The sequence below is a fragment of the Sceloporus occidentalis genome, unplaced genomic scaffold (assembly GCF_023333645.1).
Source record: "Sceloporus occidentalis isolate IW3139 unplaced genomic scaffold, rSceOcc1.0.p SCAF_2, whole genome shotgun sequence".
Taxonomy (NCBI): Eukaryota; Metazoa; Chordata; class Lepidosauria; order Squamata; family Phrynosomatidae; genus Sceloporus; species Sceloporus occidentalis.
The window spans coordinates 274,857,191-274,928,994 of record NW_028316982.1 but is presented as its reverse complement, the minus strand read 5'-3'; the positions used below and the strand labels follow the sequence as shown (position 1 = coordinate 274,928,994).

At 46.0% G+C, this 71,804-nt stretch overlaps 1 protein-coding gene across 1 annotated transcript; it reads left to right on the top strand.

Annotated features, from left to right (window-relative positions):
* Positions 1–35,802: 35,802 nt before the first annotated feature.
* On the top strand, positions 35,803–39,595 carry LOC149320267 (uncharacterized). Its single transcript, XM_089513224.1, has 2 exons — positions 35,803–35,848; positions 36,519–39,595. The coding sequence occupies exon 2, from the start codon at positions 36,566–36,568 to the stop codon at positions 38,399–38,401; it is 1,836 nt and encodes a 611-aa protein (XP_089369350.1). The 5' UTR covers positions 35,803–35,848; positions 36,519–36,565; the 3' UTR covers positions 38,402–39,595.
* Positions 39,596–71,804: the final 32,209 nt, after the last annotated feature.

Genomic DNA, 71,804 nt, shown 5'->3' with positions numbered 1-71,804 from the left:
TGGCAAAATCCAAAGGCAGGAGGGGGAATGGTCAGTGTGCCCAGAAGACCCAGAGACCACCTTGGGCAGCTTGAGGGGAAAGAAGAGGAGGGAGAGTGGTCTTGGCCCTTGCCCTAACAGATGACGATATGTATTACTTCCTGGCAGAGAAGGGGATGGACTGGATGGTCCTTAGGGTCCCCTTCCCTCTCTAGGACCCTATGTATTCCTTCATATCAGAGAAGGGGTTGGACTGGAAGGCCCTTTGGGGTCCCTTCCATCTCTATGTATTCCTGTATGGCAGAAAAAGGGGATGGACTGGATGGCCTTTAGGGTCCCTTCCCTCTCTAGTACCCTATGTATTCCTTCAAGGCAGAAGAAGGGGCTTGACTGGATGGCCCTTGGGGGTCCCTTCCTTCTTCAGAACTCTATGAATTCATTCAAGGCAGAAGAAGGGGCTGGACTAGATGGCCCTTGGGGGTCCCTTCCTTCTCCACAACTCTATGAAATCCTTCAAGGCAGAAGAAGGGGCTTGACTGGATGGCCCTTGGGGGTCTCTTCCATCTCTAGGACTCTATGCATTTCTGCATGGCAGAAGAAAGGGCTTGACTGGATGGCCCTTGGGGGTCTCTTCCATCTCTAGGACTCTATGTGTTCCTGCATGGCAGAAGAAGGGGGCTGGACTAGATGGCCCTTGGGATTCCCCTTCCATCTACAGGACTCTATGAATTCCTGCAGGGCAGAAGAAGGGGCTTGACTGGATGGCCCTTGGGGGCCCCTTCCTTCTCCACAACTCTATGAATTCCTGGAGTGCAGAAGAAGGGGCTTGACTGGATGGCCCTTGGGGGTCTCTTCCATCTCTAGGATCCTCTGTATTCCTGCATGGCAGAAGAGGGGACTGGACTAGATGGCCCTTGGGGGTCTCTTCCATCTCTAGGACTCTATGTATTTCTGCATGGCAGAAGAGGGGGCTGGACCAGATGGCCCTTGGGGGTCTCTTCCATCTCTCGGCTCCTATGTATTTCTGCATGGCAGAAGAGGGGGCTGGACTAGATGGCCCTTGGGGGTACCTTCCATCTCTAGTACCCTATGTATTCGGAATGGCAGAAGAAGGGGCTTCATTCCTAGAGATCCCCAGAGTTGGATGAGATCCCAGGAAGAGCCCGGATCCAATCCTAGGCCATTATTCTGCCATGCAGGAACTCCTAGAGAACCCCAGAGTTGGATGAGACCCCAAGAAGGGCCCTGATCCAATCCTAGCCCTTTATTCTGCCATGCAGGAACTCCTAGAGATCCATAGAGTTGGATGAGACCCCAAGAAGGGCCCTGATCCAACCCTAGCCCTTTATTCTGCCATGCAGGAACTCCTAGAGAGCCACAGAGTTGGATGAGACCCCAAGAAGGGCCCTGATCCAATCCAAGCCCATTATTCTGCCATGCAGGAACTCCTAGAGATGCCCAGAGTTGGATGAGACCCCAAGAAGGGCCCTGATCCAATCCTAGCCCTTTATTCTGCCATGCAGGAACTCCTAGAGATGCCAGAGTTGGATGAGACCCCAAGAAGGGCCCTGATCAAATCCAAGCCCATTATTCTGCCATGCAGGAACTCTAGAGATGCCCAGAGTTGGATGAGACCCCAAGAAGGGCCCTGACCCAATCCAAGCCCTTTATTCTGCCATGCAGGAACTCCTAGAGATGCCCAGAGTTGGATGAGACCCCAAGAAGGGCCCTGATCCAATCCAAGCCCTTTATTCTGCCATGCAGGAACTCCTAGAGATCCCCAGAGTTGGGAGAGACCCCAAGAAGGGCCCTGATCCAATCCTAGCCGGTTATTCTGCCATGCAGGAACTCCTAGAGATGCCCAGAGTTGATGAGACCCCAAGAAGGGCCCTGATCCAGTCCTAGCCCATTATTTTGCCATGCAGGAACTCCTAGAGATGCCAGAGTTGGATGAGACCCCAAGAAGGGCCCTGATCCAACCCAAGCCCTTTATTCTGCCATGCAGGAACTCCTAGAGATGCCCAGAGTTGGATGAGACCCCAAGAAGGGCCCTGATCCAATCCAAGCCCTTTATTCTGCCATGCAGGAACTCCTAGAGATCCCCAGGAGTTGGTAGAGACCCCAAGAAGGGCCCTGATCCAATCCTAGCCCACTATTCTGCCATGCAGGAACTCCTAGAGATGCCCAGAGTTGGATGAGACCCCAAGAAGGGCCCTGATCCAATCCTAGCCCTTTATTCTGCCATGCAGGAACTCCTAGAGATCCCAGAGTTGGATGAGACCCCAAGAAGGGCCCTGATCCAATCCTAGCCCTTTATTCTGCCATGCAGGAACTCCTAGAGATCCCAGAGTTGGATGAGACCCCAAGAAGGGCCCTGATCCAGTCCTAGCCCATTTTTCTGCCATGCAGGAACTCCTAGAGATGCCCAGAGTTGATGAGACCCCAAGAAGGGCCCTGATCCAATCCAAGCCCATTATTCTGCCATGCAGGAACTCCTAGAGATGCCCAGAGTTGGATGAGACCCCAAGAAGGCCCTGATCCAATCCAAGCCCTTTATTCTGCCATGCAGGAACTCCTAGAGATCCCCAGAGTTGGATGAGACCCCAAGAAGGCCCTGATCCAATCCTAGCCCTTTATTCTGCCATGCAGGAACTCCTAGAGATGCCCAGAGTTGGATGAGACCCCAAGAAGGGCCCTGATCCAATCCTAGCCCTTTATTCTGCCATGCAGGAACTCCTAGAGATCCCAGAGTTGGATGAGACCCCAAGAAGGGCCCTGATCCAATCCAAGCCCATTATTCTGCCATGCAGGAACTCCTAGAGATGCCCAGAGTTGGATGAGACCCCAAGAAGGGCCCTGATCAATCCAAGCCCATTATTCTGCCATGCAGGAACTCCTAGAGATGCCCAGAGTTGGATGAGACCCCAAGAAGGGCCCTGATCCAATCCAAGCCCTTTATTCTGCCATGCAGGAACTCCTAGAGATGCCCAGAGTTGGATGAGACCCCAAGAAGGGCCTGATCCAGTCCTAGCCCATTATTCTGCCATGCAGGAACTCCTAGAGATGCCCGAGTTGGATGAGACCCCAAGAAGGGCCCTGATCCAATCCTAGCCCTTTATTCTGCCATGCAGGAACTCCTAGAGATGCCCAGAGTTGGATGAGACCCCAAGAAGGGCCCTGATCCAGTCCTATCCATTTTTCTGCCGTGCAGGAGCTCTCCCTCGAAGCCCAAGCGAGTTGGCCATCTGGACTCTGCGAAGGACCTCCAAGGGAGGAGACCCACCCCCCCAAACTCCAAGGCAGTGCTGCATGGACCCTGCTGTGGCTCCATTTGCAGAAGACAGCCTCCAAATGCGGAAAGTAGAAAATCAAACTGAAGGAAATGAAAGAATTCCCATAAGAATTGAATGGAAGAATTCTTCTTTTGCAGACGATGAGCTGAAATCATATGAATGTTTTTAAAATGCTCTTTTGTTCTCCTTCTTAATCCGCCTTTTTGCAAAAGGGACCTCCAGGGCTCTACCGGTATCCAAGCTGTCCATGCTGCAGCTCAGCTTGGCGTCGGGAGTCATCTCTGCGTCCCTTGGTCAGGGCCTCCAGGGGCTCGAACCGGCGACCTGCCGGCCAATTGGCAGCTCAGCGATCCGGGAGCCATCTCTGCATCCCCGACAGTTACGCTGCTCCTCGCAGTCTTAGCCTCTCTCTTGAGCCTTCCTGTGACGTCACTTGGAACGCGCGCTCCAGGCCTTGCTCTCCGCCGCCCTCTTCTGGCTGCACTTCAGCTCTGCACCCTCCTCAGACATAAAAGGAAAACACCACCAAAGAAACAAAGGAAAAGAGGCCAAATTCAAAACAAAACATGACATTCACAGCAAAACAAAAAGACACCCATGAAAAGCCTAAAAGAAGAACATTAGAAAGACATTTTAAAAACTCAAAAATCAGAGCATCAGGGCTCTCCATCTACAGGACCCTATGTATTCCTTCATGGCAGAAGGAGGGGATGGACTGGATGGCCCTTGGGGGTCCCTTCCATCTACAGGACTCTATGTATTCCTGCATGGCAGAAGGAGGGGATGGACTGGATGGAACTTGGGGGTCCCTTCCATCTACTGTCCAGTCCCTCCTTCTGCCATGCAGGAATACATAGACTCCTGTAGATGGAAGGGACCCCCAAGGGCCATCCAGTCCAACCCCTCCTTCTGCCATGCAGGAATACATAGAGTCCTGTAGATGGAAGGGAATCCCAAGGGCCATCCAGTCCAGCCCCTTCTTCTGCCATGCAGGAACACATAGAGTCCTAGAGATGGAAGAGACCCCCAAGGGCCATCCATTCAAGCCCCTTCTTCTGCCCTGCAGGAATTCATAGAGTTGTGGAGAAGGAAGGGACCCCCAAGGGCCATCCAGTCAAGCCCCTTCTTCTGCCATGCAGAAATGCATAGAGTCCTAGAGATGCAAGAGACCCCCAAGGGCCATCCAGTCAAGCCCCTTCTTCTGCCTTGAAGGAATACATAGGGTCCTAGAGAGGGAAGGGACCCTAAGGGCCATCCAGTCCAACCCCTCCTTCTGCCATGCAGGAATACATAGAGTCCTGTAGATGGAAGAGACCCCCAAGGGCCATCTGGTCCAGCCCCCTCTTCTGCCATGCAGAAATACATAGAGTCCTAGAGATGGAAGAGACCCCCAAGGGCCATCCAGTCAAGCCCCTTCTTCTGCCATGCAGAAATGCATAGAGTCCTAGAGATGGAAGAGACCCCCAAGGGCCATCCAGTCAAGCCCCTTCTTCTGCCTTGAAGGAATACATAGGGTCCTAGAGAGGGAAGGGACCCTAAGGGCCATCCAGTCCAACCCCTCCTTCTGCCATGCAGGAATACATAGAGTCCTGTAGATGGAAGAGACCCCCAAGGGCCATCTGGTCCAGCCCCCTCTTCTGCCATGCAGAAATACATAGAGTCCTAGAGATGGAAGAGACCCCCAAGGGCCATCTAGTCCAGTCCCCTCTTCTGCCATGCAGGAATACAGAGGATCCTAGAGATGGAAGAGACCCCCAAGGGCCATCCAGTCAAGCCCCTTCTTCTGCACTCCAGGAATTCATAGAGTTGTGGAGAAGGAAGGGGCCCCCAAGGGCCATCCAGTCAAGCCCCTTCTTCTGCCCTGCAGGAATTCATAGAGTCCTGTAGATGGAAGGGAATCCCAAGGGCCATCTAGTCCAGCCCCTTCTTCTGCCATGCAGGAACACATAGAGTCCTAGAGATGGAAGAGACCCCCAAGGGCCATCCAGTCAAGCCCTTTCTTCTGCCATGCAGAAATGCATAGAGTCCTAGAGATGGAAGAGACCCCCAAGGGCCATCCAGTCAAGCCCCTTCTTCTGCCTTGAAGGATTTCATAGAGTTGTGGAGAAGGAAGGGACCCCCAAGGGCCATCTAGTCCAGCCCCTTCTTCTGCCTTGAATGAATTCATAGAGTTCTGAAGAAGGAAGGGACCCCCAAGGGCCATCCAGTCAAGCCCCTTCTTCTGCCTTGAAGGAATACATAGGGTACTAGAGAGGGAAGGGACCCTAAAGGCCATCCAGTCCATCCCCTTTTTCTGCCATACAGGAATACATAGAGATGGAAGGGACCCCAAAGGGCCTTCCAGTCCAACCCCTTCTCTGATATGAAGGAATACATAGGGTCCTAGAGAGGGAAGGGACCCTAAGGACCATCCAGTCCATCCCCTTCTCTGCCAGGAAGTAATACATATCGTCATCTGTTAGGGCAAGGGCCAAGACCACTCTCCCTCCTCTTCTTTCCCCTCAAGCTGCCCAAGGTGGTCTCTGGGTCTTCTGGGCACACTGACCATTCCCCCTCCTGCCTTTGGATTTTGGCCAACAAGTGCCACCTTGGAGCTCAAGAGATGGCCTTCCAGTTTACAATGTCCATCCGCAGAGGACTGGCTCCCCAAGTGGCCTTTCAGGTGGCCTTTCCTCTGCTCAGCCTCATGGCTCCTTGTGGCTCTTGAACCCTGGGTTGAGGCCAGTGGCAACAGAGCCCCCCACCTTGACCGCCATGGCCCCAGAGAAGTCTGGCCACAACAAGCGGACAGTGAAGGTGACCCCCAACATGATGATGAGCAGAGAGACCTTCCAGAGATCCGGCTGCAAATGTCAAGGTCCGGCTCATGGGTCAGTCGATGGCAAGCTCCAGGAAAAGAGAGTCCCTCTAAAACCTTAGGAGGCACCTCCTGAGAGTAAGGGCTGTTCCACAGTGGAAGACATTGCCTTGGAGTGGAATGGAGTCTCCTTCTTTGGAGGCTGCCTTTAAGGGGAGGCTGGATGGCCCTCTGTCAGTGGGGCTGCCTTGATGGAGAGTTCCTGCATGGCAGGAGAAGAAGAAGGGCCTTGGATCGGATCAGGGCCCTCCTGGGGGTCTCTTCCAACTCTATGAGTCTATGATGCTAGAATAAAGGCAGACTTTGTGTATGTGTTTACATTCATAGATCGTATAGACTCAATTGTATAAAGGACTGTATAGGGGCAGACTTTGTGTCTCTTGGGGGGTGTGTGTCTATATGTATATATATATATATATATATATATATATATATATATGTACTTTTATAAACCTAAATGTAGTCACAGATCTCTCTCTCTCTCTCTAATCTGGCTTTTGAGCCCATTTTCTGGGCGGGGCTTTTGCGGGAGCCTTTCCCTCAGAGGCTCCTCTCTATGGTTGGCCGCCATTTTGGGGCCGGGCGGAAGTGGGGCCTCCTTCGGGCTCTGGCTCCGCCCCTTTGCTCCTCCTTGGCGCCAGTGGGAAGGCGGGGGCTTTGCTTCCGGTGCTCCAAGGAGGAGGAAGGTGAGCGAGGGGCCCTTTTGGGGGATGATGGGACAGGTGACCCCTCCGAGATTGAGAGGGAAGGAGGGGGCTGAGCTTGGAGGATCAGGATCAAGCTGGAGGCTTCCTTTCGCCCTGGGCTTCCCTTCCCCTCTTTCCTTCTCTGGATGGGAGACAAAGGCAGGAAGGAAGGGAAGCTGGTCCCCAGAACCAGAACCAGAGGGACCTCGCCTTGGAAAGGGGCATTTGGGGAAAGGGAGGGAGGGCCATGGCCCTAAAGAGTGGTCCCTCTCTCCCTCCCTCCTCCCTCTTCTGGGCCTTTGGGGGATGATGGGACAGGCGACCCTTCCCAGAAAGAGTCCTTGGACATTCGGAGGGGGCTGAATACGGACAGCGGACTATGAAGGTCCCAAAGGAAGGAAGAGGCCTCCTCTTGGACTTCATCCCCCATAATCCCCTGGTCAGAATGGCTCCAAAGAGGGGATTCTGGGTGTTGCATTCATCCCTGAAGAGGAGGCATTGCTCATCCTCTCAGGACTCCTTCCTCTCTGACTGCATCCCCCAGAATCCCCTGGTCAGAATGGCTCCAAAGAGGGGATTCTGGGTGTTGCCTTCATCCCTGAAGGGGAGGCATTGCTCATCAATTCAGGACGCCTTCCTATCGGACTGCATCCCCCAGAATCCCCTGGTCAGAATGGCTCTCAAGAGTGGATTCTAGGTGTTGCCTTCATCCCTGAAGAGGAGGCATTGCTCATCCTCTCAGGACTCCTTCCTCTCTGACTGCATCCCCCAGAATCCCCTGGTCAGAATGGCTCCAAAGAGGGGATTCTGGGTGTTGCCTTCATCCCTGAAGGGGAGGCATTGCTCTTCCACTCAGGACTCCTTCGTCTCTGACTGCATCCCCCAGAATCCCCTGGTCAGAATGGCTCCAAAGAGGGGATTCTGGGTGTTGCTTTCATCCCTGAAGAAGAGGCATTGCTCATCCACTCAGGACTCCTTCCTATTGGACTGGATCCCCCAGAATCCCCTGGTCAGAATGGCTCCAAAGAGGGGATTCTGGGTGTTGCCTTCATCCCTGAAGAGGAGGCATTGCTCTTCCACTCAGGACTCCTTCCTCTCTGACGGCATCCCCCAGAATCCCCTGGTCAGAATGGCTCCAAAGAGGGGATTCTGGGTGTTGCCTTCATCCCTAAAGAGGAGGCATTGCTCACCCACTCAGGACACCTTCCTCTCTGACGGCATCCCCCAGAATCCCCCGGTCAGAATGGCTCCAAAGAGGGGATTCTAGGTGTTGCCTTCATCCCTGAAGAAGAGGCATTGCTCTTCCACTCAGGACTCCTTCCTCTCTGACTGCATCCCCCAGAATCCCCTGGTCAGAACGGCTCTAAAGAGAGGATTCTGGGTGTTGCCTTCATCCCTAAAGAGGAGGCATTGCTCACCCACTCAGGACACCTTCCTCTCTGACGGCATCCCCCAGAATCCCCCGGTCAAAATGGCTCCAAAGAGGGGATTCTGGGTGTTGCCTTCATCCCTGAAGAAGAGGCATTGCTCTTCCACTCAAGACTCCTTCCTCTCTGACTGCATCCCCCAGAATCCCCTGGTCAGAATGGCTCAAAAGAGAGGATTCTGGGTGTTGCCTTCATCCCTGAAGAGGAGGCATTGCTCTTCCACTCAGGACTCCTTCCTCTTGGACTGCATCCCCCAGAATCCCCTGGTCAGAATGACTCCAAAGACGGGATTCTGGGTGTTGCCTTCATCCCTGAAGAGGAGGCATTGCTCTTCCACTCAGGATTCCTTCCTATTGGACTGCATCCCCCATAATCCCCTGGTCAGAATGGCTCCAAAGAGGGGATTCTGGGTGTTGCCTTCATCCCTGAAGAGGAGGCATTGCTCTTCCACTCAGGACTCCTTCCTATTGGACTGCATCCCCGAGAATCCCCTGGTCAGAATGACTCCAAAGACGGGATTCTGGGTGTTGCCTTCATCCCTGAAGAGGAGGCATTGCTCTTCCACTCAGGACTCCTTCCTCTCTGACTGCATCCCCCAGTATCCCCTGGTCAGAATGGCTCCAAAGAGGGGACTCTGGGTGTTGCCTTCATCCCTGAAGAGGAGGCATTTCTCTTCCACTCAGGACCCCTTCCTCTCAGAGTGCATCCTCCAGAATCCCCTGGTCAGAATGGCTCCAAAGAGGGGATTCTGGGTGTTGCTTTCATCCCTGAAGAAGAGGCATTGCTCATCCACTCAGGACTCCTTCCTATTGGACTGCATCCCCCAGAATCCCCTGGTCAGAATGGCTCCAAAGAGGGGATTCTGGGTGTTGACTTCATCCCTGAAGAGGAGGCATTGCTCTTCCACTCAGGACTCCTTCCTCTCTGACGGCATCCCCCAGAATCCCCTGGTCGGAATGGCTCCACTGAGGGTATTCTGGGTGTTGCCTTCATCCCTGAAGAGGAGGCATTGCTCTTCCACTCAGGACTCCTTCCTATTGGACTGCATCCCCCAGAATCCCCTGGTCAGAATGACTCCAAAGACGGGATTCTGGGTGTTGCCTTCATCCCTGAAGAGGAGGCATTGCTCTTCCACTCAGGACACCTTCCTCTCTGACGGCATCCCCCAGAATCCCCCGGTCAGAATGGCTCCAAAGACGGGATTCTGGGTGTTGCCTTCATCCCTGAAGAGGAGGCATTGCTCTTCCACTCAGGACTCCTTCCTATTGGACTGCATCCCCCATAATCCCCTGGTCAGAATGGCTCTAAAGAGGGGATTCTGGGTGTTGCCTTCATCCCTGAAGAGGAGGCATTGCTCTTCCACTCAGGACTCCTTCCTCTCTGACTGCATCCCCCAGAATCCCCTGGTCAGAATGGCTCCAAAGAGGGGATTCTGGGGGTTGCCTTCATCCCTGAAGAGGAGGCATTTCTCTTCCACTCAGGACCCCTTCCTCTCTCACTGCATCCCCCAGAATCCCCAGGTCAGAATGGCTCTAAAGAGGGGATTCTGGGTGTTGCTTTCATCCCTGAAGAGGGGGCATTGCTCTTCCACTCAGGACTCCTTCCTATTGGACTGCATCCCCCAGAACCCCCTGGTCAGAATGGCTCTAAAGAGGGGATTCTGGGTGTTGCATTCATCCCTGAAGAGGGGGCATTGCTCTTCCACTCAGGACTCCTTCCTCTCTGACTGCATCCCCCAGAACCCCCTGGTCAGAATGGCTCCAAAGAGGGGATTCTGGGTGTTGCCTTCATCCCTGAAGAAGAGGCATTGCTCTTCCACTCAAGACTCCTTCCTCTCTGACTGCGTCCCCCAGAATCCCCTGGTCAGAATGGCTCAAAAGAGAGGATTCTGGGTGTTGCCTTCATCCCTGAAGAGGAGGCATTGCTCTTCCACTCAGGACTCCTTCCTCTTGGACTGCATCCCCCAGAATCCCCTGGTCAGAATGACTCCAAAGACGGGATTCTGGGTGTTGCCTTCATCCCTGAAGAGGAGGCATTGCTCTTCCACTCAGGACTCCTTCCTATTGGACTGCATCCCCCATAATCCCCTGGTCAGAATGGCTCCAAAGAGGGGATTCTGGGTGTTGCCTTCATCCCTGAAGAGGAGGCATTGCTCTTCCACTCAGGATCCTTCCTATTGGACTGCATCCCCCAGAATCCCCTGGTCAGAATGACTCCAAAGACGGGATTCTGGGTGTTGCCTTCATCCCTGAAGAGGAGGCATTGCTCTTCCACTCAGGACTCCTTCCTCTCTGACTGCATCCCCCAGTATCCCCTGGTCAGAATGGCTCCAAAGAGGGGACTCTGGGTGTTGCCTTCATCCCTGAAGAGGAGGCATTTCTCTTCCACTCAGGACCCCTTCCTCTCAGAGTGCATCCTCCAGAATCCCCTGGTCAGAATGGCTCTAAAGAGGGGATTCTGGGTGTTGCTTTCATCCCTGAAGAGGGGGCATTGCTCTTCCACTCAGGACTCCTTCCTATTGGACTGCATCCCCCAGAATCCCCTGGTCAGAATGGCTCTAAAGAGGGGATTCTGGGTGTTGCTTTCATCCCTGAAGAGGAGGCATTTCTCTTCCACTCAGGACTCCTTCCTCTCGGACTGCATCCCCCAGAATCCCCTGGTCAGAATGGCTCTAAAGAGGGGATTCTGGGTGTTGCCTTCATCCCTGAAGAGGAGGCATTGCTCTTCCACTCAGGACTCCTTCCTCTCGGACTGCATCCTCCAGAATCCCCAGGTCAGAATGGCTCTAAAGAGGGGATTCTGGGTGTTGCTTTCATCCCTGAAGAGGGGGCATTGCTCTTCCACTCAGGACTCCTTCCTATTGGACTGCATCCCCCAGAATCCCCTGGTCAGAATGGCTCTAAAGAGGGGATTCTGGGTGTTGCTTTCATCCCTGAAGAAGAGGCATTGCTCATCCACTCAGGACTCCTTCCAATTGGACTGCATCCCCCAGAATCCCCTGGTCAGAATGGCTCCAAAGAGGGGATTCTGGGTGTTGACTTCATCCCTGAAGAGGAGGCATTGCTCTTCCACTCACAACTCCTTCCTCTCTGACGGCATCCCCCAGAATCCCCAGGTCAGAATGGCTCTAAAGAGGGGATTCTGGGTGTTGCTTTCATCCCTGAAGAGGGGGCATTGCTCTTCCACTCAGGACTCCTTCCTCTCTGACTGCATCCCCCAGAACCCCCTGGTCAGAATGGCTCCAAAGAGGGGATTCTGGGTGTTGCCTTCATCCCTGAAGAAGAGGCATTGCTCTTCCACTCAAGACTCCTTCCTCTCTGACTGCATCCCCCAGAATCCCTGGTCAGAATGGCTCTAAAGAGAGGATTCTGGGTGTTGCCTTCATCCCTGAAGAGGAGGCATTGCTCTTCCACTCAGGACTCCTTCCTATTGGACTGCATCCCCCAGAATCCCCTGGTCAGAATGACTCCAAAGACGGGATTCTGGGTGTTGCCTTCATCCCTGAAGAGGAGGCATTGCTCTTCCACTCAGGACTCCTTCCTATTGGACTGCACCCTCCAGAATCCCCTGGTCAGAATGGCTCTAAAGAGGGGATTCTGGGTGTTGCCTTCATCCCTGAAGAGGAGGCATTGCTCTTCCACTCACGACTCCTTCCTGTCTGACGGCATCCCCCAGAATCCCCTGGTCAGAATGGCTCCAAAGAGGGGATTCTGGGTGTTGCCTTCATCCCTGAAGAGGAGGTATTGCTCACCCACTCAGGGCTCCTTCCTCTCTGACTGCATCTCCCATAATCCCCAGGTCAGAATGGCTCTAAAGAGAGGATTCTGGGTGTTGCCTTCATCCCTGAAGAGGAGGCATTGCTCTTCCACTCAGGACTCCTTCCTCTCTGACTGCATCCCCCAGAACCCCCTGGTCAGAATGGCTCTAAAGAGGGGATTCTGGGTGTTGCCTTCATCCCTGAAGAGGAGGCATTGCTCTTCCACTCAGGACTCCTTCCTATTGGACTGCATCCCCCAGAATCCCCTGGTCAGAATGGCTCTAAAGAGGGGATTCTGGGTGTTGCTTTCATCCCTGAAGAAGAGGCATTGCTCATCCACTCAGGACTCCTTCCAATTGGACTGCATCCCCCAGAATCCCCTGGTCAGAATGGCTCCAAAGAGGGGATTCTGGGTGTTGACTTCATCCCTGAAGAGGAGGCATTGCTCTTCCACTCACAACTCCTTCCTCTCTGACGGCATCCCCCAGAATCCCCTGGTCAGAATGGCTCCAAAGAGGGGATTCTGGGTGTTGCCTTCATCCCTGAAGAGGAGGCATTGCTCACCCACTCAGGGCTCCTTCCTCTCTGACTGCATCCCCCATAATCCCCAGGTCAGAATGGCTCTAAAGAGGGAATTCTGGGTGTTGCTTTCATCCCTGAAGAGGGGGCATTGCTCTTCCACTCAGGACTCCTTCCTCTCTGACTGCATCCCCCAGAACCCCCTGGTCAGAATGGCTCCAAAGAGGGGATTCTGGGTGTTGCCGTCATCCCTGAAGAAGAGGCATTGCTCTTCCACTCAAGACTCCTTCCTCTCTGACTGCATCCCCCAGAATCCCCTGGTCAGAATGGCTCTAAAGAGAGGATTCTGGGTGTTGCCTTCATCCCTGAAGAGGAGGCATTGCTCTTCCACTCAGGACTCCTTCCTATTGGACTGCATCCCCCAGAATCCCCTGGTCAGAATGACTCCAAAGACGGGATTCTGGGTGTTGCCTTCATCCCTGAAGAGGAGGCATTGCTCTTCCACTCAGGACTCCTTCCTATTGGACTGCATCCCCCATAATCCCCTGGTCAGAATGGCTCTAAAGAGGGGATTCTGGGTGTTGCCTTCATCCCTGAAGAGGAGGCATTGCTCTTCCACTCAGGACTCCTTCCTATTGGACTGCATCCCCCAGAATCCCCTGGTCAGAATGGCTCTAAAGAGGGGATTCTGGGTGTTGCCTTCATCCCTGAAGAGGAGGCATTGCTCTTCCACTCAGGACTCCTTCCTCTCTGACTGCATCCCCCAGAATCCCCTGGTCAGAATGGCTCCAAAGAGGGGACTCTGGGTGTTGCCTTCATCCCTGAAGAGGAGGCATTTCTCTTCCACTCAGGACCCCTTCCTCTCAGAGTGCATCCTCCAGAATCCCCTGGTCAGAATGGCTCTAAAGAGGGGATTCTGGGTGTTGCTTTCATCCCTGAAGAGGGGGCATTGCTCTTCCACTCAGGACTCCTTCCTATTGGACTGCATCCCCCAGAACCCCCTGGTCAGAATGGCTCTAAAGAGGGGATTCTGGGTGTTGCTTTCATCCCTGAAGAGGAGGCATTTCTCTTCCACTCAGGACTCCTTCCTCTCGGACTGCATCCCCCAGAATCCCCTGGTCAGAATGGCTCTAAAGAGGGGATTCTGGGTGTTGCCTTCATCCCTGAAGAGGAGGCATTGCTCTTCCACTCAGGACTCCTTCCTCTCGGACTGCATCCTCCAGAATCCCCAGGTCAGAATGGCTCTAAAGAGGGGATTCTGGGTGTTGCTTTCATCCCTGAATAGGGGGCATTGCTCTTCCACTCAGGACTCCTTCCTATTGGACTGCATCCCCCAGAATCCCCTGGTCAGAATGGCTCTAAAGAGGGGATTCTGGGTGTTGCTTTCATCCCTGAAGAAGAGGCATTGCTCATCCACTCAGGACTCCTTCCAATTGGACTGCATCCCCCAGAATCCCCTGGTCAGAATGGCTCCAAAGAGGGGATTCTGGGTGTTGACTTCATCCCTGAAGAGGAGGCATTGCTCTTCCACTCACAACTCCTTCCTCTCTGACGGCATCCCCCAGAATCCCCTGGTCAGAATGGCTCCAAAGAGGGGATTCTGGGTGTTGCCTTCATCCCTGAAGAGGAGGCATTGCTCACCCACTCAGGGCTCCTTCCTCTCTGACTGCATCCCCCATAATCCCCAGGTCAGAATGGCTCTAAAGAGGGAATTCTGGGTGTTGCTTTCATCCCTGAAGAGGGGGCATTGCTCTTCCACTCAGGACTCCTTCCTCTCTGACTGCATCCCCCAGAACCCCCTGGTCAGAATGGCTCCAAAGAGGGGATTCTGGGTGTTGCCTTCATCCCTGAAGAAGAGGCATTGCTCTTCCACTCAAGACTCCTTCCTCTCTGACTGCATCCCCCAGAATCCCCTGGTCAGAATGGCTCTAAAGAGAGGATTCTGGGTGTTGCCTTCATCCCTGAAGAGGAGGCATTGCTCTTCCACTCAGGACTCCTTCCTATTGGACTGCATCCCCCAGAATCCCCTGGTCAGAATGACTCCAAAGACGGGATTCTGGGTGTTGCCTTCATCCCTGAAGAGGAGGCATTGCTCTTCCACTCAGGACTCCTTCCTATTGGACTGCACCCTCCAGAATCCCCTGGTCAGAATGGCTCTAAAGAGGGGATTCTGGGTGTTGCCTTCATCCCTGAAGAGGAGGCATTGCTCTTCCACTCACGACTCCTTCCTCTCTGACGGCATCCCCCAGAATCCCCTGGTCAGAATGGCTCCAAAGAGGGGATTCTGGGTGTTGCCTTCATCCCTGAAGAGGAGGCATTGCTCACCCACTCAGGGCTCCTTCCTCTCTGACTGCATCTCCCATAATCCCCAGGTCAGAATGGCTCTAAAGAGAGGATTCTGGGTGTTGCCTTCATCCCTGAAGAGGAGGCATTGCTCTTCCACTTAGGACTCCTTCCTCTCTGACTGCATCCCCCAGAACCCCCTGGTCAGAATGGCTCTAAAGAGGGGATTCTGGGTGTTGCCTTCATCCCTGAAGAGGAGGCATTGCTCTTCCACTCAGGACTCCTTCCTATTGGACTGCATCCCCCAGAATCCCCTGGTCAGAATGACTCCAAAGACGGGATTCTGGGTGTTGCCTTCATCCCTGAAGAGGAGGCATTGCTCTTCCACTCAGGACTCCTTCCTCTCGGACTGCATCCCCCAGAATCCCCTGGTCAGAATGGCTCTAAAGAGGGGATTCTGGGTGTTGCCTTCATCCCTGAAGAGGAGGCATTGCTCTTCCACTCAGGACTCCTTCCTCTCTGACTGCATCCCCCAGAATCCCCTGGTCAGAATGGCTCCAAAGAGGGGACTCTGGGTGTTGCCTTCATCCCTGAAGAGGAGGCATTTCTCTTCCACTCAGGACTCCTTCCTCTTGGACTGCATCCCCCAGAATCCCCTGGTCAGAATGACTCCAAAGACGGGATTCTGGGTGTTGCCTTCATCCCTGAAGAGGAGGCATTGCTCTTCCACTCAGGACTCCTTCCTATTTGACTGCATCCCCCATAATCCCCTGGTCAGAATGTCTCTAAAGAGGGGATTCTGGGTGTTGCCTTCATCCCTGAAGAGGAGGCATTGCTCTTCCACTCAGGACTCCTTCCTATTGGACTGCATCCCCCAGAATCCCCTGGTCAGAATGACTCCAAAGACGGGATTCTGGGTGTTGCCTCCATCCCTGAAGAGGAGGCATTGCTCTTCCACTCAGGACTCCTTCCTATTGGACTGCACCCTCCGGAATCCCCTGGTCAGAATGGCTCTAAAGAGGGGATTCTGGGTGTTGCTTTCATCCCTGAAGAGGGGGCATTGCTCTTCCACTCAGGACTCCTTCCTATTGGACTGCATCCCCCAGAACCCCCTGGTCAGAATGGCTCTAAAGAGGGGATTCTGGGTGTTGCTTTCATCCCTGAAGAGGAGGCATTTCTCTTCCACTCAGGACTCCTTCCTCTCGGACTGCATCCCCCAGAATCCCCTGGTCAGAATGGCTCTAAAGAGGGGATTCTGGGTGTTGCCTTCATCCCTGAAGAGGAGGCATTTCTCTTCCACTCAGGACTCCTTCCTCTCGGACTGCATCCCCCAGAATCCCCTGGTCAGAATGGCTCTAAAGAGGGGATTCTGGGTGTTGCTTTCATCCCTGAAGAGGGGGCATTGCTCTTCCACTCAGGACTCCTTCCTATTGGACTGCATCCCCCAGAATCCCCTGGTCAGAATGGCTCTAAAGAGGGGATTCTGGGTGTTGCTTTCATCCCTGAAGAAGAGGCATTGCTCATCCACTCAGGACTCCTTCCGATTGGACTGCATCCCCCAGAATCCCCTGGTCAGAATGGCTCCAAAGAGGGGATTCTGGGTGTTGACTTCATCCCTGAAGAGGAGGCATTGCTCTTCCACTCACGACTCCTTCCTCTCTGACGGCATCCCCCAGAATCCCCTGGTCAGAATGGCTGCAAAGAGGGGATTCTGGGTGTTGCCTTCATCCCTGAAGAGGAGGCATTGCTCACCCACTCAGGGCTCCTTCCTCTCTGACTGCATCCCCCAGAATCCCCTGGTCAGAATGGCTCTAAAGAGGGGATTCTGGGTGTTGCTTTCATCCCTGAAGAGGGGGCATTGCTCTTCCACTCAGGACTCCTTCCTCTCTGACTGCATCCCCCAGAATCCCCTGGTCAGAACGGCTCTAAAGAGAGGATTCTGGGTGTTGCCTTCATCCCTGAAGAGGAGGCATTGTTCTTCCACTCAGGACTCCTTCCTCTCTGACTGCATCCCCCAGAACCCCCTGGTCAGAATGGCTCCAAAGAGGGGATTCTGGGTGTTGCCTTCATCCCTGAAGAAGAGGCATTGCTCTTCCACTCAAGACTCCTTCCTCTCTGACTGCATCCCCCAGAATCCCCTGGTCAGAATGGCTCTAAAGAGAGGATTCTGGGTGTTGCCTTCATCCCTGAAGAGGAGGCATTGCTCTTCCACTCAGGACGCCTTCCTCTTGGACTGCATCCCCCAGAATCCCCTGGTCAGAATGACTCCAAAGACGGGATTCTGGGTGTTGCCTTCATCCCTGAAGAGGAGGCATTGCTCTTCCACTCAGGACTCCTTCCTATTGGACTGCATCCCCCATAATCCCCTGGTCAGAATGGCTCTAAAGAGGGGATTCTGGGTGTTGCCTTCATCCCTGAAGAGGAGGCATTGCTCTTCCACTCAGGACTCCTTCCTATTGGACTGCATCCCCCAGAATCCCCTGGTCAGAATGGCTCTAAAGAGGGGATTCTGGGTGTTGCCTTCATCCCTGAAGAGGAGGCATTGCTCTTCCACTCAGGACTCCTTCCTCTCTGACTGCATCCCCCAGAATCCCCTGGTCAGAATGGCTCCAAAGAGGGGACTCTGGGTGTTGCCTTCATCCCTGAAGAGGAGGCATTTCTCTTCCACTCAGGACCCCTTCCTCTCTCACTGCATCCCCCAGAATCCCCTGGTCAGAATGGCTCGAAAAGGGGATTCTGGGTGTTGCTTTCATCCCTGAAGAGGGGGCATTGCTCTTCCACTCAGGACTCCTTCCTATTGGATTGCATCCCCCAGAACCCCCTGGTCAGAATGGCTCTAAAGAGGGGATTCTGGGTGTTGCTTTCATCCCTGAAGAGGAGGCATTTCTCTTCCACTCAGGACCCCTTCCTCTCAGAGTGCATCCTCCAGAATCCCCTGGTCAGAATGGCTCTAAAGAGGGGATTCTGGGTGTTGCTTTCATCCCTGAAGAGGGGGCATTGCTCTTCCACTCAGGACTCCTTCCTATTGGACTGCATCCCCCAGAACCCCCTGGTCAGAATGGCTCTAAAGAGGGGATTCTGGGTGTTGCTTTCATCCCTGAAGAGGAGGCATTTCTCTTCCACTCAGGACTCCTTCCTCTCGGACTGCATCCCCCAGAATCCCCTGGTCAGAATGGCTCTAAAGAGGGGATTCTGGGTGTTGCCTTCATCCCTGAAGAGGAGGCATTGCTCTTCCACTCAGGACTCCTTCCTCTCGGACTGCATCCCCCAGAATCCCCTGGTCAGAATGGCTCTAAAGAGGGGATTCTGGGTGTTGCTTTCATCCCTGAAGAGGGGGCATTGCTCTTCCACTCAGGACTCCTTCCTATTGGACTGCATCCCCCAGAATCCCCTGGTGAGAATGGCTCTAAAGAGGGGATTCTGGGTGTTGCTTTCATCCCTGAAGAAGAGGCATTGCTCATCCACTCAGGACTCCTTCCGATTGGACTGCATCCCCCAGAATCCCCTGGTCAGAATGGCTCCAAAGAGGGGATTCTGGGTGTTGCTTTCATCCCTGAAGAGGAGGCATTTCTCTTCCACTCAGGACTCCTTCCTCTCTGACGGCATCCCCCAGAACCCCCTGGTCAGAATGGCTCTAAAGAGGGGATTCTGGGTGTTGCTTTCATCCCTGAAGAGGAGGCATTTCTCTTCCACTCAGGACCCCTTCCTCTCAGAGTGCATCCTCCAGAATCCCCTGGTCAGAATGGCTCTAAAGAGGGGATTCTGGGTGTTGCTTTCATCCCTGAAGAGGGGGCATTGCTCTTCCACTCAGGACTCCTTCCTCTCGGACTGCATCCCCCAGAATCCCCTGGTCAGAATGGCTCTAAAGAGGGGATTCTGGGTGTTGCCTTCATCCCTGAAGAGGAGGCATTTCTCTTCCACTCAGGACTCCTTCCTCTCGGACTGCATCCCCCAGAATCCCCTGGTCAGAATGGCTCTAAAGAGGGGATTCTGGGTGTTGCTTTCATCCCTGAAGAGGGGGCATTGCTCTTCCACTCAGGACTCCTTCCTATTGGACTGCATCCCCCAGAATCCCCTGGTCAGAATGGCTCTAAAGAGGGGATTCTGGGTGTTGCTTTCATCCCTGAAGAAGAGGCATTGCTCATCCACTCAGGACTCCTTCCGATTGGACTGCATCCCCCAGAATCCCCTGGTCAGAATGGCTCCAAAGAGGGGATTCTGGGTGTTGACTTCATCCCTGAAGAGGAGGCATTGCTCTTCCACTCACGACTCCTTCCTCTCTGACGGCATCCCCCAGAATCCCCTGGTCAGAATGGCTCCAAAGAGGGGATTCTGGGTGTTGCCTTCATCCCTGAAGAGGAGGCATTGCTCACCCACTCAGGGCTCCTTCCTCTCTGACTGCATCCCCCATAATCCCCAGGTCAGAATGGCTCTAAAGAGGGGATTCTGGGTGTTGCTTTCATCCCTGAAGAGGGGGCATTGCTCTTCCACTCAGGACTCCTTCCTCTCGGACTGCATCCCCCAGAATCCCCTGGTCAGAATGGCTCTAAAGAGGGGATTCTGGGTGTTGCCTTCATCCCTGAAGAGGAGGCATTTCTCTTCCACTCAGGACTCCTTCCTCTCGGACTGCATCCCCCAGAATCCCCTGGTCAGAATGGCTCTAAAGAGGGGATTCTGGGTGTTGCTTTCATCCCTGAAGAGGGGGCATTGCTCTTCCACTCAGGACTCCTTCCTATTGGACTGCATCCCCCAGAATCCCCTGGTCAGAATGGCTCTAAAGAGGGGATTCTGGGTGTTGCTTTCATCCCTGAAGAAGAGGCATTGCTCATCCACTCAGGACTCCTTCCGATTGGACTGCATCCCCCAGAATCCCCTGGTCAGAATGGCTCCAAAGAGGGGATTCTGGGTGTTGACTTCATCCCTGAAGAGGAGGCATTGCTCTTCCACTCACGACTCCTTCCTCTCTGACGGCATCCCCCAGAATCCCCTGGTCAGAATGGCTCCAAAGAGGGGATTCTGGGTGTTGCCTTCATCCCTGAAGAGGAGGCATTGCTCACCCACTCAGGGCTCCTTCCTCTCTGACTGCATCCCCCATAATCCCCAGGTCAGAATGGCTCTAAAGAGGGGATTCTGGGTGTTGCTTTCATCCCTGAAGAGGGGGCATTGCTCTTCCACTCAGGACTCCTTCCTCTCTGACTGCATCCCCCAGAATCCCCTGGTCAGAACGGCTCTAAAGAGAGGATTCTGGGTGTTGCCTTCATCCCTGAAGAGGAGGCATTGCTCTTCCACTCAGGACTCCTTCCTCTCTGACTGCATCCCCCAGAACCCCCTGGTCAGAATGGCTCCAAAGAGGGGATTCTGGGTGTTGCCTTCATCCCTGAAGAAGAGGCATTGCTCTTCCACTCAAGACTCCTTCCTCTCTGACTGCATCCCCCAGAATCCCCTGGTCAGAATGGCTCTAAAGAGAGGATTCTGGGTGTTGCTTTCATCCCTGAAGAGGAGGCATTGCTCTTCCACTCAGGACTCCTTCCTCTTGGACTGCATCCCCCAGAATCCCCTGGTCAGAATGACTCCAAAGACGGGATTCTGGGTGTTGCCTTCATCCCTGAAGAGGAGGCATTGCTCTTCCACTCAGGACTCCTTCCTATTGGACTGCATCCCCCATAATCCCCTGGTCAGAATGGCTCTAAAGAGGGGATTCTGGGTGTTGCCTTCATCCCTGAAGAGGAGGCATTGCTCTTCCACTCAGGACTCCTTCCTATTGGACTGCATCCCCCAGAATCCCCTGGTCAGAATGGCTCTAAAGAGGGGATTCTGGGTGTTGCCTTCATCCCTGAAGAAGAGGCATTGCTCTTCCACTCAGGACTCCTTCCTCTCTGACTGCATCCCCCAGAATCCCCTGGTCAGAACGGCTCTAAATAGAGGATTCTGGGTGTTGCCTTCATCCCTAAAGAGGAGGCATTGCTCACCCACTCAGGACACCTTCCTCTCTGACGGCATCCCCCAGAATCCCCCGGTCAAAATGGCTCCAAAGAGGGGATTCTGGGTGTTGCCTTCATCCCTGAAGAAGAGGCATTGCTCTTCCACTCAGGACTCCTTCCTCTCTGACTGCATCCCCCAGAATCCCCTGGTCAGAATGGCTCCAAAGAGGGGACTCTGGGTGTTGCCTTCATCCCTGAAGAGGAGGCATTTCTCTTCCACTCAGGACCCCTTCCTCTCAGAGTGCATCCTCCAGAATCCCCTGGTCAGAATGGCTCTAAAGAGGGGATTCTGGGTGTTGCTTTCATCCCTGAAGAGGGGGCATTGCTCTTCCACTCAGGACTCCTTCCTATTGGATTGCATCCCCCAGAACCCCCTGGTCAGAATGGCTCTAAAGAGGGGATTCTGGGTGTTGCCTTCATCCCTGAAGAGGAGGCATTGCTCACCCACTCAGGGCTCCTTCCTCTCTGACTGCATCTCCCATAATCCCCAGGTCAGAATGGCTCTAAAGAGAGGATTCTGGGTGTTGCCTTCATCCCTGAAGAGGAGGCATTGCTCTTCCACTTAGGACTCCTTCCTCTCTGACTGCATCCCCCAGAACCCCTGGTCAGAATGGCTCTAAAGAGGGGATTCTGGGTGTTGCCTTCATCCCTGAAGAGGAGGCATTTCTCTTCCACTCAGGACTCCTTCCTCTCGGACTGCATCCCCCAGAATCCCCTGGTCAGAATGGCTCTAAAGAGGGGATTCTGGGTGTTGCCTTCATCCCTGAAGAGGAGGCATTTCTCTTCCACTCAGGACTCCTTCCTCTCGGACTGCATCCCCCAGAATCCCCTGGTCAGAATGGCTCTAAAGAGGGGATTCTGGGTGTTGCTTTCATCCCTGAAGAGGGGGCATTGCTCTTCCACTCAGGACTCCTTCCTATTGGACTGCATCCCCCAGAATCCCCTGGTCAGAATGGCTCTAAAGAGGGGATTCTGGGTGTTGCTTTCATCCCTGAAGAAGAGGCATTGCTCATCCACTCAGGACTCCTTCCGATTGGACTGCATCCCCCAGAATCCCCTGGTCAGAATGGCTCCAAAGAGGGGATTCTGGGTGTTGACTTCATCCCTGAAGAGGAGGCATTGCTCTTCCACTCACGACTCCTTCCTCTCTGACGGCATCCCCCAGAATCCCCTGGTCAGAATGGCTCCAAAGAGGGGATTCTGGGTGTTGCCTTCATCCCTGAAGAGCAGGCATTGCTCACCCACTCAGGGCTCCTTCCTCTCTGACTGCATCCCCCATAATCCCCAGGTCAGAATGGCTCTAAAGAGGGGATTCTGGGTGTTGCTTTCATCCCTGAAGAGGGGGCATTGCTCTTCCACTCAGGACTCCTTCCTCTCTGACTGCATCTCCCAGAATCCCCTGGTCAGAATGGCTCTAAAGAGAGGATTCTGGGTGTTGCCTTCATCCCTGAAGGGGAGGCATTGCTCATCCTCTCAGGACCCCTTCCTCTCGGACTGCATCCCCCAGAATCCCCTGGTCAGAACGGCTCTAAAGAGGGGATTCTGGGTGTTGCCTTCATCCCTGAAGGGGAGGCACTGCTCATCCTCTCAGGACCCCTTCCTCTCGGACTGCATCCCCGAGAATCCCCAGGTCAGAATGGCTCTAAGGAGAGGATTCTGGGTGTTGCCTTCATCCCTGAAGGGGAGGCATTGCTCATTCTTTCAGGACGCCTTCCTCTCGGACTGCATCTCCCATAATCCCCAGGTCAGAACGGCTCTAAAGAGGGGATTCTGGGTGTTGCCTTCATCCCTGAAGAGGAGGCATTGCTCTTCCACTCAGGACTCCTTCCTCTCGGACTGCATCCCCCAGAATCCCCTGGTCAGAATGGCTCCAAAGAGGGGATTCTGGGTGTTGCCTTCATCCCTGAACAGGAGGCATTGCTCACCCACTCAGGGCTCCTTCCTCTCTGACTGCATCCCCCAGAATCCCCAGGTCAGAATGGCTCTAAAGCGGGGATTCTGGGTGTTGTCTTCATCCCTGAAGGGGAGGCATTGCTCATCCTCTAAGGCCCCTTTCCTCTCGGACTGTATCCCCCATAATCCCCTGGTCAGAATGGCTCCAAAGAGGGGATTCTGGGTGTTGCCTTCATCCCTGAAGAGGAGACATTGCTCATCCACTCAGGAGGGCTTCCTCTCGGACTGCATCCCCCAGAATCCCCTGGTCAGAATGGCTCTAAAGAGGGGATTCTGGGTGTTGCCTTCATCTCTGAAGAGGAGACATTGCTCATCCACTCAGGAGGGCTTCCTCTCGGACTGCATCAACCAGAATCCCCTGGTCAGAATGGCTCTAAAGAGGGGATTCTGGGTGTTGCTTTCATCCCTGAAGAAGAGGCATTGCTCATCCACTCAGGACTCCTTCCGATTGGACTGCATCCCCCAGAATCCCCTGGTCAGAATGGCTCCAAAGAGGGGATTCTGGGTGTTGACTTCATCCCTGAAGAGGAGGCATTGCTCTTCCACTCACGACTCCTTCCTCTCTGACGGCATCCCCCAGAATCCCCTGGTCAGAATGGCTCCAAAGAGGGGATTCTGGGTGTTGCCTTCATCCCTGAAGAGCAGGCATTGCTCACCCACTCAGGGCTCCTTCCTCTCTGACTGCATCCCCCATAATCCCCAGGTCAGAATGGCTCTAAAGAGGGGATTCTGGGTGTTGCTTTCATCCCTGAAGAGGGGGCATTGCTCTTCCACTCAGGACTCCTTCCTCTCTGACTGCATCTCCCAGAATCCCCTGGTCAGAATGGCTCTAAAGAGAGGATTCTGGGTGTTGCCTTCATCCCTGAAGGGGAGGCATTGCTCATCCTCTCAGGACCCCTTCCTCTCGGACTGCATCCCCCAGAATCCCCTGGTCAGAACGGCTCTAAAGAGGGGATTCTGGGTGTTGCCTTCATCCCTGAAGGGGAGGCACTGCTCATCCTCTCAGGACCCCTTCCTCTCGGACTGCATCCCCGAGAATCCCCAGGTCAGAATGGCTCTAAGGAGAGGATTCTGGGTGTTGCCTTCATCCCTGAAGGGGAGGCATTGCTCATTCTTTCAGGACGCCTTCCTCTCGGACTGCATCCCCCAGAATCCCCTGGTCAGAACGGCTCTAAAGAGGGGATTCTGGGTGTTGCATTCATCCCTGAAGGGGAGGCATTGCTCATCCTCTCAGGACCCCTTCCTCTCGGACTGCATCCCCCAGAATCCCCTGGTCAGAACGGCTCTAAAGAGGGGATTCTGGGTGTTGCCTTCATCCCTGAAGAGGAGGCATTGCTCTTCCACTCAGGACTCCTTCCTCTCGGACTGCATCCCCCAGAATCCCCTGGTCAGAATGGCTCCAAAGAGGGGATTCTGGGTGTTGCCTTCATCCCTGAACAGGAGGCATTGCTCACCCACTCAGGGCTCCTTCCTCTCTGACTGCATCCCCCAGAATCCCCAGGTCAGAATGGCTCTAAAGCGGGGATTCTGGGTGTTGTCTTCATCCCTGAAGGGGAGGCATTGCTCATCCTCTAAGGACCCCTTCCTCTCGGACTGTATCCCCCATAATCCCCTGGTCAGAATGGCTCCAAAGAGGGGATTCTGGGTGTTGCCTTCATCCCTGAAGAGGAGACATTGCTCATCCACTCAGGAGGGCTTCCTCTCGGACTGCATCCCCCAGAATCCCCTGGTCAGAATGGCTCTAAAGAGGGGATTCTGGGTGTTGCCTTCATCTCTGAAGAGGAGACATTGCTCATCCACTCAGGAGGGCTTCCTCTCGGACTGCATCAACCAGAATCCCGAGAGCTTGGTGCAGAGACGGGGAAGTCTTGGGTGCTCCTTCCTCTGGATCTCTGGGATCTGGAGCTTCATGGAGGGACTTAGGATTCCCCAAAAGAGTGGTCTAGCATCAGAGTTCAGGGAACAGGGTTGAAAGGCCCCCAAAACTGCAGCCTCCCCGAGTCTCTAGGAGAGCCTCTCCTCCTTGGGCAGATGCCCCTGGACCCGCTCTGCCTTCCCCTGGTTCATGGGGCACAGGGAAAGGGCTGCTGGGCACCCAATGCTTTGGAGAGGGGAAACCCCGGTACCCCCAAACAGAATCAGATGAGGGTCAGACAGCAGGAAGGTGGTAGTCCCTTTCCCAGCCCCTTTGAGGGTCCCATCTGCATTCATCCCCTTTTTCTCTCTGGAAGGGCTTTTGGAGAAGCAGAGCCTGACCTCCGCTTTCCCTGATTCTTCCAAAGAAAGGAACTGTGCATCAGAGAACGACAAAAGAGAACCTTTGGAAGGAGCTTCGGAGGAAGATGGAGGAAGAACAGCAGCGGCAGAAAGGTAAGTGACCCCCAAGAGAGAGAGAAAGAAAGAGGGGGACCGCGAGACCCCTTCCTCTCTGCCCCATGGCCTTCTCCCTCTGGCCCCTCTCAGTCCCAGGTTGGCCTTAGAGAAAGGGAACTGACCCCCAAGGGAGAAAGAAAGAGGAAAACTCCAAGACCCCTTTTTGTGTCACATGGCCTTCTATGTCAGGCCCCTCTCAATCCCAGGTTGGCCTTACGGAAAGAGAACTGACCCCCAAGAGAGAAAGAAAGAGGAAAACTCCAAGACCCCTTTTTGTGTCACATGGCCTTCTATGTCAGGCCCCTCTCAATCCCAGGTTGGCCTTACGGAAAGAGAACTGACCCCAAGAGAGAAAGAAAGAGGGGACACCCAAGACCTCTTCCTCTCTGCCCCATGGTCTTCTCCCTCTGACCCCTCTCAGTCCCAGGTTGGCCTTAGAGAAAGGGAACTGACCCCCAGGAGAGAGAGAAAGAGGGGGACCCCAAGACCCCTTCCTCTCTGCCCCATGGCCTTCTCCCTCTGGCCCCTCTCAGTCCCAGGTTAGCCTTAGAGAAAGGGAAATGAACCCCAAGAGAGAGAGAAAGAAAGATGGCCCCCCAAGACCCGATCCTCTCTGCCCCATGTCCTTCTCCCTCTGGCCCCTCTTGGCCTTAGAGAAAGGGAACTGACCCGAAGAGAGAGAAAGAAAGAGGGGACCACAAGACCCTTTCCTCTCTGCCCCATGGACTTCTCCCTCTGGCCCCTCTCAGTCCCAGGTTGGTCCTTACAGAAAGGGAACTGACAACCAAGAGAGAAAGAAAGAAAGAGGGAGACCCCAAGACCCCGTCCTCTCTGCCCCATAGCCTTCTCCCTCTGGCCCCTCTCCGTCTTAGGTTGGCCTTAGAGAAAGGGAAATGACCTACAAGAGAGAGAGAGAGAGAGAGAGAAAGAGGGGTACCCCAAGACCCCTTCCTCTCTGCACCATGGCCTTCTCCCTTTGGTCTGTCTCAGTCCCAGGTTGTCCTTGGAGAAAGGGAACTGACCCCCAAGACATAAACAAAGAGGGGGACCATCAAGACCCCTTCCTCTCTGCCCCATGGCCTTATCCCTCAGTCCCAGGTTGGCCTTAGAGAAAGGAAACTGCCCCCCGAGAGAGAGAGAGAAAGAAAGAGGGGGACCCCAAGACCTCTTCCTCTCTGCCCCATGGCCTTCTTTCTTTGGCCTCTCTCAGTCCCAGTTTGGCCTTAAAGAAAGGGAAATGACCCCCAAGGGAGGGATTAAGAAAGAGGGGGACCGCAAGACTCCTTCCTCTCTGTCCCATAGCCTTCTCCCTCTGGCCCCTCCCAGTCCCTGGTTGCCCTTGGAGAGAGAGAACTGACCCCCAAGAGATAAAGAAAGAGGGGGACCCCAAGACCCCTTCCTCTCTGTCCCATGGTCTTCTCCCTCTGACCCCTTTCAGTCCCAGGTTGGCCTTAGAAAAAGGAAAATGACCCCCAAGAGAGAGAGAAAGAAAGATGGGGACCCCCAGGACTCCTTGCTCTGTGCCCCATGGCCTTATCCCTCAGTCCATGTTGGCCTTAGAGAAAGGAAACTGCCCCCCAAGAGAGAGAGAGAGAAAGAAAGAGGGGGACCCCAGGACCCCTTCCTCTCTGCCCCATGGCCTTCTCCCTCTGGTTTGTCTTAGTCCCAGGTTGGCCTTAGAGAAAGGGAACTGACCCCCAAGACATAAAGAAAGAGGGGGCTCCAAGACCCCTTCCTCTCTGCCCTATTGCCTTCTCCCTCTGCCCCCTTTCAGTCCCAGGTTGTCCTTAGAGAAAGGGAACTGACGCCCAAGAGAGAGAGAAAGAAAGATGGCTCTCCAAGACCCCTTCCTCTCTGCCCCATGGCCTTCTCCCTCTGGCCCCTCTCAGTTCCAGGTTGTCCTGAGAGAGAGAGAACTGACCCCAAGAGATAAAGAAAAAGGAGGACCCCCAAGACACCTTCCTCTCTGCCCCATGGCCTTCTCCCTCTGGACCCTTTCAGTCCCAGGTTGTCCTTAGAGAAAGGGAAATGGCCCCGGAGAGAGAGAAAGCCAGAGGAGACCCCCAAGACCCCTTCCTCTCTGCCCCATGGCCTTCTCCCTTTGGCCTCTCTCAGTCCCAGGTTGGACTTAGAGAAAGGGAATTAACCCCAAGAGAGAGAGAAAGAGTTGACTTCCTGTGTGTGGGCGTTGCTGGAGGACGCAAGTCAGGGCTGCTCCTGAACAGCGTCTCCACGGCTGCGGTGCTTGGTGGAACGGGACTGCCTTCTACCCGTCCATACCTTCTTGGAGAAAAGAAGGCACCGCTGAAGTTCGTTGGGGACCCTGGGATAGGCAAAGTGGGGTGCTGGAGGACTCCCCCCCACGCTATCGCCGTCCCAACTTTTGTGGGTCGAAGAACTTTGCCTCCCGCAGCTGTAGCCGTTTTTGCGGCAGGCAAGAAGCCTACACTCTGTGTCTTTTTTAGTTTCTATTTTGTTTGGAAACTGTAGAGAGGAGGAGGAATCTCTTCATTACCCCTAAAGTGTGTGGTTTTTTTGTATATTTTTTCTTTTTGGCTGATAACCGGCTGAGTTGTGGTCGTGAAGGAGGAGAGGAGGAAAGGAGAGAAGCGGCAAGAGTGCTGCCAGAACATTGACCTTGACACTGAGCAAAAGAACTCATTAAAGATTTGGACATGGTAGTAATAATTTACAATACTTAAAGAAGAACTCTAGAGCTGTCGACAGAAGTTTTGGGAGTCTTTGAAGACTTGGAGCGGTCTTTTGTTTTTGTTTTTTGCTGTTGCTCTTGCTGCTGCTTATGTCCTTCAATTTTCTTTTACTGCTGTTTGGAAGGTTGGTTCTTATAGTTTGACTAATACACTGGCTGTGACCATATGGAATTGAAGGGACAATATCAACATTAAGCGCTGGTCATTATTTTGGAGAATGTAATCTTCTCACTGATCTTAGTAAGAGGATTATACTGATGGCTGCAGCTGGGAGAGAAGAAGAAGAAAGGCAGACTTGCTAATTGCTAACTCCTGTGAAGTTTTTGTTACATCGAGTCCATTAAGATCATTACCTTAACTGATGTTTGCTTGTATTCTCTTCCTGATTGTTGTCCATTTGCATACTTTTCTTGGATTGTTAAAGGAGAGACTCTTAACAGATGGTTCTTATTCCACATTCGTGCTCTATCAAGTTGGGATTAGACCCCTTATAGGAGGAGAAAGCTATTTGGAGCTGAGATAATACAGAGAGACTTTGAGAAAAGTTCCAGTCCTTTTCTCTTAAAAGGCTTCCCTTACTTTTTTTTTTTTGGATAAGCCTATAAGAGCTCTTATATTGTCAATACATAAGGCCCTCTAAATTTTGGAACATCTTTATGGATACTAGAAGTTCTACACGCAAGAAGGAGGGTGTAAGACTTTAAGTTACTCAGGGCCCATACAGACAGCCCAAAATAAAGCTGCTTCGGGTCACTTTGGAGTTATGCTGTTTAAATGCTGCATGCGTCCTAAGAGGCCATAAGCTGTGCCAAAGCTGTGGTCCAGTCCTTAGGACTGGAGCGTGACTTTGGCGTGGCATCTGGCCTCTTAGGATGCATGCATCATTTAAACAGTATACCTCCAAAGTGACCCAAAGCAGTTTTATTTTGGCCTGTCTATTCGGGCCCTCAGTTACCTACTCAAACTGTGTCTCTAACCTTATTGTGCTTTGGAAGTGTATGAAACATGTTGGGACTTAATGCTGATATTGTGGCATAAATTATTATTGTTTGGAGGGATTCTTTACTGTTACATGCTTTTCAAGTTATTTTGTGATATATAGCATATATAACCTTTCTTCTTCTTCTTCTTCTTCTTCTTTTCTTTTTGTTTTTCGTATGGTATAGTTTGGGTTTATATAACCTTTTGTGTGTTTCCGTGGAGATATATTGGAATAATAAGCTGTAGTTAGCTATAAAGTAAAGTGATTTAATTTTTTAAGATAGCTTATTTTTGAAGTGAAAGTTCTCTTGGATATTGGAAGTGATTTCTATAGATAATAGTGGGATTAATAACATAGTTCCTACTCCTTTTTTATCTCTTTCTGATTCTCATTATTTTGTTATCTGCAGAAGGAAATGACTCAACCCAAAAAAGCTTTAACCCAAAGCCAGCTCCAGCTTACCTTCCAGAGGAGAGACTCAATGGAAGATAATATTAAAACTACTGATCCTAATATGTTAATTTTGGATGAGATACGGAGAATTAGGCAGGAAATTAAGGATCTGAGAATGGAAATGAAAGAGGACATTAAGGAGGCGAATCAGGAAGTTAGGGGAGAGATTAAGGAAGTTAGATCAGAAATTAAAGATGTTAGAAATGAAATAAGGAAAGATTTAAAAAAAGAGCTAGACATTTTAGGAAAAAGAATCGATAAGATTTCAACTGATGTATCTAAAATACAAAAAGATCTAGGTACATATAAGGAAAAAACTTTGGAATTGGAAAGATCAAATTCAGACCTAACTCAGAAACAAGGACAAATTTTTTGGAAGGAGCTGAATCAAGATTTGAGATATAGAGAGAAAATTATTAAAATTCGTGGTGTTAGTGAGAAGTCTGGTGAGGATTTGTATGGTCGAATTATACCTTTTTTGGCAGACTTTCTTGCTTTTCCTCGGGATAAGATGGACTGTGAAATTGATAAAATCTATAGGATTCAATCAAGTCAAGCTAAGGACAGGAACCTTCCCAGAGACATAGCGGTTTGCTGTGTGAAAACTAGAGTGAGAGATTTAATAATCCAAAATAGTTACAGTAACAATCTTATCATAGAAGGAATTGAGACAAAAATATTTAAAGATATCCCACCTTCTATTATGGTTTCTCGTCAGAAGTACAGATACTTGGTTAATATGTTGAAGTACTTAAAGATTGAATTTAGATGGGAAAGAATTGAAGGCCTCTCTTTTATGTATCAACAGAAGAGACACAAGATTGACAATCTGACAAAAGCCAAAGAATTTGAAGAAAGACTAAGAAAAGAACACAGAGATAAAAAAGGGGATTTTGGTTTTGAAGGATATAAGAAAAAGGAACGGAAACCTAGTGGAATACAAGGAACTGGACTTAAAGAAGGTGCTAATACGGGGAACCACCCAGATATTAATAAAGACTTGGAACAACAGGATAGTGGAGAGACTAATCTACAGAATTTAGGGGAGGATTCGATAGAAACATACTAAGTGGTCAAGGCCCCGTGAAAGGAATCTACATTTTCATTAATTTTGTTCTGGATATCTTAGCCTGATTCTAATATTTTTTAATAAAGAATAACTTTTTCCCTTTTAACCTTACTAGCTTCTCGCTTATTGTGATCGAATGATAGTAAGATAAAACAATGACAATTAAAATCTGTTCCTGGAACGTAAAGGGAATTAATTCAAAATTTAAAAGAAGCAGAGTCTTTCACTATTTGGAAAAACTTAAAAGTGATATAATTTGTGTGCAGGAAATTAAGATCAAAAATAGGGAGGAACGACTTCTAAGAAACTCTAAGCTAGGGATTTGTTATTGCTCATTAGTAGACAAAAAGAAAAAAGGTGTGGCAGTTTATGTGAACAAGAAAATTGAGTCAAAGGAAATTTTTAAAGATAACAATGGCTCGTATGTTGCTATAGAAGTTAAATTAAATGGTAAAACAATATTGGTAGTGGGAGTTTATGCTCCCTGTGATAATAAAGAGGCTTTCTTCTCCCACCTACATGAAGAGCTTAGACAAACAGATCATGATAATATTTTGTTGATGGGAGACTTTAATGCAGTAATCTGCCCTTCTGTTGATAGGAAAACTAATAAACAATCTAAAATTAAAAAACATCAGGGCAAACTTCCTAGATCCTTTTTTTATCTTATGAAAGAATATAAGTTGGAAGATGTTTGGAGACATAAATATCAGACTAGTAAAGAGTTTACTTTTTACTCTGAAGTTCATGACTCTTGGTCTCGGATTGATCTCTTTTTGGCATCTAAAGGTGTTCTCCCTTCTATTTCAAGAATGGACGTAATTCCCACTACTTTATCTGATCATAATTTGATAAGCATGAATGTTTTTGTTAGGAAGCCAGGATTCAATTGGAGGTTACCTAAGGATTTGTTAAAAAGTGCGGAAATCAATGAAAAAGTGAAACAATCTTTGAAACTTTACTTTAAAGAAAATAAGACAACTGATATTAGTAATAAGATACTTTGGGATGCTAGTAAAGCAGTCATTAGAGGGGTTATGATTAAACTTAATAGTATCAAAAGGAAGAAAGATGTAAAAACTACTGAAGATCTCAAACAAACATTAATGGAGGCCGAAAAGCAATGGAAAAGTGATGGTGACTTACAGTCAAAATTGAAAGTTGAAAATATTAAACAAGAATTGAAAGTTTTGGAAATAGCGGAAGTAAAGAGAAAATTACTTCTTGTAAAGCAAAAATATTTTGAGTATGGAGATAAAGCTGGGAAAATTTTAGCTTCCAGGTTGAGAAAGAAGAGTGATAACAGACTGATTACAGAGATTAGGCATTCTGGGAAGATTTACACTTTGCAAAAAGAGATTAAATCTCTGTTTAATTCTTATTTTAGAGATATTTACAGTGGATCAGAGAGTAACCTGAGTGATTTAAGTAGTTTAAGAGAATATATTTCAGACCAGAAGGCTTTGGCATTAAATGATCCAGAGAGGAACTTCTTGAATAAAGAGATTTCAGCAGAAGAGATTTCATTAGTAATTAAAGCTATGAGTTCGGATAAAGCCGCTGGGCCAGATGGTTTATCTATGACATACTATAAAAAGATGGAGGAAGTCTTGGTTCCTTTTTTAAGAGACACAATAAATGATATTCATTTGGATGGAATTCCTGATTCGTGGAGGGAGGCGGCTATTGTCCTAATCCCTAAAAGTGAGGATAAGAAAACAGAACTAAGTAACTATAGACCAATTTCATTAACTAACTGTGATTATAAGATCTATACTAAGGTTCTAGCAGAAAGATTAAAGGTAGTAGGAGTAAAGGAGCCTTGGTGGTGCAGTGGTTAAATGCCTGTACTGCAGCCATTAACTCAAAACCACAAGGTTGCGAGTTCAAGACCAGCAAAAGGGCCCAAGCTCGACTCAGGCTTGCATCCTTCCGAGGAGGGAGCTAAAATGAGTACCCAGACTGTTGGGGGCAAATTAGCTTACTTGCTGTTCACCGCTATGATCTTTGGAATAGCGGTATATAAATAAAACAAATTATTAATTATTATTATTAGTACTAGTTAATCGGATTCAGGAAGATCAATCTGGGTTCCTCCCTAAACGTCAAATTAAAGATAATATTAGGGTTGTAGTAAATATCATAGATTATTTTGAACTTCATAATGAAAAAAAACTAGCTTTATTACTGATTGATGAAGAAAAAGCCTTCGATAGATTAAGATGGAACTTCCTATTGGAAGTATTGAAGTTTATGGATATCGGTTTTAAGATGTATAGTTGGATTTCTTCTATCTATCAGAAGCAAAGGGGACAACTTATTGTAAACAATGAAAAGACTGACTCTTTTGAGATAAAACGGGGCACGAGACAAGGTTGCCCACTTTCCCCTTTATTATTTATTATTGCTTTTGAAGTTTTGCTTAATAAGATTAGGGATGATTCAGCACAAAAAGGTGTTAAAATCAATAATTATACATATAAGGTTAGAGCCTTTGCTGATGATCTAATTTGCTTTCTAGAAGATCCTTTATATAATATTGAATACTTGAATAAGAGTTTGGATACTTTTGCATTTCACTCAGGCCTGAGTGTTAATCAATCTAAGACTGCATTTATTACTAAGAACTTATCGGCTGCTGAAAATGAAAAATTAACTCAAATTTCAGGCTATAATGTGAATAATAAAGCAAAATATCTTGGGATTTTCTTAACAAATAGAAACATCGATCTCTTTTCCAATAATTATGGCAAGCTATGGAAAGAAGTGAAGGCTGACCTAATCTCTTGGTCGAGATTACAACTATCCCTCTCTGCTAGAATGACTATAATTAAAATGAATTCTTAAACCTACCGATTATCTCTTCAGAGGTCCAATTTAACCTATGGCAAAAGGAACTTTCTAAATTTTTATGGAATGGTAAACGTGCTAGAATTAAATGGAAAATATTGACGGATGACTGGGAAAGAGGAGGTTGTTCCCTCCCTAATCTGAAGCTGTATTATTATGCGGCTGGTCTATGTTGGTTAGAAAATTGGATCTTCCTCTCAAACGAGAAAATGTTAAATTTGGAAAATTGCGACTTGGGACAAGGATTGCATGCCTTTATGTGGTATGGGAAGGGTAAGGAATATAAAGATTTTAGGCATCATTTTTTAAGAAGATCTCTATTATGGGTATGGGAAAAAATCAAAAAATTATTTTATGTTAAGCTCCCATATTGGGTTTCTCCCCAGGAAGCATTTTTTGGCAGAACTAAAAAGATTTCATTTGATTGGATTAGATATAGTGACCTCTTGACTTTTGACAATTTGGATAATGCTATAATTAGAACAAGAGAAGAACTATCAATATTGGGAATCAAATTAGAATGGTACTTATACCTACAATTGAATAATAGATGGAAAGTAGACTCAAAAGAATTGGGAATTAGCACTGTGAAAAATGATCTAGATAGTATATTAGAAGATAAAAAAGGAAAGCATTTATCTAAGTTCTACAAGCTACTAAAAGGAAGAGATTTAGAGAATGAAACAATCAAACATTCAATGATTCGATGGGCCCAGGATGTTGGGAATCCTATCCTTTTGGAAGATTGGCATAAATCCTGGAAGATTACTAAGAAATTTACTGTTTGTCAGAATTACAAAGAAAACTATATAAAAATGCTGTTTAGATGGCATATGACGCCTATTGAAATTAACAAGATTTATGGTAATGGAAATCCCAAATGTTGGAAGTGTGGGGTCAAAGAGGGTACTTATTTCCATATATGGTGGAAATGTTCTGTATCTACTGCTTTTTGGAAAAATATTCAAAAATTAATGAGTGATATCCTTGGTAAAGAGATCCCGTTTGATCCCTTATTATTTTTATTGAATATGACATGTAATCTGGATAAGGAAATAGAAGAAAAATCGTGCAAATTGATATTGTATATGGTCACCCTTGCAAGATTGTTATTTGCCAAAGCTTGGAAAAAGCCATACTGCCCAAACTTAGAAGAATGGATATTTAAATTGAAAGAAGTGCGGAACCTAGACTTACTGACTGCAACTCTTCAAGATAAAGCCGTGGAAGAGACAAAAGAAAAATGGTACTGTGTTGATCATTTCTTAGAAATCTATAATTGGCAGATGTAAATGTAATTTATCTACTCTCTTTTCCTTTTCTTATTTTTTTCTCTCTTTTTATATATGACTTTAGGTATTTGTAATTTAGATAATCTTTTATGTTTACATAAAGGCTGATGATTCTTCTTCTTTTTTTTTGTCTTATTATTACTTTAATGAACCACTGTGATAAATTTTCTAATCTGGTGTAAGAAGAGAGCCTTGGAAGTCGAAATATAGAGAATAATCTTTTGGATATTTTGCTTATTTTATGTTGTCCTTTGTATGTATGTAAGTTTTGGTTTATGTATTATACATTGCACTTGTTCCGTGTTTGCTTAATAAAATTTAAATAAAAATTTAAAAAAAAGAGAGAGAGAGAGAGAGAGAAAGAAAGAGGGGACCCAAAGACCACTTCCTCTCTGCCCCATGGCCTTCTCCCTCTGGACCCTTTCAGTCCCAGGTTGTCCTTAGAGAAAGGGAAATGGCCCCGGAGAGAGAGAAAGCCAGAGGAGACCCCCAAGACCCCTTCCTCTCTGCCCCATGGCCTTCTCCCTCTGGACCCTCTCAGTCCCAGGTTGTCCTTAGAGAAAGGGAAATGACCCCCGAGAGAGAGAAAGAGGGCGGCCCCAAGATCCCTTCCTCTCTGCCCCATGGCCTTCTCCCTCTGACCCCTCTCAGTCCCAGTTTCGCCACATACATCCTGGGCACATGAAGCCCCAGCCATTGTCCTGACTGCCAAGATGGCACCCACTCCGATTACTTGTGTAGGACCTGGACTGGCAATGGGCACCATGCTGCCAAAGGAGTGGAAGGCAGGCCACAACACACACAACACGCACATCTGTCTCCATTCAACATCTGGGATGGTCACCCCACCCGGCCTCATGGCAGGACCAGTCCTCTAATGTCTTCCCTGTTATAATGTTAATCCATATATGGTGGAGTTATGGTGGGAGTGGGGTTGGTAGAGAGTAGAGACGTTAATGGTGTATAGATCTGCTGAAGGGTCCTAGCTGGGAGATTGGAATGCTAGTGATGATGGTGCCTCTGGCCTCCTGAGAAAGGCTCCGTTGCCCTTTTGTGGTGTTATGTGTGGTGTGGGATTAGTCCTGGTCGGAAAGGGTGGGTCTGTCAAAGGCCAGCTTTTTTACTATAGCCCTCATATTTCGCAAACATGTGTTAATGGGTCTTTTCTGCCTTAGCTCTACAATAAACGTTAATTCTTTGGAATGAGGTTCCTTGTGGATTACTGGTCTGAGGATCCCAGATCTCACAAATAACCACAATGGCTAAGGGTCCTCTCTCTTTTTTCTTGTGAAGACTGTCCCAAACCAGACCTCATCTGCCACCTGGAAGGAGGAGGAGAAGACCCCTTTGATCTGGGCTTCAATGAAGGAGAAGGACCTGCAGGTACCTGCCTAGATGTTGGTCAAGAGATGTCCTTCTCTCTGGGGATGAAGGGGCAGAGGGCCTGGGGAAGGTCTCCGCTTGTGCTTGGTTTTATTGAGTCCGACCCATGGGTGGATTGTAAATGGTTCTCTTGGGCCGGCCGTAGCCAGTGACCTCTGGCCCAAGATAACGGCATGGATAGCAACATGGTTCTTCAGGCCAACTCAAACATTTCCCACATTGCATGCTCAGTTTGCCCCCAGGTTTTAGTGTAATTCATACTTGTAGAACTGCCCTCCGCAGGATAAAGTCCCTAGTCCTGGCCTTGGTCCTCCTTCCCTTTTCTGCCTGACCAGGGGCTTCCTTGGACTTGGGACAGATAGAAAAGACTGGCACTAGGAAGTTCCTTTCCCCTTTCAGGGAGTCTTCTTCCTCTAGTCTTGCTAGAGTTTCATTTGCTTCTCAGAAGCTCCTGGAACTGGAAACTCCTCTTGTATAACATGAGGATGAACATTGGAGCTAAGGGGGAAATTGACCAGAAGGGGATGGGAGGTTTCTTGGCTGAGAGAGTCCCATATTCCAAAGGGAAGTAAATCATGTTTGAAGGAATGGGGAGATCATAAAATAAAGAACGTAGATCAGATTGATTCTGTGCTTGGCTCCTAATTGCTTCTCCTTTTTCCTGACGCAGGTAATGAGCAGCAGAGGGGGAACTATGAGGAGCCACCTGCGACATCAATGGAAATTATGGAGCCTTTCATGGAAACAGAAGAGGAGTTTGGAAATCAAAAGGAAGTGAAAAGGAAAAGGGGAAACCAAAGGAAGAACGAGGACAACAACTCCTCTGTCCCTCGTGATGCCATAGGCTCAGATCAAGAAGAGTGTCCGGTCTGTGGGAGAATATGCAACTGTAAATCACAATTGAACACACACTTCAGCGTTCCCATGGGAAAGACACCATACGAATGCATGGAATGCGGGAAGAGCTTCAGTCACAGTGGAACTCTACGTCGACATCAAAGAACCCACACAGGAGAAAGGCCATTTAAATGCATGGAATGTGGGAAGAGCTTCAGTTACAGTGGAAGTTTACATTTACATCAAAGAACCCACACAGGGGAGAAACCATATCAATGCATGGAATGTGGGAAGAGCTTCAGTAGGAGTGGAAATCTACATAGACATCAAAGGAGCCACACTGGGGAGAAGCCTTACAAATGCATGGAATGTGGGAAGAGCTTCAGTGACAGTGGAAGTCTACATAAACATCAAAGAAGCCACACAGGGGAGAAACCCTATAAATGCATGGAATGTGGGAAGAGCTTCAGTCTCAGTGGACATCTACGTTTACATCAAAGAACCCACACATGGGAGAAACCCTATAAATGCATGGAATGTGGGAAGAGCTTCAGTCACAGCGGAAGTCTACGTTTACATCAAAGAAGCCACACAGGAGAGAAACCACATAAATGCATGGAATGTGGGAAGAGCTTCAGTCAGAGTGGAAATCTACACAGACATCAAAGAAGCCACACTGGGCAGAAGCCATGCAAATGCATGGAATGCGGGAAGAGCTTCAGTGAGAGTGGAAATCTACGTTTACATCAAAGAAGCCACACAAGAGAGAAACCATATAAATGCATGGAATGCGAGAAGAGCTTCAGTCACAGCGGAAGTCTACGTTTACATCAAAGAAGCCACACAGGGGAGAAGCCATACAAGTGCATGGAATGCGGGAAGAGCTTCAGTCACAGTGGAAATCTATGTTTACATCAAAGAACCCACACAGGAGCAAGGCCATATAAATGCATGGAATGTGGGAAGAGCTTCAGTCGCAGTGGAAGTTTACGTTCGCATCAAAGAACCCACACAGGGGAGAAACCACATAAATGCATGGAATGTGGGAAGAGCTTCAGTCTCAGTGGACCTCTACATTCACATCAAAGAACCCACACAGGGGAGAAACCCTATAAATGCATGGAATGTGGGAAGAGCTTCAGGGTCAGTGAAACTCTACATAATCATCAAAGAATACATACAGGGGAGAAACCATATCAATGCATGGAATGTGGGAAGAGCTTCAGTCTGAGTAATAATCTACGTCTACATCAAAGAACACATACAGGGGAGAAACCCTATAAATGCATGGAATGTGGGAAGAGCTTCAGTCGGAGTGGAAATCTACACAGACATCAAAGAAGCCACACAAAGGAGAAACTATATGAATGCATGGAATGTGGGAAGAGCTTCACTCAGAGTGGAAATCTACACAGACATCAAAGAAGCCACACAAAGGAGAAACAATATGAATGCATGGAATGTGGGAAGAGCTTCAGTGACAGTGGAACTCTACGTAATCATCAAAGAACACATACAGGGGAGAAACCCTATAAATGCATGGAATGTGGGAAGAGCTTCACTCAGAGTGGAAGTCTACGTTCACATCAAAGAACCCACACAAAGGAGAAACCATATAAATGCATGGAATGTGGGAAGAGCTTCAGTCACAGTGGAAGTTTATGTTCGCATCAAAGAACCCACATGGGGGAAATCCTATACATGCATGGAATATAGAATGGGATAATAAATTGGCATTCCTTATCTAAAAATGCACAATGAAGGCTTGTATTTTGGGAATTTATGTCTTTTTGCAATCTTTTCGAGCCTTGGATAGCTGATTAAATGGATGTTTCGGCTGATCTGCGTTTTTCAGGGTCCAAATGGAGTCCTGTAGGATCCCCAGCTCTGGCAAAAACTGCCTAAAGACCCTCCCCGACCCCTGGGTTCCTCCCTGGAAGGAAAGAAGGACGAGATTGTATATGCTAAAAATTCTTCCAACTCTATGATTCTATGATTTGTAACTAACGTTAGTGAAAAGAAGGATTCTGTATGGTGTGAAACTGGAGGAGGTGGCAGTCAGTGATGCTGTGAGTGACCTCGACCCTACTGAAACCACTATGGACCTCACTGGCGCAGCGTCGCTTTCCTCCCGAATAGTGTCGGGTTGCGAGGAAGAGCTGCTTACTTAGAGTTTGGCCACTGAGGTCGATCCGTGGGCCCTGTTCTCCTTCGTGGCGATGAAGGCGAATTCGCCGCAGTTGGCGCGGGACGCATGGCTCTCGATGTGCGCCTTCTGCTCTGGAGAGAAAGATGGGTGGATGAGGTCAAGGCTCCAGTCCTCGTTCAGCCGGGCAAAATCGCCACTTGCCCTGCTGTCCTTGGCCTGGCCTGCCTCGCAGGGGTGTGGTTGTTGTGAAGACAAAGCGCTAGGGGTCTTCAATGGCTCCTGTCAATCAATTGATCAATTGGTCAGTCAATCGATTAATGACCTCTATGGTCCAGCTTTGGATCGTGTCCTAAATTATTTCTTTAAAACATTTAAATTAAAGTTTATGAAATGGTTAAGAAAATTACTAGATATGAGAGATACTGATAGACTGTCAAGGAAACGAAAAGAAGAAAACGAATCTGAGGAAAAGGAAGATTGGGACTTAGTAGTTAAATACTGGAAAAAACAAACAGAGAAAGAAGAGATAGTGAAAGAAGTAGTAATGAGAGGATAGATATATAGATATGAAAACGTAATAAAATAAAACAAGGGGGGGGGGGGAATGAAGAGGTTACTAAGAAAATCCAAAGGTTAATATAGCATAGGAGTAAAGAGATACGTAAAATAACCACACAAAGGAAAAAGTAATAAAGATATGAAATATATTTTGCTAGATAACAATAAAATATCTTCAGAAACAATTATAAATATGGGTTGGAATAATGGGTATGTGAGATTATAACATTTGTTATTTTTGTAAATGTATTTGGATTTATAAGTCAGTGTTTTTCTGTATTTGCTTTTATTGACAATAAAGCTTTAAAAATTACATTTTATGAAATAACAATCTCAAACAATAGAGAAAAAGAGACCTTGGGAAAGAGGCCAAACCCCTCAGAAATAGGCAGCCAAGGAAGGGGCAAAGTTATAATTTTACATATGTGTGTATATATAATTGTGTGTGTGTGTATGCATGTACACACACATAATTTTAAACACATGGTGTGTGTGTGTGTGTGTGTGTGTAGCCTTTTTCCCCTTGGAAGAAGCCTCCCTTCTGCCTCTCAAGAACTGGTCAAGGGCTGTAGAAAAAAGGAAATGGCACCAGGTTTACCTCACAAAACGGTCCAAAGTCTGAGTGTGTGTTTGTGTGTGTGTATATATACATACATTCACACACACACACACACACACACACACACACTCTTTATGCCATGGAACCCTGGGGTATGTAGTATTGTCAGATATTTGGTCTTCTTTGCCAAAGTCTAAGTGGCCAAAGCACATCTCTTCCCATCACTATAGTAAACATTTTCCTACTGGAGAGGAGTGACCAGTGGGGTGTCCAGTGGGGCTCTGTCCTGGGCGCAGTCTGCCATTTAACAATGACTTAGATGAAGGAATAGAAGGCATACTCATCAAATTTGCAGATGACACCAAACTAGGAGGAGTAGCTAATACTCCAGAGGACAGGATCAAGATTTAAAATGACCTGAATAGACTAGAAAGCTGGGCCAACGCTAACAGAATGAAATTCAACATGGAGTCATAAAGTTGGAAGGGACTCCAAGGGCCATCCAGTCTAACCACTTCTGCCATGCAGGAACTCTCAATCAAAGCATATCCAACAGATGGACATCCAGACTCTGTTTAAAGACCTCCAAGGAAGGAGACCCCACAACAATCTCCAAGGGATTCAGTGTGTTCCTCTGTCGAACAGCCCTTGCTGTCAGGAGGTTCCTCTGAATGTTGAGCTGGAATCTCTTTCCCTGGAGCTTGCATCCATTGCTCCATGGGGTCCTAGTCTCTGGAGCAGCAGAAAACAAGCTTCCTCCCTCCTGAATATGACATCCCTTCAAATATTTAAACAGGGCTATCATATCACCTCTTAACCTTCTTTTCTCCAGGCTAAACATACCCAGCTCCCCAAGTCCTTCCTTATAGGGTTTCATGGTTTCCAGACCCTTCACCATTTTAGTCTCCCTCCTTTGGACACATAGCTCCAGTTTCTCCACATCCTTTTTGAATTGTGGTGCCGAGAACTGGACACAATATTCCAGGTGGGCCTGACCAGAGCAGAATAGAGTGGCACTATTACTTCCCTTGATCTAGACACTATATTTCTATTGATGCAGCCTAAAATTGCATTGGCTTTTTTAGCTGGCGCATCGCGCTGTTGACTCATGTTCAACCTGTGGTCTACCTGAATTCCTAGATCCCTTTCACATGTAGTTTCATTCAGCCAGGTGTCCCCCATATTCCTATATCTGTGCATTTCATTTTCCCACCCTTAGTGCAGTACCTTACATTTCTCTGTGTTGAATTTCATTTTGGTAGCTTTGGCTCAGCTTTCTAATCTATTCAGGCCATTTTGAATTTTTGTCAGGACATAAAGCTTATTATTATTATTATTATTATTATTATTATTATGCTTTTTACCAAAAAGTGGAGACCATATTATTCTGGCATGACTTGTTTCTCTGAAACCCATGTTGACTTTTTGTGATTATGGAACTGCTTTCTAAATGGCTGCTTTAACTATTCCAGAACTGGATTCTAGGACTCATTTTAGACTGCTTTTAGAGGGTTTTAAAGAGTGTTTTTAAAATGTTTTTATTGTTTTTGTTAATATTTTAATTACTTAAAGAAATGTCATAAAAGAAATGTTCATGAATACAAACTCATATTCTAGTCTAACTTCCACTTCTGTGAGTGGACTAGGCCGAAGCCACTGTGGTAGTAGTTATGAGGAGAGAGTCCTGCCTGCCCCCCCCCCCCTTGTATGTCCTGTCCATATAAGGTGATAGAGTGGTAGCAGACTCTGATTGGTGGGCTGGGATGTGCTGTCAGACTGTGATTGGCAGACAGAGTTGTGTTGCCAAATGCTGATTGGACAGAATGAAAATGTAGGAAGACCAACTGTATTTAAGCCTGTTCCTTCTGGGCATTTGGCATTTAGTCAAAAGGCCCCAGGCCTTGAGGGCATTTTGTTTGGGGTTTTTAAGTTCAATATCTTGGGGGTTTTCCCCAAAATAATCTTTGTTATCATCATGCATTCCATTCAAAATAAAACCAATATAGTATCTGATATCTTTTCAAAGCCTCTTAAAATACTTCCTTCTTCTGATTTTTATTAGTTCCAGAGGTGTATAATTAGTTATTTACAGATGGTTTTCCTATAAGCCTTGGGCTACTGCAAATTTGTTTACAAAACCTTTCTTTTTCTCTGGGAACCATAATAACTTTTCCAACTCATTCTGCCTCTGCGGATCTTTGTTTTATTTGGAGATAATTAAACGAATGCATGTTATTTTTCTCCTAGCTTCACTCAACTTTAATTCCATATTACCTTGCTTGTCAAATGAGTAGTTTAAAGTTAAACTTTTTTTTAATCTTTTTACAAATATTGAATAAGGTTTTGCAGACTGGATGGTTATTAAAGTCCTTATTAATTAATATTTTATCATACCACAAATAATAAGCGATAATCATTTGCCAGTGGTTTGAAATTACTTTTTGTCATCCAGATTTTAATTTCTTCTCAATTTTACACCCTGATTTCTTCTTATTTTCACATATTCTTTGTTATCATCAATGTTTTTTTTAATTAATCTTAATAAAAGGACTACACATTTCCCAAATTTATACATCTCATAAAGCAAATACTTTAAAGGCCCTCAATTGGGTCTTATAAGATTATTCCCATATCACCCACGAAGGCCTTTTATTTTAGTATTAGATTTAATTGCCCTAATTAAGATTTCCAAGACTAAGATAAACAGAAGTGGAGAAACAGGGCAGCCCTCTCTTAATCCTGAATTCAGCTCTTTTTTCTCTATTAATTGTTTATAAATCTGCTTAATTCTGGCTATAAATTGCTCCCCCAACTCCATTCTTTCTGGTACTTCCACTAAAAATCCCACCTAACATTATCAGATGCCTTTTCCATGTCAATGCAGATCATTCTTGTTATTGTTGACATAGGAGTTTATCAGACAAGGGAAATTGTTATTGGAAAGTATAATCCAATGGCAATCCGAGCGCAATCCTGGGGTTGGAGGTTATTGCGTGATAGACAACCACACGCCATTTCGGGCAATGGGAAGTCAGTCCGAGCGCAATCCTGGGGTTTGAGGGTATTGCCTGATAGACTACCACACGCCATTTTGGGCAATGGGAAGTCAGTCCGAAAGCAATCCTGGGGTTGGAGGTTATTGCGTGATAGACAACCACACGCCATTTCAAACAATGGGAAGTCAGTCCGAAAGCAATCCTGGGGTTGGAGGTTATTGCGTGATAGACAACCACACGCCATTTCAAACAATGGGAAGTCAGTCCGAAAGCAATCCTGGGGTTGGAGGTTATTGCGTGATAGACTAGAGTTGGGAATCCGACCTCTTTATTCTGCCATGCAGGAACTCATAGAGAACCCTAGAGTTGTATGAGACCCCAAGAAGGACCCTGATCCAATCCAATGTATTTATCATCGTTTGCATCAAAGAACAATTTAAACACCTTAAAAGAATCACATTTCCCTTCTGCTGTCTGTACCTTGGTCAACGTATTCAAGGGAATGGTGTACAATGTCGCCAACCGCTTGGATCGCTTTCTTCTGAGGAGACAATGCGATTGTAGCGTACTCCCTGGTGTCTCAATAGGCGTGACTTGTCAGCGCAACCTTTCCCACACGGCTGGCATGTATATGGTTTCCCTTCCATGCGTACTCCCTGGTGTCTCAATAGGCGTGACTTGTCAGCACAACCTTTCCCACACGGCTGACATGTATATGGTTTCCCTTCTGTGCACACTCTTTGGTGTTTCAATAGGCGTGACTTATCAGTGCAACCTTTCCCACACGGCTGGCATGTATATGGTTCCCTTCTGTGCGCACTCCCCGGTGTCTCAATAGGCGTGACTTGTCAGCACAACCTTTCCCACACGGCTGGCATGTATATGGTTTCCCTTCTGTGCACACTCTTCGGTGTTTCAATAGGCGTGACTTATCAGTGCAACCTTGCCCACACGGCTGGCATGTATATGGTTTCCCTTCTGTGCGCACTCCCCAGTGTCTCAATAGGCGTGACTTGTCAGCACAACCTTTCCCACACGGCTGGCATGTATATGGTTTCCCTTCTGTGCACACTCTTCGGTGTTTCAATAGGCGTGACTTATCAGTGCAACCTTTCCCACACGGCTGGCATGTATATGGTTTCCCTTCTGTGCACACTCTTCGGTGTTTCAATAGGCGTGACTTGTCAGCACAACCTTTCCCACACGGCTGGCATGTATATGGTTTCCCTTCTGTGCACACTCTTTGGTGTTTCAATAGGCGTGACTTATCAGTGCAACCTTTCCCACACGGCTGGCATGTATATGGTTTCCCTTCTGTGCGCACTCCCCGGTGTCTCAATAGGCGTGACTTGTCAGCACAACCTTTCCCACACGGCTGGCATGTATATGGTTTCCCTTCTGTGCACACTCTTTGGTGTTTCAATAGGCGTGACTTATCAGTGCCACCTTGCCCACACGGCTGGCACGTATATGGTTTCCCTTCTGTGCGCACTCCCCGGTGTCTCAATAGGCGTGACTTGTCAGCACAACCTTTCCCACACGGCTGGCATCTATATGGTTTCCCTTCTGTGCACACTCTTCGGTGTTTCAATAGGCGTGACTTGTCAGCACAACCTTTCCCACACGGCTGGCATGTATATGGTTTCCCTTCTGTGCACACTCTTTGGTGTTTCAATAGGCGTGACTTATCAGTGCAACCTTGCCCACACGGCTGGCATGTATATGGTTTCCCTTCTGTGCGCACTCCCCGGTGTCTCAATAGGCGTGACTTGTCAGCAAAACCTTTCCCACACGGCTGGCATGTATATGGTTTCCCTTCTGTGCACACTCTTCGGTGTTTCAATAGGCGTGACTTATCAGTGCAACCTTGCCCACACGGCTGGCATGTATATGGTTTCCCTTCTGTGCGCACTCCCCGGTGTCTCAATAGGCGTGACTTGTCAGCACAACCTTTCCCACACGGCTGGCATGTATATGGTTTCCCTTCTGTGCACACTCTTCAGTGTTTCAATAGGCGTGACTTGTCAGCACAACCTTGCCCACACGGCTGGCATGTATATGGTTTCCCTTCTGTGCGCACTCCCCGGTGTCTCAATAGGCATGACTTGTCAGCACAACCTTTCCCACACGGCTGGCATGTATATAGTTTCTCTTCTGTGCACACTCTTCGGTGTTTCAATAGGCGTGACTTATCAGTGCAACCTTGCCCACATGGCTGGCATGTATATGGTTTCCCTTCTGTGCGCACTCCCCGGTGTCTCAATAGGCGTGACTTGTCAGCGCAACCTTTCCCACACGGCTGGCATGTATATGGTTTCCCTTCCATGCGTACTCCCTGGTGTCTCAATAGGCGTGACTTGTCAGCGCAACCTTGCCCACACGGCTGGCATGTATATGGTTTCCCTTCCATGCGTACTCCCTGGTGTCTCAATAGGCGTGACTTGTCAGCGAAACCATTCCCACACAGCTGGCATGTATATGGTTTCCCTTCTGTGCGCACTCCCCGGTGTCTCAATAGGCGTGTCTTGTCAGCACAACCTTTCCCACACGGCTGGCATGTATATGGTTTCCCTTCTGTGCGCACTCCCCGGTGTCTCAATAGGCGTGTCTTGTCAGCACAACCTTTCCCACACGGCTGGCATGTATATGGTTTCCCTTCCGTGCGCACTCTCTGGTGTCTCAATAGGTATGACTTGTCAGCGCAACCTTTTCCACACGGCTGGCATGTAGATGGTTTCCCTTCTGTTCGCACTCTCTGGTGTCTAAATAGGGGTGAGGGGGGCTTTCAAGACTCCCCAGAGAAGCGGGGGGAAGGGGGCTAGGTGAGCGGGAAGCCCAGGACCTTGTGCCCCCCAACCGACCCGCATAGGCAGCAGCTGCAGCGTAAGAGCATGCTGGCCGCTATGACAATGGCCACTGTCTTGCTTCTGGCTTTGAGCCTGGGGTAGGCACACGGACCTCCAGGTCCACTTTCTGGGACAGAAGTCTCGTGGCAAGCCCTACCGTCCCTGGAAGTGGGGAGATTCCACTCTGCCACCCCACCCCACACATTGCTGCTGATTTCACCTTCCAAACTGCATCTGAACCGACTGTCCAGTCCTTGGCCTGACCTCCAGAGATGGAAGGGAAGGGAAGGGAAGGAGGAAAGGAGAAAGATGGGAGACCCCTGACCCCTGACGTCCGACCCCCTTCCTCCTGTGGCCCAGTGGTGTGCACGAGTCCCATTCATTTAAATGGGGCTCGAGTATAGGTGGAACAGCTCCCCGCGTAAAGCAAGAATGCACTCCACTTCCATTGTTTTTCCTCACAGATGCCTTCAATTTTCTTCAATGTGTGGCTGTAATAACTGCATTCATCCATGAGGGCTTCTATGTTGGGTTTCACCTTTATGAACTGGTCAAAAACAGGGAGAAGGTGATAATGATTACTTTTGCACCTCATTCTTCCCAATGCACCTGATGCGTCGCTTGCTGCCTGTGGACATCTGCTCTGGTACCTTGTTCCAGGCTAGATGCGTTTTCCGAATAACAGTGGGCTAATGGTTCGTTGTACTTTCCTATAACCCCTGGGGGAGATTCCAGGCTCACTCTCTTCACAAAGAAGGCCAATTCTCTTGTCTTTATGCAAATCGCGGTCTCTCAGGAGGTGATCAATTGTTGATTCCACGGCTGTGGAAAAGAAATCATTTACGCATTGCTAGAACTGCAAACTCCCCCCCCCCCCCCAACGTGTGAAAAGGGCCTAAGAACGCCAAGGGGCCAGATTGCTCTCCCATTCTCCCCAACATACCTGCATTTCCATATCCACATTTTCACCATCTTTGCTATTACTGGTCCATGCCAAAGCAGTCTTTTTCTGTACAATGTAATGATGCGGAAGTTTAGTTTGAGCTTTATTCCTGGCACCACTTCTTGAGGGGAGGTAGCCAGTCCTAGTTTGGGCACATTCTGGCTTGGCCCTGGCAGCCGCAAGGTTTTGCATTTATCATTGTTTGCGTCAAAGAACAATTTAAATCACCTTAAAAGAATCACATTTCCCTTCTGCTGTCTGTCCCTTGGCCAACGTATTCAAGGGAATGGTCTGTCGGGACAAATCCAGCGAGGGAAACGAAAAGATGCTTAGCTAAGATTTCTTGCTGTTTGGCCCCACATCCCAAAATCAGACTGACTTTGGACCCACCCCAGAACAACCCCCCCACATAGCATCACCCAAGCCTGATCTTGGACCCAGCGTCCAAGAGACGTCCCTGATCAACCCCCAGGTTGTTAAATGCGTTCTGGAGCATCTGGAGGTTTTTGATACCTTCAGTAAGTACTGCTGTGAGGTTTGGAATCCTCTGATCAATGGTCCACAACCAAACTGATACCAAAAGTAGAAGGTTTATGGTAAGAGCATTGCAGTAGTGATCTGTAACCCTTTTTTGCAGAGTCTGAGGCTTCAGAGGGGAAATGTACACTTTTAAAATGCCCCTTCCTGAGGATGGAGAGAGAGAAAGCAAAGCTAATTTTGTACATACAACTTTGCACCCATTACCTCCATGTTTCTTGCTAGCTCCATTCCAACACTTCCTGAGTCCTAATAGCATCCAGTGGAGCTATTCCACATCTTTATCAGGGACTTAAGGAGGAAAGAACAGAGGGCATGCCAATCCAATTTGCAGGTGACCCCAAATCCGCAGGAGTAGCTAATACCCCAGAGGAGAGAGAGGCAGTTTTACATTCACTTTGGGAACTCAGTCTCCTAGTGGACCTCCATTGGGTTTAAACTTTAGCTCATGAATGAGTCGTTTCCAGAAGATTTGTGGTGAGAGTAGAAGAAGATTGGGATTATGACTTAATCCTGGTGAGGGGAAAACCTTTAAACGCTGGCGCCATGAGAGAAATAAAGAGTCTGAGAGGGAAAATAATTGGGCCAGAGAGTGTCACCCAGGCAGAGAAAACAAAGACCATAGGATTTGCCACGAATGCGGTGGCCAGGGCCATTGGGAATATTGCTGCCCTAATAAGAATAGCCAAGAAAAGGAGGCAAACTGTTGAACCAACAAGTGAACTAAACTCAGCCCACAGTCCTCCAAAGTCCTTAATCGGCACCTCATAAAAACGTGCATTTATCAGATAGACTCATGTTGACCGTATTGAGTTTTCCATAGAGGGGCGTAAGAACGAAGCAGCAGAAAGGACTTGTAGAAAGTGGACCACTTTTATTCCTTTGCTCCCACCAGATCTGGAAACAGGAACTTTAAAACCATGGCACAAAAATTCATGGCAAATATACAGGTTTATGTCCAGCAAAAACTACATGTGAACTCATCTCTTTATGTTCCACTGGCATTAGGAAACTCTTAAGAAACCCCTTTAACAAAGCACTGTTTCTCAAGGTGCATGCAATGTGAGGGAACACATTTCCTCCTCCTTAGTGTGCCAAGAGCCAATACATATTTGTGCCTTTGGGTTGCGGTTGTGTGTTGTTCTTTCCTGGACACTCTCCAAGACCCAACAGCCAAGCCCTGGGTCACGACTGGCCCCAGGCCACCATTTTGAGTAGCATTCATTGCTTTGGTAAACCTTCAGTATCGCAGAACTTGAGTGTATGTCAGGTGTATGGAACAAAGACATCCTTTGTAGAAATAACTTGTAGGAAACTGACCGCTTTTATGCCTTCGCTACCTCCGGATGTGGAAATGTGAGTTATCTTAAAACAACAACACACCGCATCACTCTCGAACATCACCCGCAAGAAAGACTGTAAACAAGCTTGTTGTAAACAAAGTGTTCCTTTTTGTTTCAGGGAGCGGTTGCCTGAAACGTATTTCAGAAACATGTTGAAAGCGTCTATTAGTTTGGGACGCTTTATAGATAGCGGTCTATGAGTAGCTGTCAATGAATAATTGGTGCCAAGCTGGGAGGGAAATTTGAATCCCAGAGGGCTGGCATCAAGAGAGAGTTAGGCTGCAGTCCCGAGTTCAAGTCTCATTGTGACAAATTGGTGGCAGCTGGGATCTGACAGATCCAGTTGCTGAGAGGATCCTGAGATCTGGCAAAGGGATCCAGACATCCAGAGAATTTACTGAACTGGCCAAACTAAAGTTCAGAGGTTTGGATGTGAAAAGTGAGGAAGGTGCCTGAGTGATCCCTGAGGTAATAACTGAAGTGGGTAATTGTAAGGGATTACTTGGAGGCTCAGTACACCTAAGAGTCCGAGATTCCCTGAGGTAATCGTTTGGGTAGAGTAGGGGAAGAGTAGAGTGAGAGCAGGTGAATATCTCCCCTCTCCTAAACAGTACATGAAGGATAACGATACCAAGAAATCTGGTTTGAACCAGTGGCTTCTGAGGTTTAAAACAAAAGGACTTTGGCATAGTAGGAAATTACTGGAGGCATAAAGGAAGTTAAGTGATTCTGAGGTAATAATTTGGGCTGTGATAAGAAATCACTAAGTGGCCATGAGAAAACAATAACCGCTTCATTAAACACCTCGGGAAATACTTAGTTATTGTTGTTTGTGAGGTAAAAGTTTGTGACAATAGTACTTTTTTTTTAAAAAAAATTATTATTAAAATATAAATACAACCATAAAGATACAGAAGTTGTATAAATACACATACACACACATTTACATACAAGAAACAAATACGCAGACAAACAACACACATCTTCTAACATACCACTAAGGCAGATATATCAAGTATGGGTGTATATATATATAAAAATATCATTCCATTACCTAATACTTTGATACTTGATTACACCCTCCCATTATCTTACTTATCCTCTTCTTAACCATCCTAACGTCCTTCCATCTTTTACCACTCTTCCTAATTCCTTCCTTACATATCTTCCCCTTCTAAATCTTCTTATCTTTCTCTCTATCTACTACCTTTCTCTACTACCTATCCTTAATCTACCTACTCTAACCCTCTCACTTACAGATATCCTCCTAATGTATCTCACACTATCATTCTTCTTCCTCTCTGCCTTCCTACGCCCTCATGCTTACTAACTAACATCTTCTCTCTCACTTCTAAACACACACATCTATTGACTTCCTCCTACCTTCTTCTTAGTTTAGATTCTCCATACTATTTGACTTTCCATTTTTCTCTATTCCATAAGTGGATCCTATTTCCCTCCATTCCTAATATTATAACCCTTATATCCAAGCCTTCTGATTGTCCGAATTCCCGTTCTTATCTACTTAAATACCATTACCGCTACCTCTCCCCATCTTGCCTCTATAAATTTAATTACATTCGTCCATTCATCCTCCGTCTGTTTCTTTGCCTCATTTCTTAGTGCTTGGGTCAGTCTATCCATCATAATGGCTTCGTACAGTTTAGATATCCATTCTTCTATCCCCGGGCAGTTATTATTTTTCCCCTTTTGGGCAAAGCATAATCGAGTAAAGGTAACCAAATAAAACAAGATTTTCCTTTAATTTCCTTTTATACTATCTTCGAAAACACCCAACATCATGGTCTCAGGCCTCATCTGAATTTTCTTCCCCATAATAATTTCGATTTGATTACTAATCATTTCCCAATATTTTTTAGCTTCCTTACACAACCACCAACAGTGATAAAAGGTTCCAATTTCTTTTTTACATTTCCAGCACAGATTATTATTGTATTTGTAAATTTTTGCCATTTTAGCTGGAGTCATATACCAATGATAAAACATTTTATAAAAGTTTTCTCTTAGGTTCTGTGAAATGGTAAGTTCATAATTGGTCTTCCAGGTTCTCTCCCATTGATGCATTCCTATTGGTTGCCCTATTTCTTTTGCCCACTTGATCATATGTTCTTTCACAACTTCTACTTCCATCTCATATGTCAATATAATTTTGTAAATTTTCCCAATTAATTTTGAAGTATCATCCAATAATAATTTCCCTAGCTCTGAATTACCTTGGGTTGGACCTATTTTTAAGTTTTTAAGATCTTCTCAGTATCTTGACAGGATTTGATTATATGCAAACCAATTTATCTTCCGCCCTTCCTCATTCAATTTTTCCCTTGATTTTAAATTAATTTCTCCTCTTTTTGTTTCAAGTAGATCCCTATATTTATACCATTTGGTATCCACAATCATTTCTTTCCTGTAAAACGCCTCATGTGGGGATACCCAGCCTTCTATATTTGAAGCTATTCTTGATTTATATTTATTCCAAATTCTGATGAGGGAGTTTCTGATCAAATGTGATTTAAATGATCTATTTGATTTATCTTTTCCATAAATTAAATAGGCGTGCCAACCAAAATTATTTCCATCACTTTCAATTTCTAAATTCTCTAAATTCATCCAATCTCTAAGCCAAATTAAACCGCAGGCCTCAAAGTACAATTTAAAATTTGGTAAACTTAAACCTCCTCTTTCCTTAGAATCTTGCATTATTTTAAATTTAATCCTGGGTTTTCTCCCTTTCCATATGAATTGTGACAGGTCTTTATCCCAGTCTTTGAAAGGCTTGTCCGTTGTAATAATAGAGATCATTTGAAACAAAAACAATAATTTTGGCAACACCATCATTTTAATACTGGCTATCCGACCCATTAGTGAGAGACCTAATTTATTCCATTTCAACAGATCTTGCTTGATTTTTGCCCAAACTTTTTTATAATTATCTTCATACAAATTACTTGTTTTGTTTGAAATTTGGATTCCTAAATATTTTACTTTTTTCTCAGTTTTAATACCTGATTTATTTTCCAGTAGTTTTTGGTCATTCTCTCCCATATTTTTTATTAGAATAGCCGATTTCGACCTATTTATTTTGCATCCTGTCATTAAACCAAATCTTTCCAACGTTTCTACAACTAATTCAATGCTTTCCAGCGGTTCATCCAAAAAAAGAAAGAAATTGTCGGCAAAGGCTCTAATCTTATACTGCTGATTCTTAATTTTAGTAGCTTTTATTTGATGGCTTGTTTTTATCTCTCTTAGCAGGAGCTCTATTATTAATAAAAATAAAAGCGGGGATAGGGGGCATCCTTGTCTGGTGCCTCTTTCTATGTTAATAAATTTAGATTTCTCACCGTTAATTCTAATTTGGGCTCTTTGGTTTTTATATATTTTTTCTATCCAATTTATAAAATTTGAACCTGCCTGAATTTTCTTTAATACCTCAATCAGGGTGTACCAATTAACTGAGTCAAATGCCTTTTCTAAGTCAATAAATAGTAGTCCTAATTGTTTATCATTATGCCGTTCGTAGTATTCTATAATATTTAACAGGATTCTTGAATTATCCCTCATCGATCTATTTGGTAAAAATCCCCTTTGATCACTGTCAATTAGATCTTTTAGACAGTGTTTCAGACGATTCGCCAATATTGTAGAGAATATTTTGTAATCGTTGTTTAGTAATGAGATTGGACGATAATTTGCTGGTTCTAAAATATCTTTCCCTTCTTTTGGTAGCAATACTATTTCAGCTTCTTTCCAAGAATTTGGGATGTTACCTTCTAAGGCCTTATTCTTAATTTCTTGTAGTATACCTCCCACCTCTAGTTTAAATGATTTGTAAAATCTCACAGTTAAACCATCATTACCAGGCGATTTTCCCAATTTACTTGAATCGATTGCCTCCCAGATTTCTTGTATCGATATTGGTTTATTTAAATGTAATCGCTGACTCTCCGACAGAATTCCAATATTCGATGAAGCTACATATTTTTTAATATCTTCATTCTTCCCTAATTGTTCCTTATATAAATTCTGGTAGAAATTTGCAAAAACCTCCTTAATTTCTTCTTGTTGCGTAATTACACCTTTGTCCGATTTGATTTTATTAATCGCTTTCTTTTCCTTTTCCTTCTTTAATTTATAGGCCAACCATTTCCCTGTTTTATTCGCTTGTTCAAATTGTTTCTGCTTGACTAATCTTAATTTCTTATTTAATTCATCAATTGCTTCTAATTCCAATTGCTTTTGAATCGATTTAATTTCTCTCTGCAATTTCTTATCTCTTGGGAGTCTTAGTAGCTCCTCTTCTTTACTTTTTAGCAAGTTATTTAGTTCCATAACTTTTTGTTTCTTTTGCTTCTGAAGTCTTATATTCCACTTGGTAAAGAAGCCTCTTATTACCGCTTTCCCCGCATCCCATACCATTGGAAGTTGGACCCCTTTGTCCTTATTTTCATTTATGAATTGTTGAAATATTATTTTAAACTCATCTACAATTTTCTCATTCCTCAATAAGTCTTCGTTTAAGTACCAATTCTTAGATCTATTTATATCTTTCAAGTTTAATATTACTGGATTATGGTCCGAGATATCTCTATTTAGCACATCCATTTTTGTAACCTCCTTGAGTAAATTCTGAGATACAAAGAACATATCAAGTCTCGAAAAAGAATGGTGTCTTTCAGAGAAAAAGGTGTACCCTTTTTCCTTGGGGTAAAGATGTCTCCATACCTCCGTCATACCAAGGTTATCCATTAAATCAAAGAAGCTTTTTGGAAGTTTCCCTTGTGATTCCTTGATGTTTTTATCCGAACATCTATCTAATTTAGGTTGTATTACACCATTAAAATCTCCTAATATCACTATATTCTCATACTCGAGTTCTATTACTTTCTTTTGTAGTTTCTTGTAGAAGTTATTTTTACCCTCTTGGGGACCATAAATACCTAACACTAAGCACTTTTTTCCCTTCCAACAAATTTCAACTCCTAAATAAAATCCTTCCTTATCTTTAAATATCTCCTTTGATTCAATATGATCTTTAACATAAATTATAACCCCTCTTTTGCTCTTATTAATTGATGAGATATATTCTTTACCTAATTTTTTGTTTCTGATTAATCTTATATCTTTAGTTCTAATATGGGATTCCTGCAGGCAGATAATATCTGTCTGATTACGTTCCAAAGAGAGAAAAACTCTTTTTCTTTTTTGAGGTGAGTTAAGGCCTTTGACATTCCAAGATACAATCTTCATTATTAGTTATTATCAAATAAACACAAGGATTTAATAAAATATTAAGCACTTTATTGAGAGAAATATAAAATAAGAGGTTGAGGTAAGAAGTATTTCTTAATATCCACCAATCATAGAGTCTGGTTACATACTTAAACTATTTGTCCTCTATTTAATCTTAATATTCAGTTTCGAGTTACTTAAGAATATCTTTATAGACACAAATACAACTAGATACAATTAGCTACCGCTAAGTATAGATTATAGAGTTGAATACACTAGATTACGATCAAATACAATTGGATGTAACCAAATATTATTTAATATCATTGAGTAACATTGGGTGGGGAGGTAGGGGTACAACAAATCTGGATTTGAGATTAACAAGATCTTATTCTTACACCCCCCCTCCACCCTCAAACCCCCCCCCTTCTTGCACAAGTTCATCTTGAATCTCCTTCAAAAAATCTCTTGCTTTGTCTATTGAACTGAGTCTTACTTTCTTCTGTTTCCAGGATACTTGCACCCCTTCTATCTCTTCCCATTTAAAATATATCCCATATCTCTTCAATTTGTCTATTAGAAAATTATAGTCTTTCCTTCTCCGTAAAATCTTCCCTGGAATATCCTTCAAAATCATGATTTCCTTCCCTTCAATTACTAATTTGGTTTTGTAACTTCGTTGTATAATCAAATTGCGTGTTTGCTTAGGCACGAAATATACGACAACGTCTCTCGGGAGCTTCTTCATTTTAGCAATGTGGGAATTCAATCTATAAACCCGATCTAGCTCCCATGGAAAGTGCTCTTCTGTTTCATCAATATATCTTGCTAAGACTGGGGCCAATTCAACGTATAGATTTTCATTAGTCTTTTCCGGTAATCCACGAAGTTTTAAGCAGTTTTCTCTTTGTTTTACTTGTAACCTTAAAATTTGTTCCTGGTCTTCCATCATCTCGTTCTTTACTTCTGCTATTTTCTTTTCCATTTTCCCCGTGCAGGTTTCCAGATTCTTCATCCTTCCACTCATTTTACTCATGTCTTCGTTTATCTTGTCTAAGCAGGATCTCATTTCACTCATTTCTGCCTTAAATTCGCGTTTGATTTCTTCACTTGATTTGTTTATCTCAGCGTTTGTCTCTGCTTGTAGCCTCTTCATTTCCTCCAATAAGGCCTCAAAGGGATCTGGAGATTTATTTAAACTTTCTGTTGTTATTGATGTCGATGGTCTTCTATTACTTGAGATTGTCCCTTGGTTTAGAGCAGTTGCTTTCCTTGTTCCTGATGCCATCTTTACAAAATAAGGGAAGAAATGATAAGAATATATTCCCCTTCTACAATTTAAATACTTGCCGTTAGTTCCTATCAGGAATAAGTCGGTTGTCTTATCAAATCCAATCAGCCCTTAGTTAAATTATTTCCAGATTACCTAATCCTTACAGGCGTTAGAGCTATTAAATTTATAAGTATAAAATCAATGTACCCCTATATGAATTTAATTAAATATTTTAATTTGCTTTCAGGTTTATCAATCTAATTAGAATTAATTAGAGTACTAAAAAGATGGCTCCCAGGGAGATAAAACCCATTTGGAAGGAGGAAGTATGGACACCTCCATAGCTGAGTTTCCTGATACTGTGGAGGTCTGGGAAATGAGGAAAGAGATTGAGTTGTCTAGGACTGAAAATGAGAAAAGCAGAAAGAACAAGACGGACAAATGGAGTCCGCCAGAACTGAAAGGGAAAGAGAAGAGAGGCTTTTTTAAAACATACATTCTGTATTACTTTAAAAGTATAGATAACTGTTCATGCAGGAGGCAACCCATTTTCCCCATTGGGAACTCATGAAAGAGACCCAAGCCCAGCTTCACCCTTCATTTTGGGCTTGACCTTTAGCATCTGTAAGAATTTGTTTCAGCTGTTCTCTGTGTCAGTTTGTTGTTTCCGGCTAAAATAGAAGTCAAAGGCTTTCATGGCCGGCATCCATAGTTTTTTGTGGGTTTATACTGTGTGACTCTGGGAACGCAGGAGTAGGTTCCATTTTCATCTTGTATCGTTGTGTTGCTGAATGGCAAGGCCTCAGGGGGCCTATTTAATTAATGGTCCTTTGTCCACTGGGAAGACCCCCTGGCCCTCACTGGTTTATTGTAAGTCTCCAGAGAAGCCTTTGTAGAATCATAGAATCATAGAATCATAGAATCGTAGAGTTGGAAGAGACCACTAGGGCCATCCAGTCCAACCCCATTCTGCCATGCAGGAAATCCAAATCAAAGCATCCCAGACAGATGGCCATCCAGCCTCTGTTTAAAGACCTCCAAGGAAGGAGACTCTATCACCTTCCCAGGAAGTGCATTCCACTGCCGAACAGCCCTTACTGTCAGGAAGTTCCTCCTAATGTTCAGAAGTGCGCCTCTTGACCAAAAGGCAGGCATAAAAGGCGGAAATTTCAAGATGGCCACCGTCCCATAGTGGGCCCCTTCCTTCTTCTCAAGATAAATAGGCGGTGGTCCTATTCAACCCTCAGACTCAGAGGCAGCGACCCATTTATTTCCGAAACGTCTCAGGAAAACAAGGGCCCTTTGCTTTTGGCCAGATTTTTCTTCTCCTTTCTTTTAAGATATTTCACAATCCAATAAAAAGGCTAAACCAGCTCTCTCAGGGGGTGAAAAAATCAAGGGTGAATTGGTGAGGCTTGTCAACAGATCTTCTCAGAGAGCGAGCCAGAGGTGGGAGAGGACACTGCATGGCTTATGAAAATAGAAATACACATCTCACCTCCCAAAAAGAAGCTGGTGGAGAGAATTTTGTCCCAGGTCCCGTGGAATGAGCTGTTTCTCCTTGTTCTGCTGCTGGAGGGACCTCTCCTGGGACTGCCTTTGGCCCTCTATAGCCATGCTCTCTCTCCATGTTCCCCTCATGCGCTCTCAGGTGGGAACAAGGAGCCAGTCCATAGCACCAGCAATTGTTGCAGCTGCAGAGCGATGCACCCTCTTCCTCTGTTCCATAGCAAGGCTATGATCTTCTGCCGGTGGCTTTGCAGCCCAAAGGGACCTTGCGCAATACCGACAGTCCCTCCTTCATAGAAAGGAGTTCAATAAGGACTTTGTTCTGTCTTTATAGCTCCTCCTTTGGCCTCTCTGCCTTTTTGCATCTTGCTCTTGTTTCTTTGCCTGTTTTCAGAACATCATGGTGCTCAAATAGTGCCTTCTCAGTGGTCCTTTGTTATGTTGTTGTTGTTGTTGTTGTTTACCTTGAAATTCTTGATTAATCATGTATCTGTCAACACTGAGCGACGCACCGTCTTCCTCTGTTCCATAGCAAGGCTATGGCCTTTGCTGGTAGCATTGCAGCCCAAACGGACGTTGCGCAATTCAGACAGTCCCTCCTTTATAGAAAGGAGTTTGATAAGGCCTTCATTTTGTCTTTGTAGCTCCTGGACTCTCTGCCTTTTTGCTTCATGGTTCTTAAATGGTGCTTTATAAGTGCTCCTTCATCCCTTCCCTCCTCTACTTGCCCTCCTCTGTTTGGGGGGGGGGGGCAGCCCGAGGCCTGTTGGACAGGAACCTCACGGCTGGAGAGGATGGAGGATTCATCTATGGGGCCTTGCTCAGGGGTCTCTATCTCCATAGGTATTTCTTCCTCTTCTCAGCCCTGCTGCTGCATGAACCCCTTCCCGATGGCTGGAGGGATGGCCCTGATTCTTATGTCCTCCTCCACTAGTTGGCCCCTTTTTCAAAGTTGCTAAGATGGACTGCCTTTCAAAACGGACTCTCTGCCTTTTTGCATCTTGTTCTCATTTGTTTGCCTGTCTTCCGAACATCGTGGGGCTCAATGTTGCCTTCCCAGTGGTCCTGGCTCCTTCATCCCTTCCTCCCTCCGTCTGGAAGGTCTGCCAGAGGCCTTTCGGAGCTGTCTAAGAGGCTGGACGATGGATCTACACTAGTCAGCAATGTCCATCTCCATAGGAACGCCCTGCTCCAGGGCTGGAGGGCTGGTTCTCCTTTCTCTGCCCTGATGCTGCTGCATGGACCCCTCTTCAACGGCCAGAGGGACGGCCATGCTCCTGGCGCCCTGCTCCGCCGCTCCTTGGCCCCTTTGCCAGCCATGCAAAGATGGACTCTCTGCCTTTTTGCATCTTGTTCTCGTTTGTTTGCCTGTCTTCCGAACATGGTGCTCAATGTTGCCTTCTAACTGGCCTGTCGTAGAGGGGTCCAGCGAGTCCCATTTGGATTATATTTTTATTTCTCCAGATTTGGTCTTGAATGTTACATTTTTTTCCTCTGCTAAAAAAACATTTAGCCAAATAAATCTTTATTCATTTTGATACAATACTGCTTGTACAAATGAAACAACTCTGTTACATTTCTTACAATAAACAATTTATGTAACCAGCTTGATGTTCTTGTCTTTGTTACTTCCTGTCTTCCTGATTTTCCATGCTACTAGTTCTACAGATAACTGCAATCTTGCTAATAAGCATATGCAACCCCCCAAACCGTTGCCTATGAAATAAAATCCCTCAAAAGTTTACCAATTCATTACATAAAAGAAAAGAAAAACAGAGAGGGGTTAATTTATTTTTCCCCCTTAATTGCATAGAGTCACCGTATTCTCCATATATCCTACATATCCAAAAACCTTGTGTTACTTAAAATTATCTACATTTCCTGGATTACTATTTCCTTATTTCCTATATATAAATATATATGTACGTATACACATACATTTTATATTTCCTTTGTATGATTAACTAACTTTTTCCACCAGGTTATCTTCAAGACCCCATCTATTTTTCAGAAACAACATTAACTGACCCCATCCTTTTTCCAAATTTTCTTTCCTCTTACCCTCCAGCTTACACGATAGCAAATCCAATTGTCTCATATCATATAGCTTACTTAGCCATTCTTCAATTTGTAGTTTATGACTCTCTTTCCAGTCTGGCCATTGTAATCATATACAACATAATTTTCCATATTCTTTTTTCATCTTCCAGCTTCAAGAAGGATGTCATATTCAGTAAATAAATCTCTGGTCTTTTTTTATATTTTATACCCAGAACCTGCTGTATTATGTCATGCACATCATTCCAAAATAGTCTAACCTTTTCACATTTCCACCACATGTGGATCAGTGTTCCTTTTTGATTCTTACAATTCCAGCATTCATCATTTTTGAGTTTTAACATTCTTTTCAATCTAGCTGGTGTATAGTACCATCTGGTACTAATCTTTATCAAATTTTCTTTCAAATCCAGACATCTGGTAAAGGCATTTGTTTTTTTCCATGAATTTTCCCATGCTTCCAGTGGAATTTCCCTTCCCAAATCTTTGGCCCAATCGATCATAAATTGCTTCACTGGTTCCCTCTCTAATTCTCTCTCTCTCAATAAATTATAATACTTTGTGATTTTCTTATCCTCATTTTCCAAAAATAATTTATCTATTTCCATTACATTTATCTCTATTCCAACTGTCTTTACATCTTCCTTAAATCTTCTAGATATCTGTAGATAACTATACCAATTTAGGTCTTTACCTTCTTTTATTAATTCATCTCTCGATTTGATACTTATCCCCTGTCTTTTTTCTTTCTTTATTAAATCCGAGTATCTTATCCAACTTTCCTGTTTATCCCATCTATTTGCAAACACCTCCTGAGTTGACACCCATCCCGGGATTTTAAAGTAAAATTTTTGTTTAATTTTATTCCAAGTATCGATTAATGCCCTCCGTATCGGGTTGTTATAGAAATCCTGGTGTATTTTGTCTTTATTGTACCACATATAACCGTGCCAACCAAACCGTAGATTGGCACCTTCCAAATTTAGGGTGTTTTTATCTTTTAACCTGACCCAATCCTCCAACCATGTCATACTGCATGCTTGTTTATATAGCTTGATATCCGGCATTGCACAGCCACCATTTTCTTTTTTCTCCTTTATATAGGTCCATTTTATCCTTGCTTTTCCCCCTTTCCAGATAAATTTTTTAAATTCCTTATTCCACTGTTCTATTATGTCATTGCTAACTTTAATTGGTAAATTTGAAAAGAGAAATAATAGTTTGGGTAAAACGGTCATCTTTATAACATTTACCCTACCCAGTATAGATAGGTTCAGCTTAGACCATTTTTCCAAGTCCTTTTTTATATTATACCAGGTAATCTTATAATTGTTATCAAATAAATTCATATTATTATTTGAGATATTTATTCCCAAATACTTTACTTTATACTGTATCTCACATCCTGTTTTCCCCTTCAATATTTCCTTTTCCTCACCATTCATGTTCTTGGTTATTATTATCGATTTTCCTTTATTTACTTTAAATCCAGAAAGTTTTCCAAATAAATTTAATTCTGCCATCAGGGTTTCTATATTTTCCATTGGATTTTCCAAAATTAAGACTAAATCATCTGCATAAGCTTGAACTTTGAGCTCTTCACCTTTTATTCTTATTCCTTTGATTTTTGGATTCCGTCTTATATTATTTAGCAAGTATTCTAGAATTGTTATGAATAATAATGGGGACAGAGGGCACCCCTGCCTGGTACCTCTTTTTATACTGAATTCTCTTGTCCGTTCCCCATTAATTATCAGCTGTGCCGTTTGATTTTTATATATTTCTTCCACATTTTTGACAAATTTATCCCCCATATCCATTACTTTAAACAAATTAAGCATAAACTTCCAGCTAACGCTGTCAAATGCCTTTTCCGCATCCACAAATAACAACGCAGCCTTTTTCTCGTTATGGGTATTGTAATAATCTATGATATTTATTATATTTCTTATATTATTCTTAATTTTCCTTCCTGGCAAAAAGCCATTTTGATCTTTCTTAATTATTTCATCCAGGATTCCTTTAAGTCTATTTGCCATAATAGCTGCAAAGATTTTATAATCGTTATTCATTAACGAGATCGGTCTATAATTATTTAATAACATTTCATCCTTACCTTCCTTTGGTATTAAAGAAATCAATGTCCTCCCCCAGGAGTCAGGCTTTCCCTCCTCTGAGACCCGATTGAATACCTCTTTCATTGGCGCCCGCAGTTCTGGCTCGAAAATTTTATAATATTTTGCTGTTAAGCCATCCACTCCTGGGGCTTTCATATTTCTAAGTTTGCCTATGGCTTCCTTAATCTCTTCTGTAGATATTTCTTCATTCAGTTTCTTTTTATGTTCCAAGCTTAATTTTAATTCATTACGATTTAGTAATTTCATCATTTGTTCTCCTTCAATTAGATTTCCTTTTTCCTCAAATAGATTTTGAAAATATGTCACAAAAGAATTCCTTATTTTGTTAACTTCCGTTATAATCTTCTCATTTTGTTTAATTTTTGTTATAATCTTTTTCCCCTTTTCTTTCCTTAGCCTAATGGCCATCCATTTACTAATTTTGTTTGCATTCTCGAAATAGTCCTGTTTTAATCTTTCAAGGTTCATTGCTACCTCCCTCATTATCCTCGCCTCTAGTTGCCCCTTTAGTATCCTTATTTCGTTTTCCAGCTTTTTGCTTCCCTTTACTTGTTGTTCTTGTTCCTTTCTCCTAAGTTCTGACCTTAACCACTCTTCTCTTTGTCTTTCTTCCCTTCTAATTTGCACTGTTCTTTGTATAAATAAACCTCTTATATATGCTTTGCTAGCATCCCATACTACCTTCCATTTGGTACCTTTTCCAGAGTTTTCTTCAAAGAAAAGATCTATTTCCTTTCTTATCTTATTAACAAAAGCCTCATCCTCTAATATATCCTCATTCATTCTCCATCCTTTATTCAAGTTTTTATAGATATTTAATTCCAACTCAATCATATTATGGTCGGAGAACACTCTTGGCCATATTTCCATGTTTTTACCCTTGTTTATCATTTGCTTAGATAGCATTATTAGGTCTATTCTAGAATGAGACTTATGCCCTTCCGAGTAGAAGGTGTAACCTTCCTTATCTCCATTTTGGTGAGTCCACATATCTATCAAATCAAATTCATCTACTAAATTAAAGAAACTCACTGGGAGTTTCCCTTGAAAGCTTTGCATTTTTTTCTTTTGGGATTTCCTATCCTTAACCGGATTCAATACCCCATTAAAATCTCCCATCAATATTAAATTGTCATTACCGAATTCTCTTAAATTCTCATTTAGTTTTTTGTAGAATTCCTCTTTCCTTTCCAGTGGTCCATAGATATTGCAAATCAAATATTTGACATTATCCACTTTGATTTCTGCACAAACCCATCTAAAAGGTTGGAGAACGAATGGCATTTAAGCCACTGGTGTCTTTTGGGGGTTGGATGTTTTAATCACACAGAAATCTGCTCCTTTGATTTCCGAAATATGAAAGGTGTTGTGGGCAAGCGACACCTCCCAGATTGACTGCTGCAAATGGGGATTGGGTCACGGAAAAGCTTGGTTTGCCATCCATTCAGAGATGGACTCTCTGCCTTTTTGTATCTTGTTCTTCTTTGTTTGCCTCTGTTCCAAACATCGTGACGCTCAATGGTGCCTTCTCAGTGGTCCTGGCACCTACATCCCTTCCCTCCTGCGCTTTGCGGGGGCGGCCAGAGGCCTGTCGGACAGGATTCTCGCAGCTGGAGAGTCTGGACGATTCATCCACAGGGCCTTGCTCAGTGGCCTCCGCCTCCATAGCAATGCCCTGGAGGGCTGCCTCTCCTTTCTCGGCCAGGGACATGGTCCTTCTCTGTGGGGCAGGGGCAAAGGTGCAAAGATGGACTCCGGCCAGCTCCTCTTCCCTTCCCTGGATGGCCATCCGTCAACAGGGATGTCATACCAAAGTCTGCTTTTCCATCTCCTGAAAGGTGGGTGACGTTGTGGGCGCAGCTGCAAATGGGGATTGGCTCACGGAAAAGCTTGTATTGCCATCCATGCAGAGATGGACTCTCCGCCTTTCAAGATGGACTCTCTGCATTTTAGCATCTTGTTTGTGTTTGTTTGCCTGTCTTCCGAACATCGTGGCGTTGAGCATCGTGGCGCCTTCCCAGTGGTCCTGGCTCCTACCTATCTGTGGTGTGCCTCTTCCCGTCTTCAGCAGAGAAACTGGAAAATCTTTTCCATAGACAGTACAGGCCCTCCTTTTCTCGGGAAGAGAGCAGGGGAAATGAGGGGATGCCATTTGCTGTATGTGACAAACCCTGAAAAAGTCTCTTTCCTTCCTTACTGGCGAAGCGTCCGGTTCATCCTCCTCTTGCAGAGGGATCCAGCAATCCTCACGTGGGACGGGGGCTGGTCCTCATCCAAGGCATAGCACGCCTGGCAGCACTGGACATGAAGGGTCTGGCACTGGGGCAAAATCCCAGCCAACATGCCAACCGCTGTCGTGGAAGGACGGCTTCTCTCCTGCTTCCAAAGAAGCCGCTCCAAGGTTTCGCCGGAGGAGCCATGGAGATAGGTCTTGGCATGCACCAAGGTGGCATGTGTCTCCCGTTTCATCTGTGTTCCCTATTCTGCTGCTCAATGGGACATGGCCCTTTCCATGCCGACTGTCCATATTTTTAGGCTGGCATTCCACATGGCTCACTGAAGGTCTCCCAGTTTTCAGTGGCATTGTGGATGGACAAGGAAAAACCATCCATGCTGGATTTCAGCGGTGGGAGTCCATTTGGACAACAGTTGCATTTTGGAGAGGATTGGCAGAGATCTGCCGATAAATATACAAGAAAAGGATTGGATGGATGGATTGAGGAAGGAGCAATGGCCATGGCCTAGGAACTCAGGAAAAGCGAAACCCACAAGCCTTCTTTAGCCAAAAACCATGAGCTTTTTGACAAGTCTGAGGGATTGCCATGTGCACAAATTAGCAATCCCACCCCATTGACTTAATTCCGACCCCATATTGGGCCACCAGTTCCCTCCAGTCCAGCGGTGGACGATGGGTTCTGGAATGGTCTGGGACCCTTTTCCCCACAGTCTCCTGGGAACAAACACATCTGCCTCAGTGTCAGCCATAACAATCCAGGCACAGGGACTGCCTGCCTTTTGGGGTCTTGTTCTGTTTACCTGGTCCTGAGGCCGTTCCATGTTTCCCTGTGGCTCTTTCTCAGAAGACCCCCGTGTTTTCTGGGCAGTTTTTGTTTGGCTTTAATGAGATCAGAGCGTGGCAATGGCAGCGGGGGAAGCCTCCTGGTTCTCCGGTCGGTCGAGAGGAACAGGGACTCTCTGCCTTTTTGCATCTGGATGGTTTGTTTTCATCCTGCGAAAAGGGAAGGCGAGGGAAAGATTGAGAAACACAGCAGCCTATTTACAGATTCATAGACGGAAGCTTTCCTTTTCAATTATATCAGGCAGAGAGATTGCGGAGGAGGAGGGGGCTTTATGTGGCCCTCCTTGAGTTTTACCACCATGCCTTTCCTTTTATATTCTTGTCAATACTGAGAAATGTGGCAGTTGTTTCTGCATTCATCTTATAAGACAGAGCAGAAGAAGTTTCATCCATAGAAACGTGGAGCTGTTTCACATTGCTCCGATCAAAATCCTCTTCCATGAACCCATCTCTTGCATATTGAAGATCGGGGCTTATTTTTAGCCCCCCAAATCTATTAAAAGAGTCCCATGTGTCTCCCCCTCTTCTTCCTGGAGAGGATATTTGGAGGGCATTACATTTTCCTTGGACATCCTTAACTCCTTCTAGTTCAAACTGTTGCTGGGTTTGAATAACTCCAAGTTTTGGATCTCTAAAAATAATATTTCTTCGTCCTTCATTTTCATTGTTTTGGTAAAATGTTCTTTCAGCAGCTGATAAGTTCTTTCCAGCTCATATTTTTAAAACCCATTTTGAGGGTAATGATCTGGATGTGGAAGAGAAGGAGATTGACTAGGACTGAATGAAGAGGATCTCATGAGAGAAAAGGAATGGCAAAGTGACGGAGGAGGATTAAGGAGGAGAAAGGTGTATAGGAGGGAAAGTTAATGCAGATTTCATTGATGGGGCAGAGGAATTTTGGGGTGATAATTATTACTTTGCAATACCCCTTGTAAGGCGTAATCTTCATCTGTATTAAAAAGGTTTTATGGCAGATAATGACAGCTGCAAAGAACTTGGCAACTTTTATAGTCACCAGTTCCTTGGGGTCTGAAAGAAGGTAATGTACGTAAAATTGCTCTTTTCTGCCAGGTAGGTGTTGTAAAAGAGGGAATGTATATATATATCACGAGATTCTAGATAAAGGGGGCAACGAAAAAGAACATGTCCAATTGACTCAACCCCCTCAGAGCTGCAGGGGCATAGTCTGCACTGATAAGAAGGTATCTTTTTACATTTGCCTTCAACTATGGCTGATGTAATGATATTAAATCTTGAGAGCATAAATGCTCTTCTAAATTTGGGGATGTTAATAATAATAATAAATAATAAAATTTATTTGTATCCCGCCCCTCTGAGAACAAATGTTCAAGTTATCAAAGTATTTGGCGTGTTTGGAGACTCTTTTGGTTCCCCCAATTATGGGATAGAGAATTGCTTTGCTTTTGTGGGTTTGTAGGTCAATATATTTAATTCTCTGTATGATAACAGTTTTTGCTTTATTAGAACGAAATTTGTTTGAATTCCTCTTTGGTGATTTCCCCCTTTTTCCATTTCTTATACATGTTCCGTTTCAAACTTAGCTCGGTTGAAAGTTCCTTAGTCATCCATCCTGGTTTCTTGAGACACCTCCCATTTTTCTTTCTCACTGGAACTGTTTGAAATTGTGCCTTCAGTATCTCCCTTTTGAGAAACTCCCATCCATCCTGAACTCCTTTATCTTTTAGTATTTCTGACCATGGAATCGCCCTCAATACTTCTCTAAGTTTACTGAAATCCGTTCTCCTAAAGTCCAGAATGTGTGTCTGACTCTGCCTGGCTTCTCCTTTCCACTGTATTGCAAACTCCAGGAGAACATGGTCACTTCCACCTAAGGATCCCACCACTTGCACCCCATTAACCAAGTCATCCTTGTTGGTTAGGATCAGATCTAAAATAGCTGACCCCCTTGTTGCCTCTTCCACCTTTTGGACCATGAAATAGTCTTCCAGGCAAGCGAGGAATTTGCTAGACCTTGAGGATTTTGCTGAGTTTGACTTCCAGCAAATATCAGGGTAGTTGAAGTCGCCCATCACTACTACATCTCTCCTTTCTGAGTGTGTGGTCATCTGTTCTAGAAAGGCATCATCCAATTCCTCAGTCTGACTTGGGGGTCTGTAGTAGACTCCCACCGTAACACCCTTGTTGTTTCCCTCCCCTTTGATTCTTATCCAGATGCTCTCCACCTGGCTTCCATGATTGATGTCCAGGATCTCTTCACTGGTGTAAATATCTCTGACATATAGTGCTATTCCTCCTCCTTTCCTGTTTGGCCTATTTCTCTTGAAAGGGTTATACCCCTGTATTCCTACATTCCAATCATGATGGAAGGGGCTTTCATGAGTTTTCTTTACTCCAAAGAGCAAAAGGCAACTGAGAGTGCAACTTCAAGGGGGACAACTTCTTACCTATAAGCAATCTCATACTTCCCTTTGTTCTTCGGAGATAAGGTCTGCTTTGCTTCATCCATGACTCTGACAACTCCAAACTCCATGCCACCATTTGTACCTGTAAAGGCCACAGAGAATGGAGGGTTTTAAAAACTTGTTTTTAATTGTTATTCATTGATATTGTTACTCATTGAGACCTACAACGACAAGTACCACTCTGGCGGTCTCAAATCCCTTGGGGTGCTGGCTTGTGTATCCCATTCAATGGAGCTGTTCTTTCTCCCCACATCCCCCTCTTCACTCTCTCTGTCCCACTACCACAAATGTGCTGGCTGACTTCCAGGGCCAAACTATGACTTTAAACTCATCTTTGTAGCTATAGAAGGATGCAAGGAAAGAAAGAGGAGCCAGAAAGAAAGAGAAAAAACACTGAATGGGGGGTGAAACGGACCAGTGGAGAGACAGCAGAGGGGAAAAGAAAGAGAAGGAAGAGAAGAGAACTGGCATGGAGACTGGAGACATGGAGGGATTCACTCCGGGCAAAGAGGGAACAAAGCGGAGGGAGAGAAAGGGGAGAACAGAAAGTGCAAAGGGAAGTTGAGCTCCCAGGCCCCTCCAGAGAAACAAGTCCTAGGCCTTGTTTGGCTGGGAAGACTGGACGCATGCAAGGGCAACCGCACACAGCTTACTCGCCTCCAAGCGAATGGCCTTCTTAATGTTGAGGGGCTTTGTAGCCTTAAAGTTCAACAGGAGACAGCACTCAGAGAAGGGCTGGATTGTGCCAGAGTCATCTGACAGAATGAAATCGTTTCCAATGTTGTCCAGGCCGCTTTTCCGCCAGGCCACAGGCAATGGGGTGATGCTCTTGAGATAGAAAGACTTGGTTTCAATTCTGCAGGAAGAGGAAAAGAAGCGTCTCTAGTTTTCTGGAGGGCACTCTGAAGTTGGCTTCATCCATTAAAAGGGCATGTAGAATTTCCCTAACAAACTTTGTTTCTTGTGGATTGCTTCAAATCCTCACCTGTTTCGTCTAAGGGGGGAATTCTCAGCAATGGCAGCTGGTGGCTTCCACTCCAGATTTTATAAGTCTGGATTTCTTTTCTTTTAATAAATGCTATGACTATCAAATGAGAAAGGGACTTTAGGCTGAACAGAAAGACCAGGAACTGAAGAATGGGACAAACAACTGGATCAAACCTGTGCAATAGCAGTTTTTCAAAATGCAGCAGTCGACAGTCCAGTCAACGATTACAGGCCAGGAGGGGGTGTCCTCCATGGGATGAAGGTGTCCCCTTTGTAGGGCGGAGATGGAGGAGGGTCAACAGGGAGAAGGTCACTTTTTCTGGCTGGGGACGAGGAAGGTCTGCAGGTGGGCCTCCGAATCTTCTCCATGGTCAAAGCTGGCCCAGAATGGAGAGTTGTCGTTTTGGGGTGACGCACTCTGTCTCTTCTGGTTTGGAAAGGCTGAGAGGAAGGCGGCTTGGGATGAGATTTCTGGGTTGCAAAAAAGGGTATGTCGGGCAGTCACTCCAGCCTTCTGCCCAGGGAGCACGCCCTTCCCGCTACTTCCAGCGCTTTCTTCCCAGCCTCCTGCCATGGCCAACCGCCTCGCCTGCCCCCTCCTCCTGCTCACCTCCCTCCTCCTCCTCCTCCTCGCAATGCATAGTGTTCAGCTCAAGTATCTGGCAGATGCATCACAGAAAATCGAAGATATTGCACAGAAGGCCAAAGTGGTTGGAGATGGGGTCCGAAAGCTCTTCCGGCCTGCCATGGACTCTGTGAAGCATGTAGACCGGGATACGGAGGAAACACTTGCCAACTTGGAGAAGCTTAAAGGAATTCTGCACATGGAAATGGCAGCAAACACCGTAGCAGCCTCTGTACATATCATTGGTTGGATGCTAATGATAACACTGCTTCTGAAGAGATGGTTATCTGTGAAGAAGCAGCAGTAACACCTTAAAATTGAGGACTGAAAATGAAGGGGAATCTAATGAAGATAGAGTGCTTTGTAATGTACTTCACTCCTGTCGATTCTTTCGCTCAGCTGCTAAAGTCTTGTTGGTTTTTTATGAGACCCAGCTGTTTCCAATTATACAGTTCAGTCCAACTAACATGAGTTTTTCACTTCTGAGTTCCAAAGTTAATATCGTTGTAGAGCATCCCGTTTTATGTACATAAAACACTACTTTTTTACATGATTGTAAGAGATCTCTTGTTTCTTCTGAAATGTTTCAAAACCCCATGCAAAGTGGCACATTGGCACTGCCTATTTTTTTGTTGAATGGTAGGAGCAAACAGCCTCAGAATGAACAAAGCAAACAAATGAACATACTGAGAGGAGAGGAAGTTGTATGAAGCCAAATTACATGGAGTCAGAGTATCTAAGGACCCGACGGCTACCTATGAAAAATGTTTCATTCCAATTCCTTACAAGAAACTTCCACAAAATTCAGAACTGTTTGTACTCCTAATGCTTCCATCCTTCCAACGGAAAGATCTACAAAGGGAAGTAGATTAAATGAAGTGGAATAAAAACAATCTCAGAAGATTTATCCTAGCAATTTCCTAACAGTTATGGATTATGTACAACAGGTCTGAATAAATATCTTTACTCTTAAAAAAGGGTATGTCGGCAGGCCTGAGTAGGGCTGGCTTCCTTGTTGCTGGTGGTGGCAGCTGGGAGCAGAGAGCTTCTGGTGGCCTCAGCTGTGTGGCTTTGGTTGAGGTCCCTGCGTATGGCCGTGATGGCACAGAAGGGAAAGGCACCTGTTTCGGCAGAGACGGCTTCATTTTGGGTAAGGTTGGCTGAGGCAAGGAAGATCCTGGTGGCTCCGCTACTGATCTTGAGCTCGGGATCCTTGGCATTTTGGGCAGTGGCTTCCCCATGCCTCCCCCCAAGAAGGCCAGTATAGGCAGGGGTTTCTCTGCAATGGCTCACGATGGTGGCCTCTTTTCAGGGTGAGTCCTTTTCCTGGGGACACTTGGGGGTAGAACACATGGACGGACTCCATCATTTGCAGAGCCAGACTGCTCTTGGGGATTGTCTTGGGGGGTTCTGCTTTTGCCGTTTTCACATCTCTCTTCTTCCCTTGAACGCCTGGGACAGGAGCGTTAGGCTTCCCTTTGCCTTGATCTACAGTCTTAGACAAACCTTTCTCAGATTTTAGGTCTTGGGGCTTTGCCTTTGGAGCAGCCGTCACCATCGCATTGTCCTTGGCTCCTTGTTTCTGCTGGGGCAGCTTTTTCCTTTGGAGATTCCCTTCTTTGTCTCCTGGTTTCTCAGAACAAAGGTCCTTTTTCTCACTCTGCAAAGAGATCAGTGGTGGCTCTGGAGATTTAGGAACCTGGGACTTATCTGGGTCCATCTTTGGCTTTTTTGGTAATGTCTCTCCTTCTGTGGACATTGTTTTTCTTTTCTTGCTGATCTTAGATGGTTTTGAATCATCTGATTTTTTTTTAAGTTTTTAAAATTACTTTTATTATATTCATGAGCTCTTTTGACATTTTATAAATTTGCAGATAACACTACAGCAATAGATGCATTAGTACTACAGTAATTACGCAAACATGAAAAGCCACCCCAGACTGAATAGAAAATGTAGAAACGTTTTCTTAAAAGGGGGGTTACAAAATCTCAGAAAACTGAAATGAAAATTCAAGTGTGTGACCATATTTGTTACCCATATTTACAGCTTGACGTTAACAAGTGTTAACCAGTACTGTCTTGGGATCACTTGGACTTGAACTAGCTTTAACAGGCGCTGTGTTTCTTAATGTTGAAAGCAGCAGCTTTGCCTTACTCTTCCTGTTCTTCCCATATTATCTAGTACTACAAACATAACATTTAGTATCATTAGCAATGGTTGTTCGTTTGTGAGGGTGGACACATCTACACACAAGCTTCGGGCTATTACTACTAAGCAGAAAGAGTTGAAAAGAAGTGCCACCCGTTACAGGCAAGTGTTGCTGGATAGCAGTGTAATGAATGGAGCTTTGAAAAGGTTACTGTTTTGGATTACAGCTCCCAGAATCCCCTGTTTAGCATGGCCAGTGATAATATTGAGTGGGGTACTCTGGGAATTGTTCCTCAGATTAACTCAACCAAGAATGGAGAAGCACAGCCCAAATGTGGCTGAATCAGTCATGGGGTTGTTAAAATGGCCACCAGTGCCATAGAGGCAGTTAAGAAACAACGAACAACAACAAGCCTCTGCCAGTATGGCCAATAATGGCCGGGTTTGGAAGATGAGTTCTTGTTGTTATTACATCTCCCAGAACCAGAGGCTTCTGGGAGCTGAAGTGCAAAACAGTTGGATGATCAAAGGTACTGCAGCTTTCAATGCCTGCAACACAGCTCCAGTACTGGCCAGTTCTAGACTCATTTCCCAACAACTGCAGCTTTCAGAACTGGGGTCTGAATCATCTGTTTTTTGTGAGTTTTAGAGCTGAGTTGCTTTTCTGCAGCCAAGATGTCTTTGATTTCTTGAGGCTCCAGAGCAGTTGTTGGGGTTTTCTGAAGAGCAATGCCTTCATTTTGAGGAGATGCTTTCTTGGCTAGAGACCCATGTGGCTTCTGGCTCACCTTTCCAGCATCTTGCTCCTTATGCTTTGCCCCGTCTGAGTCCACAAGGAGGACTCCATCACAGGAATGCTGTTCCCCAGAAGAGAGCTTTGCTGCTGAAAGAGAGGAACACAGAACCATTTTATCCCAGTTCCCTATCCCATATCTATCAGCAAAGGCCCATCAGGGCAAAGCTCTGGGGGCAAGAAAGGCATGTAGGACAAGGCTGGAAAAAAAGCCTTTCTGTGGAGATTTTTGTCACTCCCAACCCCACACTTCCCTTACTTAGATTTGGGGGGGGGGGGCATTCATGGGATCTTGCTACAATCATGATGACATATTGTTAGTGAATATGGAGCAGTTACTGATCAGAATTCTAGGTTATGGATCTATAATTGCGTTACAGAAAACCAGCCCTATTTTTCAGAACTTGCAGTGCCCTTCCAGCCATGTCCTTCTATGCTTATTGCAGTGTGTGAAGCAGTGAGTCTTTGGTATCCGCTGGGAGTAAGTTCCTCCATGGATACCAAAATCCCTGGATGCTTAAGTTCCATTATATATAATGGTGTCCCTCATACAAAATGGAAAAATCAAGCTTTGTTTTTGGATGATGATGATGATGATGATTTTGGAATAATTTCAAGCTGTGGATGGTTGAATCCATGGATGCAGAATCCACAGATATGGAGGGCTCGCAGTGTATGCACACACATACAGAGAGACACATACACACACCGTGTTTTAATATGTTTTTAGTGTTATAGACATTTTAATCATATTTTTAATAAAGCTGACATTTACCGTATATACGCCACTATAAGTCGATCTCATGTATAAGTTGAGGGCAGGTTTAGTGGCCAAAATGATGGATTTTGATACCACCCAAGGATAAGTCGAGAGTAAGACTTA

Excerpts from the sequence above, each read along its gene's own strand:
- LOC149320267 (XM_089513224.1), top strand. The coding sequence starts at position 36,566 with ATGGAAATTATGGAGCCTTTCATGGAAACAGAAGAGGAGTTTGGAAAT.